Source organism: Microtus oregoni, unplaced genomic scaffold (assembly GCF_018167655.1).
Source record: "Microtus oregoni isolate MIOR12 unplaced genomic scaffold, Mior012 000046F_ref0000063, whole genome shotgun sequence".
Taxonomy (NCBI): Eukaryota; Metazoa; Chordata; class Mammalia; order Rodentia; family Cricetidae; genus Microtus; species Microtus oregoni.
In genome coordinates, this window is record NW_024543220.1 from 16,543,378 (window position 1) to 16,604,325 (window position 60,948).

Here is a 60,948-nt window from a genome sequence, read left to right on the forward strand (position 1 = left end):
GGGTGTACATGGATGGACGCTCATGGGCATGCGTGCACACATCAGCCCTCCGGCCTTGCTCCCAGCTGACAGGGAAGCTAAGAGACGAATGATGTCCAGCATTCAGCCATTTTATACCTGGCAGCCAACAAAGTGAAAATAAAGGTGGTTTGGGCTTTCTTCAGGAACAAGGGGATGGGTTCTGCGGGGGAGGGGGAGGCAGCAGAGGCAAACAGCGGGGCGAGGCTGAACGCAAAGCCTTGTGCAATAGCTGATGAAGATTTGTGGTAATGAGCATTCAAGGCTTTCTGTTTGGGTCTCTCTCTCTATGTGTGTTTAAAATGATTTAACAACAAAATCTGGAATGCGCCAGGTGTGCCAGTGAGCAGGCAGAAGGGGGATGTGCTGAGCAGGAGCTGATGGCTGACACTAGCCTGTGGGTGAAGCTGGCTGCAGCCCCAGGTTAGTGTGCGGGGACCCCTGTCACCAGTGGATGTCCAGCCCTGCAGCGCTAAGGAGGAAGGACGCACTAGAGACAGACAGACAGCTCCATCTGATGAAGCTGCTGCTTGCAGAGGAGACAGAGTTCTGAGCAGAGTGTGCCAGCTGAGGAGAAGCCAGGCAGGATATTATGTGTATCACCCAGCTACTGCCTGCAGACAGACTACCGTCCGCACCAGCAGGCTTCCAGGGCCTGAGCATCCTTGGCTCCGTTCTGACTCCACTGCACTGCTCAGACCTGTGAGCTGGGCAAACTCTGCCTCAGGGCAGAGGGTGACTAAGATGCCACCTGCTCTACAAAGAGTCTGATAGGGCTGGGCTTGACCCTTCTCACACTGTGCGGGGCACTCATCTTTTCTCTTTGTGTCCTACACTGTGGGAACAGATGACCACAGCAATGGGGTCTCAAGTCAGCAGAAAAGGTCTCTCTATTCAGAGGCTTCTGAAGTTCAGGACTGGGGTCCGCCGTTACAGGGCCTGCTCCCTGAGGTTTCATTGAGAGGATCCTTACAGCATCTTTTAGCTCCAAGGGGTCTCCTAAAAGTCTGTGGGATCCCCCAATACATGGCAGTGTCACATTAATCTCTACTGTCATTACAAAGTCTTCCCTCAGGATGTGGCTGTGTCCAAACCTCCCTCTGCTTATAAGGATGTCAAGTCATTGGCTGAGCATCCTCACATGCCAGGGCTGCATCTGCAAAAAGCATCTTCCCAGATAAGAAGCGAGTAGTCAATGCTGTCCAACTGCATTTGTCCTCAGGAAAAACACGTCTAACTGTCAAGGACTGCTAAAAGGCCACAGAGAAAGAGGGAGGGGACTGTGGGCTGTCTGCAGAACAAACAGGGTGTGCCCCTATAGCTACAGGCACTGTTGGGAAGATGGAAAGTTCCAGGAGGGCAGATAAAGGGGACAGATAGACAGACAAACAGGACCCAGAGGATGGCTGCTTAGACGAGACCTGAAAAACTAACACGGAACTGACATCACACAATGTGAATGGGGCGGGGAGCTCACAGGGTCCATCCCTAAATGAAGAGCTACAAGCAATTAACAAGTGCTGGGGTAGAAAGAATTAATCTTCCCCAGGGATGAGCCCCTGGTTTAGACAAGACTGAGAAACATACATGTAGGCAACACTAAACAGGCTCAGCTGTTCGTATTTACATGTTTATTTCTTTATATGTATATGTAACAATAATGATTAACAAAGAGGATGTCAGCCGGGCGGTGGTGGCGCACGCCTTTAATCCCAGCACTCAGGAGGCAGAGGCAAGTGGACCTCTGTGAGTTCGAGGCCAGCCTGGTCTACAAGAACTAGTTCCAGGACAGGCTCCAAAAACTACAGAGAAATCCTGTCTCGAAAAAAAAAAAAAAGAAGATGTCATATATTTGGGGGGTGGTAGAAAGGCAGGAGGGAAGGGGGATGATATAATAATATTTTAATTGCATTTTTAAGTGGTTTATTACCTACATTACTAAACATGCTCGAAAGTGAAACAATAAAGAAACAGAACCCAGAGGAATTAGCTCACCTTGATTCTCCTGCCAACCTCCTCCCTCCCACTCCAGCCCCCACAGGCCATGAGAGCTCTAGGCCAGCTGTTCCTATGGAGGAATAAGGGCTTGTGAAGGTCTCAATGAAAATAGCCCCCATAGACATACAGGGAGGGGCATTATTGGAGGTGTGGCCTTATTGGAGTGGGTGTGGCCTTGTTGGAGGATGTGTGTCACTGCGGGGGTGGGCTTTTGAAGTTTCTGAAGCTCAAGCCAGACCTAAGGGCTCAGTCTCTCGTCCTGGTGTCTGTGGATCCGGAGGTAGAGCTCTCAGCTCCCTCTCCAGCACCGTGTCTGCCTGCATGCCTCCGTGTCCCACCATGATGACAATGGAGCACACCTCTGAACTGTAAGCCCACTCCAGTTTAATGCTTTCTTTTATAAGAGTTGCTGTGGTAATGATATCTTCACAATGCTAGAAACCCTAACTAAAATGGGGCTCAAGTCAAAGGAGCTTTGAGGAGGACCTGGCAACCTTTGAATCCTTATCTATGAGAGGTGGAAATTCCTCTGTGTGGTCTGGGAATCAAACTCAGGCCTCTTATGCTTCTAATAGGTAAGCGCTTTTCCACTGAGCCACCTCTCCTGCCTTTGTTGCTAGGCGTTTAAAAGCTCTTAGTACTGCTAGTGCTCCGCTGGGTGGAGCTGCCTTCCAAAGCCGACATAAATGAAGTGTATGATCCAGTGTGTGACCCTGTGTGGCGCTGGGGATGGCGCTGAACGGAGTTTGTCAATTCAATACAACTAGGATCATTTGAGAAGAACCCTCAACTGAGGAAGAACAAAAAAGAAACAACAAAAACCGCCTTCATTAGATTAACCTGTAGGCAAGTCTGCGGGGCATTTTCTTGATTGATGACTGATGGGCGAGGGCCCACTCACCGTGGGCAGTTCCACACCTGGGCAGGTGGGCCTAGGTTGTTTAAGAAAACAGGCTGAGCAAGCCATGGGGAACAAGCCAGTAGGCAGTGTTCCTCCATGGCTTCTCCTTCAGCTCCTGCCTCCAGATTCCTGCCCTGTCCTCCCTCAGTGATGGAGTGTGACCTGGAAGTTGGTGAGTGTTTTCACAAGTTTTATCACAGTGGTAGGAAGCTGACTAGGACAGGGATCGAACCCAGGGCATCACATACATTGCTGGGCAAGTCACAGTCTTCCTGTAGAGTGGCCCTGGCCTTTTGATTTTCTAAGCGGTATTTTTCAAACAGCAAATATTTTTTTTTACCAAGTCCAATTTCATCATTTTCGCTCATCAAGCTTATGTTCCTTGTCAAGTCTAAACACTCCCTGCCTATCCCTTAAGGCTGAGAATTTCTTGTGTCTTTTTCCTAAGAGTCTCACGCTTTCAGAGTTTCATCTATGACCCTTTAGAATCGGCTTGTACACAGACATCGAGGTCCCGCTTGTGTCTCATGTCTAGTCACCCCTGCTCGCTCTTTGGAAAGCTATCTTTCAGCCCAGTGGTGGCACACGTCTTTAATCCCAGCATGTCTTCAGGCAGATCTCAGAGTTCGAGGCCAGCGTGGTCTACAGAGAGAGCTCTAGGACAGCCAGGGCTCCACAGGGAAACCCTGTCTGGAGTGGGAGAGAGAAGAAAAGACAATCTCTTCCTCCAGGAATTGTCTTTATGCCTTTCTCAGAAGCTGGTGGAACATATCCGTGGCGCCTGTCTATGGATTTTTTGGCTCTACTCCGCTGACCTGTCTGCCCTTCTACCAGCATTACACAGCTTTAATTATTCTAGCAAAACAATAGCTCTTTAAACTAGGTAGCTTAGTTCCTCCCATGTTACTTTCTTTTTCCAAAAAAAAAAAAATCTTTTAACTATTTTACCCTCCTTTTAAAAAGATGTTTTTAAGCCGGGCGATGGTGGCGCACGCCTTTAATCCCAGCATTCGGGAGGCAGAGGTAGGCGGATCTCTGTGAGTTCGAGACCAGCCTGGTCTACAGAGCTAGTTCCAGGACAGGCTCCAAAGCCACAGAGAAACCCTGTCTCGAAAAACAAAAAAACAAAAAAACAAAAAAAGATGTTTTTATTTTCTGTGTATGGATGTGCCCTGGCTAGTTTTTTTGTCAAATTGAATCAAGCTAGAATCATCAGAGGGGAGAAGCCTCAATCGAGAAAACGCCTCCATAAGAGCTAAGCAGTAGACAAGCCTGTAGAGCATTTTTTAAATTAGTGATTGATGTGGGAGGGCCCAGCTCACTGTGGGTGGTGCCAACTCTGGGCTGGTCCTTCCAGCTTCTATAAGAAAGCAAGTTGAGCCAAGCCATGTAGAATAAGCCTATAGGTAGCACTGCTCCATGGCCCCTGCATCAGCTCCTGGCTCCAGGTTCCTTCCCAGTTTGAGTTCCTGTCCTGACTTCCTTCGACAATGAACAATGATGTGGAAGTGTAAGCCAAATAAACCCTTTCCTCCCCAAGTTGCTAGAACTTTGCTATGGATTTCTACATGGGCGTTAATAAGTGATGTTAATCCATAGTTGCCTCTTTATTGTCTCTCTCTGACTTGGTCTCAGAGTACTCCTAGTTCCTGTAGTAATTGAGAAGGACTTCTGCTTCCTTTGTTTTCTGCAAGAAGGGGCACAAACTGGTGTCAATTCCTCGTTAAATGCCTGGGATAAATTTCAGTACAATGACTGAAGAATGGCGGGGGCCTGGAGAGATGGCTCAGAGGTTAAGAGCAGTGGCTGCTCTTCCAGAGGTCCTGAGTTCAATTCCCAGCAACCACATGGTGGCTCACAACCATCTGTACTGAGATCTGGCGCCCTCCTCTGGTGTGCAGAATGTTGTATACATAATAAATAAATAAATCTCAAAAAAAAAAAAAAAGACTGAAGAATGAGCAAATACGGGCATGGAGGGGTACTGTGGACTGAGGGCCCCAGAAAAAGGCACACCCATGTAAAGATTCTACAGGCCTGATTCAGTCATTGGAACCTTTGTGATTTGGGGGGAGCTGGAATGATGCAGGTCCAGAGCCAAATTATCCTGGGTTATCTTAGCCCCTTGATAGCCATTTATTGGCTGCCTCTCTGTGTGGTGTAATATCTTGTGACTATTGGGTAAATCTCTTTGGGACATACAAACAGACCCCTACCTTCCACCCACTCAAGGGCTGAGAGCACCCTCCAACACACCTGAGGCGATGGCAGAGGTTCCCTGTTTTCCAGAAACCCACCTGCCTACCTGATATTCCACTAATGTGTTCTAAACGTGCCTTGATTTATGGCTTTCTTTGTTCCGTTGCTATAAAAACTTCATGAAACTGATATGATGCCAGAGCATAGTATTCGGGTAAACTGAGTCTGTGTTCCTGGACCACAGCCATTCATCTTTAGCTCCAGAATAAACTGTCTTCTCTTCCCTAGGAGGTAAGAGTTGTGTTTCTGTTGACAGTGTGTTTTAATCATCGGTCCCATGTCGTCGTAGTATATGGAGCTGTTTAAATGAGTATCTTGTGGTAGATGTGTCTGCTGTTCCAACAGTTGGTCCCGCTCACATAAGCTGTTCTGTGTGTGGATGCTTTTCAGTGTCCCTGGGTCACACCCTTGCTACCACAGTCTGGTGATGCTCGCTCTTCTGTTCCCACTATTAGCGGTTGGTACTCCTCTCCTGCTAGTTTACTGATCTTTCAAGGAGCCAACTCAATCCCCCCCACCCCCCACCCCCGCCAACTTTCTGCATTGTTTTTACTTTCACCTTTTATATTTCTTCCTTCTGAGTGGCTCGGGTTTATTTGGCCCTTTTTATTGAGATTGAAGTCTAGTTAGGGACTGGATCCTGCTGTCTCCCTTCCAGCATTAGCATTGTAAATCTCCTTCCCAGCCAGGCTTTAGCTGTGCCCCAGGGCTGAATTTGATACATTGTATTTTCATTTTCCCTCAATTCACAGTCTCTTTAAATTTCCCTTGAGACTCTTTCTTATCTTGGATCATTTAAAACTAGGTTACTTTGGCCCCAGTTGTTTGAAGGGTTTCCTGTTGTCTTCTGGTTATTGGTACTATTGATAGTTGGTTAGACTTCACTCTGGACAAGAACCACACAGTAACATTTCAGCCTGGACCTTCAAGGGCATTGAGGTTGGTTTGATGGATTGTCACAGTCTCTTGGTACACCTTTCTCTGTGCTGGAAAAGGGTGTGTCTGATGCAGTGGGCAATATTTTGAAGGCCTTTTTCAAGTGCCTTCAGCTTGGTTTGATGCATGGCGACACACTCTGTCTTCGTATATATTTCATGCCCCTGGAAAAGGGAGTGTTTGGTGCCATGGGTGGGTGGGTGTCTATGTGTTATGTAGACCAGGCTGGCTGGTAGTCACTGAGGTAGGTCCCTTGCATCCTTGCTTGGCTGTGGCCTTTGCTGAGGACCACAGCTTCCACTGGTCAACCTGGTACCGCACAGCCTCCTGCTCTAAGTAAGTTCCTCTTTGGCCTTTCAGACCTAAGGCAAAGAGCAGCTGCCTGTGCCCTCTGCATTGGAATATAGGGTTTTCTAACCTCCCCCACAGCTAGACTCATGAACCCTCCTGGGTGGCTCAGTTTTCTGTACCATCTCTTTTCTGCCAGGGTCTTATCGAATGATGTGTTACTGCCGATGGCCAGAACCCCTCAGGAGATGAGCTCACAGAAGGAGCTCGTTAGGGTCGAGCATCAGTGAAATGCTCAAAAGCTGCTTCTTTCTCCTCTTAGAGCTTAGAGAGCCTCAAAGAACAGCATTCCCACGGTCTGCTCATTCTCACAGCCAGCAGAGAGCTCAGTCACAGGAAACAAAGACACCAAGCGAGCACCACAGACGTTCCCTCCTCACGGTGTGAAAGGCAAAGTTATGGCAGGGTGGGAAGGGGGTGTCAAAGTTCAAGACAGACTCCCTTCTCAACAACTCAGCAGGTGCAGGGACCAGGCAGGGAGTTTTGTAGTCGGGGAGAGACTGGCTCACCTCTCCCAGCAGAAAGAGAGAGTGGGGATTTACAGCCCTGGAGCAAAGGATGACACTGGTGAAGGAGATCTAGCTAGCTGACCTGACGGGCTTCCTGATGAAAAACAGGCAAGGGTCACCAGACACCTCCCGAGGACAAAGGGGACAGGGAATTCCTCAGAAATTAATAACAATCAGGCTAAGTGTTGTGGCGGCACCCACCTGGAACCTCAGCACTTGGGTGTCGACACAAAAGGATCAGGAGTTTGAAGCTAGCCTCAGCTACAAAAATAAATAAATAAATAAATAAATAAATAAATAAATAAAATCAGAGAGCAGCTACAGAAGATCCTGCTGTCAGCCACCCATCCCTGGGGACAGACAGACAGACACACACACACACACACATACACCATAAAAGAAAATAAAGGATCAGATCTGAGAGTAGGGAGTTCTTGATAAACTGACTTAGAGTTCTTGCCAAGTGTGTTTTAAAGGAAGTTCACCAATGGGGTCAAGGAGAAGATTCAAGAGCCTAACTAGAGTTTGGCCAAGAAGAGAATCTTTGTCAGAGAGCACAGTGGCTACAATAGGGACAGATAAGAAAGATTCTGCTAAACGTTTAGCCTTTTTTTTTTTTTAAGACAAGGTTTCTTTGTAGCTTTGAAGCCTGTCCTGGAACTAGCTCTTGTAGACCAGGCTGGCCTCGAACTCACAGAGATCTGCATGCCTCTGCCTCCAGAGTGCTGGGATTAAAGGTGTGTGCCACCACCACCTGGCTCTCAACCTGTGTTTTATAGTTAAAGCCAGTATATTTTGGGTAATTCGCAGATTGAACAAAACCATCCAAAGTTGGGGACACAGCTCAGTTGAGGAGAACCTGCCTAGTATCTTAGCTTCTTTTTCTGCTGCTGTGGTAAGATACAAAAGCCGCTTGAGGGAGAAGGGTCTGTTTTGGCTCACAGTTACGGGTACAGTCCATCACCGTGGGGGAAGTCGAGGCACTGTGAGCTCAAGCAGCTGGTCTTACTACTCCTGCAGTCAGAAGAGAGTAATGAATCCTCCTGCTGCTGCTGCTGCTGCTGCTGCTGCTGCTGCTGCTGCTGCTGCTGCTGCTATTGCTATTCACTTTCTCCATTCCACACAGTCCAGGATCCCCAGCCAATGGAACGGTTCATGAATTCTTTCCCATGGGGAAACACAAACACACATCTGGCCCTTCCCCCACCAGATAGGGCACCAATGACAAACTAAAATCCAATTCCGCCAAAGTCTAACTTGGAAGCCAGTGAACTTGTTGGGCTTTTGTACAGAGCATGGGTGACCCCCAAAGCAGCCACAGCACCAGAAAGTCTCACCTAGCATGGCTGATCACTTTCCTCTTAGCAGAAATCCTTTTCTTGTCTCTCCTACCAATCTCTGTCATCCTAGTCCCTCTGGAGACCTTGAGGCTGTGTGCAAACAGGGAAGTCACACATAGCTAGCTGAGAGGTACAGGGGAGTTTCCAATGTCACCCCACCCCTTCCTACTAAGAGGGAGGGTCAATAATCAACAGAACTGATTATTGCAAGTGGTCACAGCTGCTCTGATGAAGTTGACAGCTATTCGGCTCAGAGGATACTGTGTTCTGCAACCCTGTCTTAGGGGGGAAAAAGCCAACATTGATAAGCCACTGAGTATGGATAGTTTACTAGGAATCAGCTCCTGTGATCCTATTTTTATGTATGTGTGCAGGTGTGCACAGGTATCCATGTGTGGGCACGTGGAGCAGAAAAGATTCATGTGTCATCCTGGAATCTCCATTTAGGTCCTTTGAGATGGTCTCACTGAAACTTGACTGCCTGTAGAGGTTGCTCCATCTGGCCCTGTAGCTGGGCATGTGTGATGGAGGAGGAGCTCACTGGGCATGTGGGATGATGGAGGAGCTCACTGGGCATGTGTGATGGAGGAGGAGCTCACTGGGCGTGTGGGATGGAGGAGGAGCTCACTGGGTGTGTGGGATGGAGGAGGAGCTCACTGGGTGTGTGGGATGGAGGAGGAGCTCACTGGGTGTGTGGGATGATGGAGGAGCTCACTGGGTGTGTGGGATGGAGGAGGAGCTCACTGGGTGTGTGGGATGGAGGAGGAGCTCACTGGGTGTGTGGGATGATGGAGGAGCTCACTGGGTGTGTGGGATGATGGAGGAGCTCACTGGCCATGTAGGATGGAGGAGCTCACTGGGCATGTGGGATGGAGGAGCTCACTGGGCATGTGGGATGGAGGAGCTCACTGGGCATGTGGGATGGAGGAGCTCACTGGGCGTGTGGGATGGAGGAGGAGCTCACTGGGCGTGTGGGATGGAGGAGGAGCTCACTGGGTGTGTGGGATGGAGGAGGAGCTCACTGGCCATGTAGGATGGAGGAGCTCACTGGGCATGTGGGATGGAGGAGCTCACTGGGCATGTGTGATGGAGGAGGAGCTCACTGGGCATGTGGGATGATGGAGAAGCTCACTGGGCATGTGGGATGGTAGAGTTCTCTGACTCCCCTGCTCAGGTTCTAGTGTGTAAAAGCGTGCTGCCTCAGCAGGGGACACTTCAGGACATGTATGGCTCCTACAGGCCTTAGGCACACACTAAAGGTATGCCCCCCAGAAGCTTCTAGATCAGATATCCCTGCCGCCGAGGACCAGGACTGCCTCATGTTGGTCACTCCCTGTGGGTGCCTTCTGTTCTCCCTCTAGAAATGGTCACCTGCAGTTAGAGGCAATCATGTAGGAAACATGCCTCTGTGAGGTCACATTTGTACACAGGACACATTTATTGTTTTAACTATTTTAGGTGCACTTCAGTAAGAGTTCGTTTATACTGCCATGCAGCCACCACCACCTTCTCCAGAACATCTTCCAAACAGGACTCCATTTCCACACAGCAAATGTGTATTCCCCAGCCTCCAGCACCTTCCACTCTCATTTTGCCTGAGTTAGAATGAGTGCTTGTTCCGGTTTCAACTGTTTTTTTTTTTTTTTTTTTTTTTTTTTTTTTTTTTTTTTTTGCTAGAACCCGGTCCTGGAGTAACTTAAGGGAGAAAGCGGTTAGGGGTGATCATTATTCATAGGCAAAGTCAGTGAGCTTGGTTGGCTTCCAGAGCCCTCAAGACCCCAGCTCTCTAGTCCCTCCCTTTCCTCAGGGCCACTGATGGCCACAGATTTCTTCTTCTCCTGTGTACTTTGGTGGCAGTATTAGGTCCCGTATTCTATGCAACCATGCAGCCACAGCGGTGTGACATCATTAGCTATGTGTCTGTAGGCCAATTTCTCTGTGACGGCAGCCAAAGCTGTTTTGTCACACAAGGCCCCAGAAAGAGCAGAAAGCCACCAGGCTTAATGCTCAGTGTGATGTGATAATGCAAAATTTCTCATTAATTTTATATCATTTACATAATGAAATGATAGCCCTTTGGCCATGCTGCTTTAGTCAAAAAGCTTATTGATTTCTCCTGAGCTTTTGCTGTTTAATAGGTTCTGAGGACATCCAGTCACATGGTGCCTGGAATTTGTGGCTCACTGCATGAGTCTATCAGATAGTGCCACCTACACAGCCTGCAACTTGACCTTAGGGGACTGGAACACAGGCAGGTTCCTGTGTTTAACAGGAAAGGGAAACTCAAGTGTTGTAGGATGCCGCTTGTTTGTTTCCTGGCCGCCTGGCAGCTCAGACCCAAAATAACCACATAGAAACTGTATTAATTAAATCATTGCTTAGCCTATTAGCCCTAGCTTCTTATTGGCTAGGTCTTACATCTTAATTTAACCCATCTCCATTAATCTGTGTATCACCACGAGGCTGTGGCTCACTGGGTAAAGTTCCGGCATCTATCTCCGGTGGGGCTACATGGCTTCTTTCTGACTCTCCCTTCTTTCTCCCAGCATTTAATTTAGTGTATTGTATTGTGTTGTCCCCTGCCCCCGGCTCTGCTCTACCCTATCACAGGCCCAAGACAGTTTATTAACCAATGGTATTTACAGCATACAGAGGGGAATCTCACATCACTCAAGGAGGATGACCCTAGCCAGAAGACATGCCCAGATGGGAAAAGAGGAGAGGTGGATTGGCCCTCAGCTAGCACATGGGATGACACACACAGGATGAAGTGTGCGGAGAGAAGTGAGAGTAGTCACTATTCAATGCTGTATGAACACTCCCACCTTCCCACTCCCCATGTGCCCTACTCCCATCTCCAAGTCTGCAAGGATCAAAGACAGGAACAGACAGTGCTGGAAACTATTCATCTATTTTTTATGTGTATGTGTGTTTCTGCTTTGCGTACATGTATGTGTAGCATGTGTATGCCTGGTATCTGTTGAGGTCTGAGGAAGGTGTTGGGTCCCCTGGAACTGGAGTTAGATGGTTGTGAGCCATAATGTGGGTGCTGGGAACTGAACTCAGATCCTTAACAAAAGTATGAAGAATTTTTTTTTTTTTGAGACAGAGTTTCTCTGTAGCTTTGGAGTCTGACCTAGAACTAGCTCTTGTAGACCAGGCTGGCCTCGATCTCACAGAGATCAGCTTGCCCCTGCCTCCCAAGTGCTGGAATTAAAGGTGTGCACCACCACCACTAGGCAAGTATGAACTACTGAGCCAACTCTCTAGTCCCTCATCTTCTATTTCTTACTCATATATCAGGGCTGTTGACTTTTTCTCTCAATGCAGTGACTTCAGAGTTGGTTTTAGCATGGACCTCTAGGCTGTCCAGACACCTTATCATGCCACCTGCCAATAGCTTTCCTCCCTTGGCAATTGTGCCATGAATCAGCCCCCTTGTCTAGCTGCTCTGGCTTACACCCCTGCAGAGTGGAAGAGTAAACAGTAACCACGCCATGCTCCTGACCACAGGAAACGCTCTGCTCTCTGCATATCGTTGTGGTGTTGGCTTTTGGTCAACAGCAAATGCAGCCTCAGGCTTCTGGAAGGTGCCCAAACCCAATGGCATGAAAAGATGTGATTTCAGATTTTGGCAGCATTTAAAATTCTTAATTTTGTTCCTGTTCAAAGCAAGCACAAGTATCACCGGTAGGAACTCTGACCATTATACTGGTGAGGTTTTTCTCAAATTGACACAAACCCAGAGTCATCTGGGATGAGGGGACCTCAACTGAGAAAATGCTCCCATTGGATTGGCCTGTAGGCAGGTCTGTAGGCCATTTTTTGATTAATAATTAATAATCACTGTGGATGGTAGCACCTCTAGGCAGGTGGTCTGAGATTCTAAAAGAAAGCAGGCTAAGGCCAGGCGGTGGTGGCATACGCCTTTAATTCCAGCACTTGGGAGGCAGAGATAGGCAGATCTCTGTGAGTTCGAAGCTAGCCTGGTCTACAAGAGCTAGCTCCAGGACAGGCTCCAAAGCTACAGAGAAACCCTGTCTCGAAAAACAAAAAACAAAAACAAAAAAACAAAAAAAAGTAGGCTGAGCAAGTCACAGGGAGCAAGTCAGTAAGCAGCATTCCTCCATGGTTCAGTTCCTGCCAGGAGCGCCTGCACTGGCTTTCTTCCTGATGGACCACAAACTGTAAGATTAAATAGCCCCCAGGCAGGCTGGTTTGGGTCACAGTATTTTATCATAGCAATAGAAAGCAAATGAATATGACCATGGTCTGTAGCTGCCAGCGAATGGCTAATCCCAGAGGCAGACAGATTCTTACCTTCTCCATTGTCCTTGCCCACGCTGACCCACGGGGACTCTCTGGGAGCACATCCAGTGTCCCATGGAGCTTTGCTCTGGTTCTCCAGCTTCCCTGCCTCCAGCACCTCCCTTTCCCTACCAAGCACTGGGCCTGAGGAACCTTGAAGGCTACTGTTTTGCTTTTACTTCTTCACTGACCAGAAAAATTGTAATAGCATGTGGGGCTTGTAATTTCCTGCTTCAAAAACTGACAAAGCTTCCAGTGAGTCGCTGAGAGCCACTCGGCTTTCACTGCACAGAAAACAAGCATATGCCCAGTGGCTTTCTCAGGATACCAATCTCCCGCCCGCCCCCCCCCCCCATCCTTCTGTAGGTGTTCCCAGCATGGTTCCCTGAGTGGTAAAGCCATTGTGAGGAACCACAAGCAAACGCTGATAAAGTGACCGCAAATATCTGCATTAAAAGCAGTTCTGGGAGGCTTGGAGGGTTAAGTGCAAGCAGTTTTCAAAACAAAAACATTTAAAATTGTTTGAAGGGCAGCAACTCATTAGAAGGTCACCTTCAAATGAGCTGGGGGGGGGGTCAACCCCATGAACAACAGGGCAAAAGAGGTTCCCCAGGAAGTCAAAGCAAACAGCCCAGGGTGAGTGAAAGTTCAAATTCAGGAACACAGGTGACCTCCTGGCTGGCCAGGATGGACAAGGTGACCTAGAATCACCCTTTTGCCTTCCTGCAGGAGAACCAACAGTGCAAGCCTTGTCCAGGCCCTCTGGGACACATCCTTTAGGCTGTACGCCTGGGAGCGATTCTGACTGCAACACCCCAGGAGGGAGAAACTTCTAGACAGGCAGAGCACCTGCAACAGGAAGAAGGACATGGAGGTAAGAAAGGCTGGGATCCTCTCAGGTCTATTGCTGAATACCAAACACTGAGCAACTTTTGAGAAGGAACAATTTCCAGGCACCTAAGATAGCAACCCCACACCTTGCAACAGCCTGGGGGCCACTTGGGTTTCCCTAGAACTTTGTGCTCATACTCTGGGCACAAAGGACATTGAACAGGGACCCAGTGCAGCCACACCTGAGCAGGAGTAGAGTCATTCCTACTTTGGTCCTATCCCATGATTGAGAAGGTCAGCTAAAGCCGGGCAATGGTGGTGCACACCTTTAATCCCAGTACTTGGGAGGCAGAGGCAGGTGGATCTCTGTGAGTTCGAGGCCAGCCTGGTCTAAAAGAGCTAGTTCCAGGACAAGCTCCAAAGCTACAGAGAAACCCTGTCTCAAAAAACCAAAAAAAAAAAAAAAAAAAAAAAAGGGGGGGGTAAGCAAGGACACAGTCGGGGTTGGTCCCAACCTGCAGCATTCTTGTCCCAGGAAAAGGTGTCCCCTAAGCACAGGATAAACTGGTCAGGGCCAATAGAGGGCTCAGTGGGGAAAGCTTGGTGACCTGAGTTTGAACCCTAAGATTCACATAGTAGGAGAACCAGTTCCCACAACTGGCCTCTGACCTCTGACATGTGTACAACACACCTCTACCATACACACATATGTACACACACAAGCACAGAAACATAGAAATGCCACAGACAACAGAGCAGGTAAAGCCCATGCACACCCCAATGCCCAAGGATGAATTTAAACCGTAAGATTACTGTTCTCAGAGAAATGGAAGGCTTAGGCCAAAATTGAAATAAAGAAAATCCTTAGATGCCACAGGGAAGATGAGTCATCTGAAATCTGCCCAGACCGAAGCAGGGCAGAACAGGAGCCTGAAGAGGAGCAGAGAGCGGTAACCTGAGGGCCGGCAGATCAAGCCAGTCACACTGGAGTCAGACTGTAGAAGCGGGTAGGAGCTGGAGATGTCCCATGCTGCACAAACAGTTCAACAAGAATCAAGCCCTAAACAGAACGAACACACACACACACACACACACCACAGAAAATCTTTAGGAGAAAGTCTCAGAAGCAGCAGGGAGGAGTTCCCGGCGCCCAGTAGAAAGATAATGTGTGTATTCTCAGTGGTAGCCACCATCCCAGGGCAGGTGACAGGTACAAAGTGGTGGGCCTGGACGCATCCACTACATCTGAGATGCAGCGGAACCTGTTTGCTGGAAGTGGCCATGCCACGCAGGGTAATGGGCTATGAAAGGACTGGCTACCAAGACCCACACTGGAACCCTCCCTGCTGAAAGCTGGAAGTCACCAGGAAGACACACACTGGGTGCTGTTCAACTCCAAGAGTATCATTGAATGTCCCTATAAGCAGGCAAGCGCATAGCACAGAAGCCCAGAAAAGGCAGCACCTAGAAATCAGAGCCATCCTCATCCCTGGCGTGCCTCTAGCTCCTCCTAGCGGCAGAGCTTGGCACTGTGCTTGCAAGAAAGGACAAATGTTGAGGGTTGTGCCCAGGAGGAGCCAAGGGGGAGGGAGACACAGCAGAGATGACACCTACAGGCCAGAAGCAAGGCAGTGAATCCTGAGTAATCTAGAACTAGTAATCTAAGACAGGAGCTGCGGAAGCCATTCAATGGGATGTCCAAAGTCGAGACAGTTGAGTGTCTGATCAGAGTGGACTGTGGACTTATAGGAGAAATGAGGATGACGAGAAATGAGCCAGAAGCCTCTTAGTCTTCAGGATCTAGGGATGAAGAACTCTCACAGTGAGCATCGAAGCAAGGTCAGGGTGCTGGAGAGGTAAGATGGCCCATGGAGGGAGGTTCTACTGCAGAAGCTTACACAAGGGACTTGGGCATCTGTAGATCCTGGGAGCGCTGGGATCAACTCCTGCAGACATTGATGAATAACTCTGTATACCATAGAAACTCTTCCCTGTGGTCCAAATAGCAGGAACTTGAAGACTCACAGCATTTTCTTACCAGCTAACATATTTAAACCATCTAATGTAGCTGCCTCCCGAGTGCTGGGATTAAAGGCGTGCGCCACCACCGCCCGGCCTCTAGTTGATCTTAATAAAACTCAGAGTCAGATATAGGGGCTAATGCAAAAAAGAAACACAGAGGCCAGCCACTAAATGCTCAGCCCAATGGGGGCCATCCTGTCCTCAGACTGCATCTCCAGACTCTGTCTCCACCAAACTTCAAGCTGCACTGAGATCCTGTCTCTTTCTGCCTTATATTCCTCTCTCTGCCCAGCCATATCACTCCTGTCTCTACCTCCCTAGTGTTGGGACTAAAGACATAAGATCCCAAATGCTGGGATCACCTTTGTGTGAGCTATTCTTTTAGATAAAATCAATTTTGTTTAGCTCAGGGTGGCCTTGAACTAACAGAGATCCCCACTGCCTGTCTGAGTCCTGGGATTAAAGGTGTATGCCACCACTCCCTGGCCTCTAGTGGCTTAGCTCTGCACTCTGATCTTCAGGAAGCTTCGTTAAAACATGAGATATCACAATTCAGTGCCTGTGGATAGACTAATACTTTCATACACTCTAGCCATTAACAGTGTGTATATCTCAGAGGCTTCAGAAAACGCCCTATTCCTGAGGGCGCCTTCACATATGTGAATCCAAGTGGCTAAATTCTAGCCCATACATTCCACATGTACTGTAAACAGTCACCAGGTTCCCCAAGCTCATCTACTCTTTGACACAAGGACTCCCCATCACTGTGTGGCTCTATCAGAGCTTACAAGGCACACCAGGGATCCAAGATGCCTCTCAGCAATGTACATGCTGGGTCTAGGGACACATGGCCCTCTGAACATCCCTGGTATCAAGCCACAGGCCTTGATGGCCCCCAGAGAACTGCTGTGCAGGCACAGGCTCTATTTGGCTCACAGGCAGTAAATGACAGAAGCACTGAGTGAACACAGCTATCTCAGCAAAGCTGCATTCCTTGACCTCAGACTTGAACTTAAATAGCCATGTAACGTTTTTCCTTTGATTTCTTTCCAACTATTTAAAACCTAGAAATCCTTAGGTCACAGCCCAGACCAGGTTGCAGATCCATTTCTTTTTCAAGACAGGGTGTCTCTGTGTAGCATTGACTGTCCTGGAACTCACTCTGTATACCAGGTTGGCCTCGAATTTACAGAGATCCACCTGTCTCTGCCTCCTGATTCACTCTGGGACCAAGCACCTCAGTGCTCATGAGGCGGAATGAGGCTAGCTAGTTCCCATACAGGAGGGCATGCCTGATCCATGTGCACCTGCCCAGTCTCACCTTGAGGGAAATAAAGCGCCTGCATACAAGCAAGGCAGCAGAACTGCTGGCGGCCACAAGACTTTACTGCATGCCATGAATGCACTGGGTGTCTTCCTCTCCTGCTTTCCATCTTGAACATCTGAAAGCTCACCATTTAGGCTAGGCTGAGCAGCAAACTCCTGTGATCTGCCCTGGCCTGCAGCTCCAGTATTAGGGTTTCTGTATGGGTGGCTAATTAAACTCGGGTCTTCTGTTTTCACAGCTGCTCTTACTCACCAAGCATCTCCCCAGGCCGGGATTGTTTCTACTAGGGCTGGTCTGCGACATTACATGCTAAGTAGGCAGAGCTGGGCCATACCTCTCTCTAACCACTATAAGCTAAGTCATCTCATCATATACATGTTGAATGTCTTAAGACCAGTTTTGGAGGCCGCTGCTGAACATTCCAGAAAGCTATGCAAAGTTTGTCTTTATTGATGCTGTGTTCAGTTGATCCCCTGCTGCTCTGCAGTGTGTGCAGAGTTCAAATCAAAGCAATAGACCACGACATCACTGGTCATTCCTGTAAAATAAGGCCTGGCCCAGATCGCATCCTCATCTGCCCTGAAGGTAGGTCTGCTCCAGCACCAATGCCATGCCTGCTTCCCTCGCTGCTCTGCTTGGCCCGGACTGAGCCCCTCACCACATGTGGCTATGAGTACAGAGCAATCTGCCCCACAATAGCAGCAGCTACGTGTGAGCCATGCCATACTCCACCTGGAAAGCCCACAGCAATGGCGTGGAGGCAGGTCCTGCCCGCAGGCCTCCCTAGAGAAGATCTGCAGAGACAGCACTGTGGGCACTGACTGACGGACATGGTGCTGCAGGTCAGTATATCCTTCAATGTGAAGGCACTTCCATGCAGCTCTGAAGAACCATTAGCTAGGCTAACACCATGTGTGCCCCTGCAGCCAGGAGGCTGTGCTCAGTGACAAAGACGGCTGTGGAGTCAGGTGGGGACTGAGCTGCCATGATCTCCCCCCTTATGGATGAACCAGGCAGGAGGGAGAAGAGAGAGCGACCCATGAGACCTCAGGGCTGAGAGCTCTGCCAAGTCCAAGGTCAGCAACTAAGGTCTGACTGCCCTGGGCACGCCTTTTTGGTCTGTTCTGGGGACCCTGGGAGGGGGCTTCTTTGTCGTTTCTTCTTCAACTGCTGCTGCAGTCTCTCTTCCTTCTTCTTCAGGTAAGAGGTCATGTTGTCAAAGGTGGCCTTGTAGAGGCTGCGGAAACCCTCATCTGCACCAACAGCGCCTATGACAAGGACAGAACGGACGCCAGGTGAAGTGACTTGGAACACGGCCCAGCACCATTTCCTCACAGGATTGCCTCCCTGACTCCTCACAGACCTCAAGGAGGCCCACGCCCCTACCACCTGGGATCCGTAGTCAGGCTGGACCACAGAATGTGGTGAAGGGAAGGGTGGAAGTGGAAGGAGAGAATAGGTAGGTCTTGGCTGACATCTTATCTGCACCTTCCTGTTCATTCACTGACTAAGTCCTGGACGGGGTAGCACAGAAGTGAGGCCTGAATCCTCCAACCAGCTACTGAGTGGGGACAGACACTGCCCAAGGGGAACCTGAGACCAACCAGTCAACACCAGGGGACGGTGGGCAGTCTACAGTGCCCACTGGAATGACAGCAGGGTGTATGGCTCTGGGTGGTGTCGGCAGTAGCACACCCGGAGGACAGTCAGCATCGCAAGCCAGGGAGTGCCCCTATGTCACCCTACCTTGCAGTGGATGTAGTTCCCTGACCTCTAGCAGTCAAGGCCACTGCTCAGGATACTCAGGCTAGCATGGTTCTCCACCTCTCCATCCATCCATGCCCCCATCTATATGTGGAATATCTTAGAAGCCAGGCCCAGATAACCCTCAACAGAAGCAGACTGAGGAAAGCCCAGAACAGGGAATAAGGAACTGCAGTGGGAGGCCAGCAAGATGGCTCAGAAACAGCAGCCATCCCTGACAACCTGAGTTTCATGTCACATGAAGAAAGATTCTGAAGAGGTTGTCTCTGAGACACAACAATTTTATCCTTAAAAGGCTAGTCAGGAATTCTCAGGGTGACCAGCCTGGGTCCACCCTGAAGACCTAATGCAGACTCAGACTGGGTCAGAGGACACTAACCCTTTCCCACCTTGTCCTGGCAACTCGTATGTCAACTCAATACAAGTTAGAGTCATTATGAAAGAAGGGAATCTTAATTGAGAAAGTGCCCACTAGATTGCCCTGTGGCCAGTGAGCCTGCAGGCAGACTTAAGAGGGCATTTAGTTCACAGATGATACAAACGCCCCTGAAATCAAGTTTCAGATCAACTTCTAATAAGAATTAGCTTTGCAAGATCTTTTCTAGGTAATTGTTTCATAAAAGACTGAGTCTGGGTGGTCCTGTCTGAATGACCATTCTCTATCCAGTAAATACAACAGTGGACACCTGGAAGCTCCACCCCAACCAGGACACACGGCCCCCACAGCCTCAATTGCTTCTCATTGAACCTGCAGCAGCGCATCTTCCTGTTAGCACGTTAACCAGCCTGCATCTGCTCCAGCTGTGAAGCCCCTTCGCTTCCTGCTGTCTTATCTGCATTACAGACCTAACCGAGTTCTCACCTTCCAGCATGGCCCAGTTTTCACGGAGATGGCTGCTGAGTCTCTGGGACACAGAATCTTCAGGAACAGCCTGCAGGTGACAAGTAAGCAGGGTCAGGACCAAAAACAGAGCCCAGAGATGGCAGGCAGCGGCCTAGCAGGGCCCATCCTCAGGCACAGGCTCCCTATCTCTAAGGCTAGTCACATAAAGCCTTCAGCCCCAGGAGCTGAGCACAGGAAGCTACAAAGAGCTCCCGGTGCTGGCCTACCTCACCCATGGCCTCATGGGATTGTAGTAAAAGGCCCTTACACCATGGGATTGGCGGGGATGTCCCCACACTGCTCCCTCTACCCCATCAGTACTCAGCAAAGCTCCACCCCCAACTCCTGCACACAGGAAGGGCACACCCACATCAGGCCTAGTACTGGCTTCACCAGTACAGGTTGGGGTCTCACCCCGCCCCACCCCACCCCACCCTCAGTACATGGAGACGTTGCATACTCTCACCTGCCACTGGTCACCCACGGGCCTCCAGAGCATGAGGGGAGCATCCCGACAGTCCTGCAGAACCCACAGCCCCCGAGTCTCCTCAAAGACGACATCCCACACTCGATGAGGGAAAGTCAGCTGCTGTCTGAACACCAACTGCTGTCTGCTGGCATCAAGCTGGAAGATGAAGACCACAGGAACGCTTTCCAGGAGAGAGAGACTGGTCACACTGCAACCCCAGACCCATGGTAGCATTCCATACAACACAGCCTAGCACCTAGCCTGCCTCTACTCTAACACCCTGCAGACCCTGAGTCACCCAAACTCTGTAAGATAATATGTGTTTACTGTCTTGAGTTCTGGAGCAACTTGGGTTTTTTTGTTTTTTTCCCAAGACAGAATTTCTCTGGCTATCCTGGAACTCTCTTCGTAGACCAGGCTGGCCTCAAACTCATGCTGAGATCTGCCTGCCTTCTGAGTGCTGGGATTAAAAGCCACTACCAAGAACTAACAAATACAGGACAAAGAGTGAAACGGCTACCCTACCCTAAGTGTACAGACCCATGGTTCCCAACCTGCGTGGGTAGCAACCCCTTTGGTGGTCAAATCACCCTTCTACAGGGGAAGCCTATGACCAGGAGAAACATAGATATTTGTTTACAATTCATAATAGTAGCAAAATTATAGTTCAGAAGTAGCATTAAGATTGAGAATCACTGACTGATAGAGAGGCCAGCCTCTAAGGAGCTTCTCTCTTTTCTCCAACCTATGTTCACATTTCTAAGGGGCGCTAAGAGCTCTCATAGGAGAAAATGCAGAACACCAGAGGTCTACCCTGGAATTGAGAAAGGGCAGAAGGTCCCCCCTCAATTACACCCTGCAGCGCCAACTCTCAGGCAGATTCCAGCAGGATCAGTTCTGAGAGGAATTGGCCTGTGGAATCCCCTGCAACTGTTCCGTCATGGATACAAGCTCCCAGCTACCCTTTAGATAATTAAGTAGAAAGGGCAGATTAGAGGACCCCAGCCTGCCTCCCTAAAGAGTACTCGGCAGAGCTAACGGCCACCCACATTTTCATCACTTGAAGACACAGCCACAGGCCATGACAGTAAAACTTCTCATCTTACCACTCACACAGAAGCACCACATAGCTCTCTTGTCCCCAGAATGCAATCCTAGATGCAGCCAATCCCTGCAAGAAAAAGAAGCCGCTTAACCAGGCTCTGCTGACAGGTCACCTATGCCCTTCTCATGTCACCAGAGGGCAAGGCCACTAGCATCATAGTTCCCTCATAGTGTCAAAGCATGTGTGACCCTGGCTCCCTGTAGGCCTGTGATTGTCCCCAGAGCAACAGAACAGGTGGGAAAGCAGGAACGTAAGGCAAAATGGACTGTAATCAGACAACTGTCCTATGGGCTCCCATGCTTCCCAGACAGAAGGTGATACACCCAGAAGTTTCTACAAGTCCCAAGTTTCACAATGTGTGGGAAAAAGCACCTGCTGGTCAATGGCTGGCCTAGCAGACACCATGTCACCCAATTTTAAGACAGATAGCTAAGAAATCCAGGAGTCTCCCTGATGCCAAAGGAAGCATGGGTACAACTGGTGCCAAGAGGCACTTGTGAGCTGGGGTACCCCCCACATACACTGTCAAAACAAAGGTAAGGCTCTAAGCCAACACTGTTTCATGTCCATGTATGCCTGGAGGCCTACCTGTGAGGTAAGATGTGAATTACTTTCCATCAGGTGATCACACACCTTCAAAATGAGTCCTGTGAGTGTTTCTCCCAAGTGGGAAGAAGTCAGACACTGACAGCAAGGCCATGTTTCTCACAGATGACTTTCCCACAATCAGAGCAATAGGAGGTGCTTGGCTCCAGTACCAGAGTTGAGCATGAAGTTACCTTGTGTCCTTGATGCTCTGCAGGCTCCTGTAGGCTGGCCAGGTCACAGTACTGCAGCTGGCAGCCACTCCTATACTCCCAGAGTCTCAGGGTGCCATCCTGTACACAGACAAAAGGGCTCGTGAGGGCTCAAGTGGCCTGTCCCAGAAGCAAGAAAGGCAGGGGGAAGAGAGTGGAAACACAGGACCCCAAGCATGGCTGTGTGTGGCCAGCATCCCCACTGACATCTGGGGCTCCCTCATGTCTCAGCAAAGTACCAACAACTAACCAATTAGGCTATGGAGCATCTAGGAAAGCCTCTGTGAAGGCAGGCCAATCAAGATCATGGCACAAGGGACAAAGGAACTAATATGTCCAGACTCCCCTGCTAATCCACTTACAATGTCCGCTGTGCTGGGCCCAGGCAGGTGAACACACATATGCACACAAACCATATGTACAGCTGTAAAGGAAGGGACCACTCAGAGCCAAGAAGAAGCTCCCTCTAGTGGCCACCACTGACATACTATACTTGGCACCCTAGCTAGGAGCTATTTTCTTCTGAACAGCACTGACCACCCCACACACAGCACTTACCCCAGACGAGGAAAGCAGCAGCTCAGGGTGACTGGGCACAACAAAGATGCGGCTCACAAACCTGTGGGAAGCAAAGGTAAGTCACCAAGAATGTCTCAGAAAAGAAAAACACTGCAGGTCTGAGAACATGGCTGGGCACTTTTGATCCCCAACATTCTATCTGGACCAAGGGTGGCAGGGCCCAGTTCTGCTGGAGTGCTGTAGGACATGCAGCTCTTCATGGGGACATTACCTCACTCTGCCCCACACACCTGCCTCCATTCAAGGTCAGCACAGGAAGGAGAAAAACCACACTACTTTGCAGTTGAAGCAGACCCCAAGGGAGCTCTATGTGGCCAGTCCAGTACTGGTGCCTCAAGGAACTCAACCGAAGACTTCTATTCACCAATCTCAAGACTTCGAAACCACTCTGCCACCAGAAGTGCACCCGCACATGCTGGCCCTCCGGGATTCCCACATCCACTCTGCAGTCCTTCTGGCCATGAACATGTATGTCTCTAGCACCTGCCATGCAGCAAGGTTGCTCTTCTACCAGCTCTTAACGGAAATCTCAAGCTATCACTCATAAGACCCAGGACTCCTATGACATGCTGGTCCGGAAGGCTTCCTCCATCACCATTACCCACCACACCAATAGCAAGCCACCACTCTGACTCAGGCCTGACCTGCAGCTGGTCTTTGACTAACAGCTGCCATCTCTTAGGATGCCTAGTTCTAGTCTTAGGTCATCCAAGAGGAATAACCCCAAGTCCTTAGCAGGTAAGTGGGAACTAGTCTCCACAAGCTGAACTAAACAGATATCATCATAGAAGGTCACAGATGGGTCCATTCTCTGGCAATGCAGAAATCTAAAGGCTAACAGGAATTGTTCATACTGAAGTCATGGTATTCAAGTGACAGAGGGTGGAGGGGAAACCCCTAAGGAAGCAGGCGGCATCAAGGAGAAAGCAAGGAAGAAGAGCAGAGAACAACCTCCCAAGCACCATTCTTGTCCCAAGAATCACCACGAGACAAGATCCTGATATGCAGGAGTGCAGTCCAGCTGGGCTGAGGGTCAGAATTCACCAAGTCCACTGAGATGACGAGGACATGACTGAGGGTAACAAAAACTCAAGACCTGGAGTATGGGACAAGTAGAAGCCCAAGGCGAACTTCTGCACCCCACTCAGGAAGCCAAGAGCCAGCTCAGAACTGAATTTCAGTCCTTCAGGTTTTCTACTGTCTATAATAATGCCCTTTCCGTTCTCAACAACACACTACTCAAGGCCTCCCAGCTAGGCTCCTGCCAGGAGAGCACAGATGGAGACAGACCTAGGGACCCTGTCATTTAGCTCCCAACAGCCCAAGTGCCTAAAGGATGCTCCTGAGGCTCCTCCCGACTGCCTGCAGCCACAAGGCACTGGCCACTAGGCCCAGAAAGAGTTTTCAATGTGAGACTAGGAAAGGGCTGAGGAGCAACAGCCCCGGAGGTAAGCTCAGAGCAACTGCTTCACACAGCCTACAGCCCTAGATGGCCACAGCTGTCACACAGAGGGAGCCATGGGCCCAGAAGGGTCTTCTGAGTCTCAGGTAGCTCTTAGCATGGAGCCCCTACCAGTCTACCAACAGATACCAGAGTCCTGGCCCACCCTCAGTTAGACCCAGACTTCTCTGACTGAGGAGGGGACAGGATCACACTTACTCTGTGTGTCCCAGGCAGAAAGCCTCGATACTGTGCGGAGCAGCAGCCCAGCTGACCCGGATCTTCTCGTCCCGGTCCGCAGTGAGCACAAACTGGTCATCAGGACTCATGGCCTAAATCACCAGGGGTCAGTAGAAGAAGAGCCGCTCACTGGGTGGCCTTGCAAAGCACCATGAGAATGCTTGGATTCTGAAGGCCTCTTTTGCAGTGCAGCTTGGAAAAGCAATGGAACTGCCTGCCCAGTTCACATTAGTCAGCTTAAATGAGAGCCAGAGCCACACTTCTATACACCGAGACCAACTCCAATGCCACTCACCAATACCCACCGCACCCCTCCCTCTCCACACTGTACAGCAGCAGCCAGAGTCATGCCAGGCACTGCACACAGCCCTTGATTCCACCCCACCTCAGTCTGTCCCAGTTCTACAGGCTGGAGGCAGACAGAGGGGAGACTATAAGCCAAGCTATGGCAAGATCCAAGGAGGTCTCGCTACCTCCCTACATTTCCTGGAATGTGGTCCAGAAGTGTACTCCACTTCACCTGTCAATGCCATTCTTAAGTCTCCTGCTCTGGAAGAGTCCCATGTTTCTTCCCTCTCTGTCCCTGACCCCACATCACCCCCTCTCAAGCCCTGGCAGCAGCAGACAGTGTTGTGTGCCCCCCACCCCTCCAACCCCCCACCGCCACCACATACCACATCTAGCAGCATGGAGAGGTGTCCAAGCTCCAGCCTGCCACGTCCATCAGGCTCTAACACCGAGAAGGAATAGACATCTCCAGACTTGTCAGCCACCAAGACCCGATCCTCCGAGGCTGTGAAAGTCAGAGCAGTGCACCTCCGTACCACAGTCCTGCAGAACCAGAGAGGTGAGCTGGTTAGTGTCCAAAGTCGGCACAGACCTCCACATACCCTCGAGCCAATTTAAAACGGCTAGACTTAAATACACTGACTTTACCACAGTGCAAAGATGTACCCACACACCCAGCTCACTTTTAGTGATCACTCAACCAAGTAATCAATAGGACTGTAAAGCAGGCCTTCCCTTACACGGCTTTGTTCAGCTCTGGTTCTGAACACATTTGAAAGGTGGGGTTAGTCTCAGAAGCTCCACTGGGGTAGTTGTTGCATGGTTTTATTAAAGATTTCATTTCATTATGTGTAGGAATGTTTTATTTGTCTGTGCATATGCATTCATGGTGCCCTCAGAGGCCAGAAGAGGGTGTCAGATCTCCTGTTACTACTAGAGTAACAGACTGTTGTGAGTCACCATGGATTCTGGGAATCAAACCTGGGTCCTCTGGAAGAGCAGCCAGTGCTCTTAACCCACTGAACCATCACTCAATGCACTTTTAACCCAACAGTAGTTCTGATTTAGGAAGAGCTACCAGGGCACGACCCTGCTGCAGGTCAGAAGCACCTACTCTACATGTGGAATCAAGTGTCTTGCACCACAGAAGGTGGTGCTCCAAACATAAAGCAAATATCAAACTTTTATAATTCCCTCTCCAAAAAAAAAGGACATAGCTGGTCATGGTGGCACACACCTTTAACCTTTAATCCTAGTACTCTGGAGGCAGAAGCAGGCAGAACTCTGAGTTTGAGGCCAGTGAGTTTCGGGACAGTCAGGGCTACACACAGAGAAACCCCGTCTCAAAATAAAACTAAAAGGCATGCTGGCAAACACCTGAAACCCCAGCTCCTGGAGGCTAAGGAAGGAGCACCCAAAGAAGGAGGACCGAAGTCCCAGGCATGTCTCATGAGTACTTGCTATAAAACACCCTGGCTTTGCTGTGCATTTGAAAAGCTCTTAATAAAATGCTGAGAAAACTGTTCCCTACCCTTCTGCTGCTCAGGTGAAGGAGACAGGGTCAGCTATGCTACAAAGCATGAGCTCTCTCAAGTCCAAGCCTCGAGTCCCCCCAACCAGTAGGCCACCAGGCTCTACCCATCCCACCACCTGTGACCCTGCTGCTAGGCCTGTGCCTAGAGTCAGGAAGCTCACAGGTACTATCAGGATGCTGTGCCCCTCATACCCAGAGCAGTGTGGGCCACGGGCAATACAGAACAACTATGGGACAACGATAGCATGGTGCACCACCTAAGTGTCAAATTCAACTCATTCACAGCAATCCTTGGTCCAGGTCCAACGAATGCCAGCTGCAAACTGATTCAGTTAAGAGGTAGTGCCGTGGGCGCTCCTTTGGCTATAGCTTTAAGATACTAGCCCATGAGGTTTCTTATGCTATAAATGTAGCTATAAAGCGTGTGTTTCTGGCTCTCACTTCTGGATGCTAGACTCTGTTCCTGTTCCCCATTCATGCAGAGGACTGTGATCTAGGACAGTGATCTGTGACTCACCCCTAAATAAATAACCCTTTATTATACGTAATTCTGAACTAGTGTGGAATTGTTTTGTAAATTCCGCCATCATCTGGCGCCCTAAGATGAGGACCAGTCCACACTTTTTGGGATGGGCACTGACTCTCCCACCTGCGACTCTAGCCAGCCCTCAGATGCAGCAGCCTGCTTCACAGAGCTCCCCGGCTCACGACCCACACACTGCCTCTCTGTGCATTACACACCAGCTCACACGCTGCTGCCTGTAGTCCCCACGATGCACACAGTTCACAACTCGGATTGACAGAAAACTTGGGTTTTCTCTTTATCCTGGGCCCCAACTCTCGGAATCATTTGATCACCTTAATAACTGCTCTTAATTTGTTAAACAAAGTGTATTTTTCAGTACGTAAGTAAGCAATTTGTGCTGTTCACTACTACTAGCGTCTCTTGGCCACATGGCTGCAACTGCTACACCTGCTGGCTGAAAACGATTATTGCACGTACTCCAATTCATTGTAATCGCATTAAGACAGGTAAGATCTGAAACCCTGTCTCGAAAAACCAAAAAAAAAAAAAAGACAGGTAAGATCTGGAAAACTACAAAAAATGACTGATAACATCCAGGAGTTCAATAATTATTTTGCTTATACTATGGAAGGTATTCTGCAAGGCTTATGTAATATTCCTTCTACATCCCTTTATTTCTTTCTAGGAATTAGCCTTGTTTTCAATATTATCTCATCAAAAAATGGTTCAATACTACGGAGAGGGATAGCATCAATTTGACAAAATTATCTGAAAGAATTTGTGTTGTTGAATTTAACTATCAGAATCTGTTGAAAAGTTATAATATGTCCAAGGATGAGACATTATCTTTACTGGACAAGTTTCATACCTTGGAATCCTCAGTGAGGACATTAGAACAGAACACTGGACAGGAGATTCAGACTTTTAAAAAAGGCAGTAATAAAAATAATTGAAAAGATTGAGGAATTTATTGAAATTGATGAGCAGGGACAGAGGTATAAGGACAGGATTTAGCCTCATCAGTACGTGCCAGACCCCTGGATGACTTACACAGAGTTTCAACTACATATCCAGTAATTTCCTCAGAAAGACCATCTGGCACAAAGTACCCTAAGATAGTCAAAGAATATGCACAGGAACTAATATGTATGAGAGAAATAAAACAAGCACTATTTTTTTATGGGCTATATTCACGATTTGTCAGGGAAATGGTGAAAATGTGGGCTTCAAGCACTAAGGCAACCCCAAACAATTGGCTTCAATTAATCTCAGTGGTCCTAGAAAGTGGACCTCAGCTGCTTTGGAAGTGTAATTGGAGAGAAGAGGCAAAAAACTTTAGAGCAACAGGGGAAAGCAAAAGGATTTGAGACTTCCCAAGATCAAATTGTTGGCGAGGGTCATTACTCTGAACCTCAGGATCAGGCTCGCTATGACGAATGCACCTTGTCCCTATGTAGCACAGCAGCTTTATATGCTTGGGACAAAATTCAGGAACAAGGAAAGAAGACTGAGTCATATGTTAGGTTAAACAGGGCCAGAGAGAACCCTTTACTGACCTCTTACAAAGATTAACTAAGGCTGTACAATTAGGAGTGACAGACCCTGTAGCTAGACTAATTGAATCCTTGGCTTTTGAAAATGCCAACTTAGAATGTAAGCTCCTTGGGCCTTTAAAGGTTAGATTTAGATCAGCACCCACAGATGAATAGATCTTGCATACAATGAATGTTGAAACATTTGAATTTGACTATAGTACTGAAGCTTGGGTAGGAAAAGCGATTTCCAATGGTATGAGGAGACACCAAAATGCCAAATGTTTTAATTGTGGAAGAATAGGACATCTAAGAAGGTACTGTAGACAAGTAGTTCCTAGGAATAATGTCTCCTCTAGGAATGGCAAGAATAGGAGGACTCGGCCTTCTGGTATATGTAGGAGGTGGGGCAAATGTTGACATTGGACTAATGAATGTAGATCAACAAGAGACAAACAAGGCAACCCGATACCACGAGGAAACTCCTTGGGGGGCCTCTCCCAGGCCCTGATATCAAACAACGTCCAGTCATTCCCAGTCACTGTGGAGAACATGTCTCACCAGGAGAATTAAACAATCCAATGTTTACTGTAAAAAAATACTGTTCTGGATAATGGAATGGACTTGGAGGATGAGTCAAAAACTCCAGTAAGAAATAGGAAACATATATATTAAAAAACTTCTATAAATGATCAAAGACCAAAGCTAAGAGTACGTATAAATGACATTGTAATGGAGGAATTACTAGACACAGGTGCGGAAGTGACTATCATTACTCCAAAATCTTGGCATCCAGCTTGGCCTCTTAAGAGGCAGATATTCAATTCCTAGGAATTGGAACCCTAACTCAAGTGAAGTAAAGCATGAGGTAGGTTTAATGCATAGAACCAGAAGAACAGAAAGGAAGGCTGAGGCCATATGTAACTAATATTGCAGTGAATTTATGGGGTTGTGACCTATTGAAGCAATGGAATACCCAAGTTAACATTCCTACAGTCCCAAAAACTCATGTTTCAGAGAAGGATATTATAAGATATTTAAAAGAAAAAAAAAAGTCACCAGCCATCTAGGCTGTATAAGAATACAAAGCAACTAGCAAGCCTTCAGAGGTAATAACAGCCTTGCCTTTAAAATGGTTAACTGAGAAACCCATATGGGTTAAACAATGGCCTTTAAAGGAAGACAAACTGTAGGCTTTAGAAAGGCTGGTCCAGAAGCAACTAGATGCTCACCATACTGAAGAATTAACCAGCCCTTGGAATTCCCCTGTGTTTGTTGTTAAAAAGAAATCTGGAGGCCGGGTGGTGGTGGCGCACACCTTTAATCCCAGCACTCGGGAGGCAGAGGCAGGCGGATCTCTGTGAGTTCGAGACCAGCCTGGTCTACAAGAGCTAGTGCCAGGACAGGCTCCAAAGCCACAGAGAAACCCTGTCTCAAAAAAAAAAAAAAAAAAAAAAAAAGAAATCTGGAAAATGGAGAATGATGACAGATCTAAGAGTTGTCAAGGTTATCTAACCTATGTGCCCTCTACAATCTGGAATTACTCTGTCTTCTCTATTATCAAAGGATAGCCTCCTACAGTTATTGATTTAAAGGATTGTTTCTTCACTATAACTTTACAAGAAAAGGATAAAGAAAAGGCTTTCAAGCCGGGCGGTGGTGGCGCACGCCTTTAATCCCAGCACTCGGGAGGCAGAGGCAGGTGGATCTCTGTGAGTTCGAGACCAGCCTGGTCTATAAGAGCTAATTCCAGGACAGGCTCCAAAACCACAGAGAAACCCTGTCTCGAAAAACCAAAAAAAAAAAAAAAAGAAAAGAGGGGCTGGATAGATGGCTCAGAGGTTAAGAGCACTGACTGCTCTTCCAAAGGTCCTGAGTTCAATTCCCAGCAACCACATGGTGGCTCACAACCATCTGTAATGGAGTCTGGTGCCCTCTTCTGGCCTGCAGGCATACACACAGACAGAATATTGTATACATAATAAATAAATATTAAAAAAAAAAGAAAAGAAAAGGCTTTCACAGTGCCTACTTATAATAATTCTCAATCTACTAGAAGATATCAGTGGACCATCCTCCCACAGGGAATGCTCAACAGTGCCAATACTTTGTAAGCCAACCACTGAAAATAATACACAAGCAATTTCCTAAGTCTATAAGTTACCATTACAAGGACGACAGTTTGTTATCTGACTCAAATGCAGATACTTTAGAAAGAATGTTTAAAGAAGTAAAGAAAGCTTTGCCTAAATGGGAATTACAAATTACTCCTGAAAAATACAAAGAGGAGATTCTGTTAATTATACCTAGGTGATAAAATAGGTTTACAGAAAATTAAAACACAAAAGGCAAAAATTAAGAGAGACCAATTGTGAACTCTTAATGACTTTCTTTTTTTTTCCGTTTATTTATTTATTAAAGATTTCTGTCTCTTCCCCGCCGCCTCCCATTTCCCTCCCCCAATCAAGTTCCCCTCCCTTGTCAGCCCATAGAGCGATCAGGGTTCCCTGCCCTGTGGGAAGTCCAAGAACCACCCACCTCCATCTAGGTCTAGCAAGGTGAGCATCCAAACTGCCTAGGCTCCCACAAAGCCAGTACGTGCAGTAGGATAAAAAACCCATTGCCATTGTTCTTGAGTTCTCAGTAGTCCTCATTGTCTGCCAGATTGTTAGGAGAAATTTCCAGTCTATGACCAGCTGTTGGGATAACACCTGACCTAATAGTTCATTTAAACAAAACCTTAGATGGTGGCAAATAGTCCCAGGAAATTAACAGCTGAAGCAGAAAAGGAACTAACAATTGTTGAGAAATTACAGGAGGCACATGTGGATAGGGTGAATCCAAATCGTAATTGTATTCTAGTCATATTGCCTCCTAGAATTTCTCCTACAGGAATTTTAATGCAGAGGGATGATATTATCATAAAATGGATCTTTTTATCACATAAACTGAGTTAAAAAATTAAAAACTTATGTGGAAAAAGTCTCTGAAGTAATTATAAAAGGTAAATTGAGACTTTGTCAATTAGCAGGTATAGACCCTGCAGAGATTACAGTGCCTTTCACTACTCATGAAATGAAAAAGTTATGGGAAGACAATGAACCATGGCAAAGAGTTTGTGCTAATTTTTGGGGAGACATTAACAGTAATTATCCCAAAAGTGATAGACTTAACCTTATGAAGAGAACTTCTTGGACTCTTCCCTGAATTGTACGGGATACACCAATAACTGGAGCCAGTACTTTTTATACTAATGCAAATAAATCAGGGAAGACAGGTTGCAAATCAGAAGAATTAAGTTAGGTGGAACAAAGCCCTTATAATTCTGTCCAGAAAGCAGAATTATATACTATTCTCATAGTACTAAGGGATTTTAAAGAACCTCTCAATATACTTACTGATTTGCAATATGCAGAAAGAGTTCTCTTGCATATTGAAACTGCTGAATTTATACCAGATGATACAGAATTAACTTCATTATTAATACAGGTTCAAGATATAATCAGGAATAGGCTTTGTCCCATATACATAACACACGTCAAGAAAATGGAAATTTTCTGGATAAATATCACTTACTAAAATTAAATAGGAAACATATTTTGGCAGACTTCTGCAAATGATCAAAGAGCAAAGCTAAGAGTATGTATAAACAACACTGTAATTAAGGGATTACTGGACATAAGTGTGGATGTGAGAGAATCTTGGCATTTGAATTGGCCTCTTAAAGTCAGGTAGATGTTCAATTCTTAGGAACTGAAACCCTATCTCAAGTAAGACAAAGCATGAAATGGGTTAAATGCATAGGGCCAGAAGGACAGAGAGGAAGACTGAAGCCATACATGTGGCTGATATCGCAGTGAATTTATGGGGTTGTGACCTGCTGTGGCAATGGAATCCCCAGATTATCACTCTTGCAGTCCCAGAATCTCATGTTTCTGGGAAGGATATTATAAGTTACTATAAAAAATGGTCACCAGCCATTCAGGCTGTACAGGAACACAAAACAACTAGCAACCCTTCAGAGGTACCAATGGCCCTACCTTTGAAATGGTTAACTGAGGAACCAATATGAGTTAACCAATGGTCTTTAACAGAAGAGAAACTGCAGGCTTTAGAACAGCTGGTACAGGAACAACTAGATGCTTACCATACTGAAGAATCAACCAGTCCTTGATATTCTCCTGTATTTGTTGATAAAAAGAAATCTGGAAAATGGAGAATGGTGGCAGATCTAAGAGCTGTCAACAAGGTAATTCAACCTATGGGCCCTCTACAATCTGGAATTACTTTGCCTTCCCTGTTACCTAAATGATGGCCTCTTATAGTTATTGGTTTAAAAGATTGCTTTTCACTATACCTTTACAAGAAAAGGACAGAGAAAAATTTGCCTTCACAGTGCCTACTTGTAATAATTCTCAGCCTATTAGGAGATATCAATGGACCATCCTTCCACAGGGAATGTGCTCAATAGCCCCACCTTGTGACAATCTTTTGTGAATCACTCACTGGAAATAATATGTAAACAATCTCATAAATCTACAATTTACTATCACTATTACATTACATGGATTATATTTTGTTATCTGATTCAAATGTGGATACTTCAGAAAGAACGTTAGAAGAAAAATTTTTGCCTAAATGGAGATTAGAAATTTCTTCTGAAAAAATACAAAGAGGAAATGCTGTCAATTCTCTAGGTTATCAAATAGGTTTACAGAAAATTAGAACACATATGGGTCTGCCAGGTCCTCTAGCACAAGGTAATGCAAAAATTGATCCATTACTGATTGGAAATGTGCTGAAGGCCTCAGAATGTCATAAAAATCATTTTGTCAATAGCAAAGTTCTAAAGAAAGAGTTTTCTGTTACATGGCAACAAGCTAAGGAGATTATAAAGAGATGTCCTACTTGCTCTTTCTATAACCAAACACCATTACCTGCAGAGAGTAACCCAAAGGGTACTCAAAGGAAAGAAATCTGGCAGATGGTTATGTTCCACTTTGCAGATTTTGGAAAACTAAAACATGTACACCACACTATTGAGGTTTTCAATGGGCAACTGCCTTGATCTCAGAAAAGGCTGATTCAGTAATCACACATTTATTAGAAGTTATGGCCATCATGGGTATACCTGCACAAATAAAGACAGATAATGGTCCAGCATATGTCTCAAAGAAAATGAAACAGGGGCTGGAGAGATGGCTCAGAGGTTAAGAGCATTGACTGTTCTTCCAAAAGGTCCTGAGTTCAATTCCCAGTACCCACATGATGGTTCACAACCATCTGTAATCTGGCGCCCTTGTCTGGCCTGCAGGCATACATGTAGGCAGAAAACTGTATATGTAATAAACAAATAAAATTAAAAAAAAAAAAAGAAAATGAAACAGTTTTTGATGATACTATAAAGCATATTACAGGTATACCAAACAATCCTACAGGTCAGACAGTTATAGAAAGATCAAAATTGAACTATAAAGGGTATGTTAAACAAACAAAAAGGGATGGAAAATACCTCCAGAAACAGATTACATAATGCTTTAATAATCTTGAATTTTCTTAACACTAATGAGAAAGGAACAACAGCAGCAGAGAGACATTGGATAATAGAAAAGTCTTCTGAATTACATCAGCCAGCATATTTCAAGGATGTGTTGACTTCACAATGGAAACTAGGAGATGTGCTACATTGGGGAAGGGGTTTTGCTCTTGTTTCCACAGAAGAAAAGTTATGATACCATCAAAATTAATAAATTCGGCTTGAAAAAGAGAAATCTCTTGAGAAAGAGAAATGACAGCTCATCCACAGAGGTGATAACCATACAGGTGCTAACGAAATCGCATAAGGATTGGAGCAGGGTTTTGTTCTTGTCTTTGCAGGAAAATACTCATCTTCAAAAAAATTCAAGAGGCCGGGCGATGGTGGCGCACACCTTTAATCCCAGCACTCGGGAGGCAGAGGCAGGCGGATCTCTGTGAGTTCGAGATCAGCCTGGTCTACAGAGCTAGTTCCAGGACAGGCTCCAAAGCCACAGAGAAACCCTGTCTCGAAAAACCAAAAAAAAAAAAAAAAAAAAAAAATCAAGAGACCCTGGACATCTATATGCCTAAAGAAGAAAAGATAATTATCCAGATAGGATCACAAAGCAAAGAAAATTATGATTTTTGAGTACAGGTTATCTGAGGGTAAGAACCTCTGAACATAAACTGGAATAGTCATGATTCACTTAAAAAATCAAAGCTGGCTTTGGAGTTGGATGACGGCTCTATCCTTCTGTAAATCCATGCATGTTTTTAAAATAAAAGTTCAGAGTTTCTGTCTCATGTTAGGAGCCATGGTATCGGACAGAAAGAAAAAAGAATTTAGAAAGAAATTTTACTTTTTTTCATACCTATTTTTGTCTCTATCATACTTTTCATTGAATATACATCTGTATAAGTAATGTTTAAGTTTTCCACAATGTAATCTTTGAAGTTTCCAGGAAGATGGGGGTCCCAGAACAACTCTACCTGGTTGGGATGACATCATGATGCTGATAGCACTACTATAAGATCTGCTTTGGGTACCAGCTGCTCAAGATTGTCCAACTTGGTTAGCTGAAATGGTGCACCTTTTCACAACATTCTGGCCAAAACTCCAAATAGGAACCTCAGAAAAACCCAGAGACTATTTGTAATTATACCAGAACAGTAATCTTGGAACTTAATCATCATTTTACTTTTACAGGATCCCACAGAAAGAACACTGGCTCCATAACAGCTAGAAGCAATTCTAGAAAACAACATCCCTCTCCCAACAAAGTTTGTCCTCATTGTTAGGGACACCATTTAGGGTATGATTATTACTTATATAGGGTTGGGGTTTGGGGTGGAAATTATGTAGGCCAAGAGATCTCAAAAAAAGGGGGGGGGGGAATTGAATGGGAAAAAAGGTAGATTAGTGTGAACTGACACTAATAATAGTAAGAGTAAATACTTGTGAGCTATTACTTATGAACAATTTACATTGGTATAGTTTCTTGCATATTGATACAAGTTCAAATTATATTTGTTATTTCTGTTTACAATATTTGTAAACCTATTCAGTTATTTAGTCATATTGTATACATGCATGTTTTTACCTCTGTTTAAGACATTTTGTATACTGATACAATTTTAGAATATATTTATCATATTACATTATATATTTCTACCTCTGATCAAGATATTTATACATTGTTTACATTTTGAGGTCATTTGTCCTCCTTTACTGCAGTTATTTAAAGACTGTTTTATATTCTGATATGAAATCTTAATCTTTAAGTTATCTAGGTATTTATTATAGGTCAATAGTTATTCATGTTTGTTATACTTTTAGTCAGACTAATTAGGTTCTTTAGGTACATAGAGATTGTATTCTGCATAAATAGTAACCTTAAACCACTTCAAAGATCTGTAGAACATGGCATTTAAATAACTTAGGATTCTGTTGACATGAGACACAATGCTCATGGCAGCACCAATCTATTCCCAAGAGAATGTTGAGCACCAAAGACACAACACTTGGAGTTTGTTTTCTTCTTGGCACAACTGGTCTTTGGGCAAGGAACTGCCCAAGCCTCAATCACTGACAAAGTGCACAATGTCCAGACTGGACAAGCAGAATACAAGAAAAAAGCCTGTCAAATCTTGCCAAGACAGGGTAAGATGGTTTTGAAAAATTTACTCCCTCCGAAAATGGTCTGTCAGTTAGTTACTCTAGGCCTTAGCCAAAGTTGGTCACTTCAACATTGCAAATGAGACTGGGTGATTGTTCAGGCAGCCAGTTGTCTCTGTCATCTACTACACATTTTGGAAGCTGCTTTATTGCACTTACTGCCTACTCAAGTAATATTATCTTCCTTCTGAGGCCTTCAATGGAGCTGAAGATTAGATAGTCATAGTTACCGTCCTCTTAGGATTTAGTGAAGCCATTTCCAATACAAGACTTAGACTCCTTAGGATAGAACGTTTGTTAAAACATTAGGATATGTTCATTGCTTAATATTGTTTATGCTGGTTGTAATTCTAACTTTATACTTAATATCTGTTCCAAGTGTACATAGTTTTGTGTTGGGTTTGGAACTCTTATTTAAACAAAAGGGGGAAGTGCTATGGGAGCTCCTTTGGCCAATAGCCTTTAAGATACCAGCTCACTTGGGCATGGTCTCTTATACTATAAATGCAGCTGTAAGGCCTGTGCTTGCTCTCTTGTTTCTGGCTCTCACTTCCGGCTGCTAGACTCTGTTCCTGTTCCCCATTCGTACAGAGGACTGTGATCTAGGACAATGATCTGTAACTCTCCCCTAAATAAATAACCCTTTATTATACGTAATTCTGAACTAGTGTGGGATTATTTTATAACTTCCACCATCAAGGCAGTGGTTACAGTTCACTCCTCTCCCACACTAGGGGACAGCACCCCCCCCCCCATAACTACAGACCATATCCTTCTGCATCCACCATTCTATAAGGCATACTCTAACACTGCTCACTGCAGTGTACGGACCCTCATCACAGAAGCCCTGCTCTCCTTTGTTGACTAAGCACAGGCAGTAACCATTGCAGAGGAGCTAATGCTGGGGCAGAACAGCCCCCACACCCTCACATAAGGCTGACTGTATGTGGGCCTGAAACAGAACCTGAAGCATGAGGACAGTGTTCCACATAGACAAGAAAAGGGAAGGACTCAGCGGCCATGCTGCTCCTCCTCTCATCAGTGCAGCTGCAGGGTGGGTGCTCCAGAGGGGTACAATGGAGAACAAGAAAAGACAATTAGGTGCCGGGGCCATGGTCTCAAAACAAATGCTCCGAGTAGACTGGCAACGGGGACTATGCTAATGGGTTCAATGAGCAACTGTGCCAAGCACAAGCTTTGCACAGTGACAAGACAAACCACCAAGGGTAATACATGAGGGCCCCAGGATCCCATATGCCCCAGAACCAGATTCCTGTAGGAGTCTTCCCATGCCCACTGCTGCTACTCAGCTCCAGGCAGAAATGTCCATGCTGTATGTAACACCAGCCTCAGACTGTACCAGAGGCAACTCTGGGAAGGTGTCTGCTGTAGGTAGCAAGCTTGGAATTAGGGTCCCAGTCAGGTCACCAGACAGGACAGTGCGCTGGGCAGGTCACTCCAGGAACTGCGGCAGTAATCCCACTGAACCCCAGTCTATGTCATGGCAAGTGTTGGGCTCTTCCCTAGTCTACTGGTCTCAGGGTTTAAGGTCAAGAGCCCCACAGAACAGAGTGTACTCTCCTCTCTGGTGGGTTCCAGAGGAGGGGGAACAAGCTGGTCTCTGCCAAAGCATCGCACTGATGAACCCAGAAGGTTCCATTTACATAAGGCATGGTCCCAAGCCAGCCTTTAGAGCCACAGTGCTCAGGTCCTGCCAGGCATCAAAGGTCCCAAGTGTCATGGCTGTCTGGCTATAGCTCTGCCAAATTCACATCCCCAGCAGCCCAGGGCAGAGCAAACTCAGCCTCTTTGTGTGTGCTGTTATTGTTTTCTGAAGAACACTTTCTGGATTGATGAGACTTCACACGCAAGATTTCTCATTCATAAAATCACACATCAAACCCAAAGAAGGTTCTGCCTGTCCCTTCACCTTTAGCTGGCAGACATGGCCATCACAACAGTAGCCCTACTGTTGTACATTTCTGAACTACACCTGAAAAAGATTAAGTGTCACCCACAATTCTCCCACATTAAGACTGAAGGCAGAAGATGGGGTGCTGGTGCACACCTTTACCCCAGCACTCAGGAGGCACAGGCAGAAGGATCTCTGAATTTGAAGTCAACCTGGTCTACAGATTGAGTTCCAGGACAGCTAAGGGCTACACAGAGAAATCCTGTCTCGAGAAAAAAGAAAAAGAGATAAAGAGAAGGAGAGGAGAGAGGGAGAGGGGGAAAGGGGAAGAGAGAGAGAGAGAGAGAGAGAGAGGGAGGGAGGGAGAGAGAGAGAGAGAGAGAGAGAGAGAGAATGAGAGAGAATATGAATGCAACAGCTGTATAGTACACAAAGAAGCCTAGACTAAAGTTCATGCAACTGCTGGAACCAGGCTGCACGTCAGGGGTCTAAAGTGTGGTGCCCCTAAGGGAGCAGCTTTGTCAGATCCCATGGAGATATGTGCCCGCAAAGTGAAAAGGCACCAGACCGTGGAATGTGGCAGCCTCCAACGTGATGATGGGGAGTGAGCAATTCCCACTCTCTTCCTGCACCTTGATCAAACCACCTCCCCTACTGTTCCCTTCCTCAGGCTCATCCACCCTCCTCCCCGAATCCCTGCTGTCAGGTGTCCGGCCAGACAGAAAAAGTAAGGACTTTACCTTACCCTACTCACTTCATGAACTCAAATTCAAAAGGAGTTGTTTTCTCAATTTTATCTTTCTAAAGAGCTCTTACAGCTAAGGAAAAAAAATTAAAAAGTTCTCCCACTGAAAAAATGTGAGAGATTCAAAAGGAAGTTCACAAAACACAAATGACTGTCCAGTGTGTGGACAGCCGTACTGCACTGCCTTACAGGCAGTGAGATGAACAGAGATCTGTCCATCAGAGTTAAAGATCTAAGAATACTGCATAATGAGAAACACACAGAAAAGAGCTCAGTTGTTAAAGAGAACTTGCTGCTCTTGCAGAGGAAGGACCTGGGCTCCTAGCACCCACAGCTCACGATCATTTCTAACTCCAGTTCCAAGGGCTCTAACATCCTCTTCTGGTCTCTTCAGGCACCATGCACACACTCAATGTACATACAGACATGTGCATGCACACGCGCGCACACTCACACACACAAAAACCAATATTTTCAAAAAAGTTTTTACACAGGAGCTGGAGATGAAATCCACCACCTTACACATGCTAGTGAAGCACACACCAGCCCTAAGGGACATTTTAAAGCAGGAAAACATAGAAACAGATACAGTGCCTTTAGAGACACTCTGGGACTGCAGGTCTAAACGACAAGTACAGCCCCTCTTACCTGCAACTTATATTGGTAACTTCTACAGATTTACTCACTATGTTTGTCACTGAGGTGCTTTCTGAAGTAGTGAAAGGAACATTACTATGGGACAGCCCAGTAGAACTCTATACAGGCACAGCCACTCCCAAGATGCTACCTCCCCATGCCAATAGCCTGCTCTCCTAGATGCCACCTTCTACATAGCAACTACATCTCATTCTCCCCTGAAGGCACCCAGGCCCCCTTGTCATATCCCCTAGCTGTGCTGTTGGCCTGCAGGACCTAAAAGGGAGGGTCAGAGAGCTACCTGAGCCTACATCTCCTGATGCCAAGTGCAGTCCACAGCCCACAAGCACAACCACGTAAGCTTATCTGAATCGTACTCTGGGGGCTAAGGGTACGGTCCAGCAGGGAAACATGTTCTGAGCACAACGGGCTCTACCCACAGAACCTAACAAACAGATCACAGATCATCCCACTCAAGGCTGGTACATTGGAGCCTGTGCTGCCATGGTGACCAGCTCATTCTTGCGCCTACATCTCCACTGCCAGAGTTTTACAGAAGGGTCATCATCACACTCTTTTAAAGATCTGTGTTCATATCTGTGGGTTCCTGTATGTGAATATAAGTGTGTACCACAGCACACACATGAAGGTCAGCCCTCCATGCCTTCACTTTGAGGATTTCCTATTGTTTGTCCCTGTGTCTACCATGTTAGCTCGCCTGTACTTCCTATCTTGCTGGAGGAGTGCTGTGATTGCAGATGCATGCCCTATGTCCAGCGTTAAGTGCATTTCAGGATAAAAACACTTGCTGCCAAGCTAGATGACCTGAATTCTATCCCAAGACCCCACAGCAGAAGAAGAAATGACCCAAGTGCATATATAGGTATACATATGTAGGTATATGCACTCACGTGCACACAAATAAATTTAAAAAAGAAAGCCAACTTCCTGCTGGTGAATCATCTGTCTGTGGGAAGGCCTGAGGAAGCCTGGTACAGCAGTGTCCTTTCGTTTAATTTGTTCTGTTTCTAAACAGTGTACATCTATTATCCATCTGAGAAACAAAAGCATACACACTGCCATCTAAAGACAGGCGGTGACAAAAGCCTCTATTATTAAGCTAACGGGAAGAGGGTAGAATGGATGTTCTTCCTTCTCCCTGTTGTTTACTGTTGGTTTTGGTTTTTTTTGTTTTGTTTTGTTTTTTTTTTTTTTTTTTTTTTTTTTTTTTTTTTTTTAAATATTTATTTATTTATTATGTATACAATATTCTGTCTGTGTGTATTTGCAGGCCAGAAGAGGGCAGCAGACTTCGTTTCAGATGGTTGTGAGCCACTATGTGGTTGCCGGGAATTGAACTCAGGACCTTTGGAAGAGCAGACAATGCTCTTAACCACTGAGCCATCTCTCCAGCCCTGTTTTTTTGATTTTTCGAGACAGGGTTTCTCCGTAGCTTTTGGTTCCTGTCCTGGAACTAGCTCTTGTAGACCAGGCTGGCCTCGAACTCACAGAGATCCGCCTGCCTCTGCCTCCCGAGTGCTGGGATTAAAGGCGTGCGCCACCACCGCCCGGCTGGTTTTGGTTTTTTGAAATAGGGTTTCTCCATGTAGCCTCGACTCTCCTGGAACTCACTTTGTAGAACAGGCTGGCCTTGAACCCACAGAGATCCACCTGCCTCTGCCTCCTACGACCAGGATTAAAGGCATGGGGCACCATCTGGCATGTTCTTGCTTTTGATACCACCTAGTTTTTTTCCTCATCTCTTAGAAAATAGGATGACCAAGAGAAATGCAAATCAAAACAACTCTGAGATTCCATCTTACACCTGTAAGAATGGCCAAGATCAAAAACACTGATGACAACTTATGCTGGAGAGGTTGTGGGGTAAAGGGAACACTTCTGTGTTGCTGGTGGGAATGCAAGCTGGTACAACCCCTTTGGATGTCAGTGTGGTGATTTCTCAGAAAATTAGAAAACAACCAGACCCAGTAATACCACTTTTGGTATACATCCAAAGGATGCTCAATCGTGCCACAAGGACATGTGCTCAACTATATTCACAGCAGCTTTGTTTGTCATAGCCAGAACCTGGAAACAACTTAAATGCCCCTCGACTGAAGAATGGATAAGGAAAATGTGGTACATTTACACAACGGAGTACTACACAGCAGAAAAAAATAACGACATCTTGAATTTTGCAGGAAAATGGATGGAACTAGAAAACATTATTTTGAGTGAGGTAACCCAAACACAGAAAGACAATTACCACATGTACTCACTCATAGGTGGTCTTTAAACATAAAGCAAAGAAAGCCAGCCTACAAACCATAATCCCAGAGAACTTAGACAACAATGAGAACACTAAGAGAAACTTACATAGATCTAATCTATATGGGAAGTCGAAAGTAGAAAAAGACAAGATCTCCTGAGTAAATTGGGAGCATGGGGACCTTGGAGGAGGGTTTAAGGGGAGAGAAGAGAGGCAGGGAGGGGAGCAGAGAAAAATGTAGAGCTCAATAAATATCAATAAAGGGCTGGAGAGATGGCTCAGTGGTTAAGAGCATTGCCCGCTCTTCCAAAAGTCCTGAGTTCAATTCTCAGCAACCACATGGTGGCTCACAACCATCTGAAATGAGGTCTGGTGCCCTCTTCTGGCCTGCAGACATACACACAGACGGAACATTGTATACATAATAAATAAATAAATATTTTAAAAAAATAAATATCAAGGGACTGGAGAGATGGCTCAGTGGTTAAGAGCATTGCCTGCTCTTCCAAAGGTCCTGAGTTCAATTCCCAGCAACCACATGGTGGCTCATAACCATCTGTAAAGAGGTCTGGCGCCCTCTTCTGGCCTTCAGGCATACAGACAGAATATTGTATACATAATAAATAAATAAACATTTAAAAATAAATAAATAAATAAATATCAATAAAAAAAGGATGACATAGCAGGGTGGTGGAGGCGCACACCTTTAATCCCAGCACTCAGGAGACAGAACTCTGTGAGTTCGAGACCAGTCTGGTCTACAAAGTGAGTTCCAGGACAGGCTCTAAAGCTACAAAGATAAACCGTCTCAAAAAAAAAAAAAAAAAAAAAGAAAGGGAAAAAAAAAAAAAGAGGATAACTGAAAACCTAAAAGTCAGTTTGCTCCCCAGCCTACCTGACTGGGTGAATGCACTGGTCCCTCAGGCTCCTGTGCATGAGCAGCCTGTCCACATCAATGGTGGCTCTAGAGGCTATGGAACCTTTAAGAGATAGGGCTTAGCTGGCAGACCTGAGAGACACTAGCCTGCCCTGCTTTCTGAATCCTAACATACCAGCAGATGTATGAACACTGTGAGCTCTGCCCACCAAGCCTTTCCCATCATCTGAATTAGAGGGCTGCTGGAGTCAACAAAATGTAATCTGCCCAGCACTGTGTGCCATCCACCTCCACTCTCAGGGACAAGGTGGCACTGAGAAGAGCAGCATTTCAGGAAACACAGATTCACAGTCTCCTCCTCCTCACCATCACCATACCTTCCCCATAACCATGGGCCCATCTCTCTCCCTGCACCTCGCCTTCAGAAATGACAGTTACAGTTTGAGAGAAGTGAGTGATGCAGGGTACTTATGGACCTGCGGGGAGAGAGGACCAGAACACCCACCTACACATCTGCCCAGCTGCTGGCCTCACCCTACACCTAGCCTGTCCTTTATCTTCTCATCAGACACAAAAGGATGTACCCCACCACCTAGCTCACAAATGTGCAACGCCCACTTCCACTTACCCAAAGCCCCAGCGCTCTCGGAGTATGAGCTAACAGTCCTATACTCCTGCCAGGCATGAGGCTACAGCAACGTGGAAGAGACGATGGCAGAGTAGCACAGTGGCAGAGTACAGACACTGCAGCCAGAGGGTCATCTATACAGCCTGGCTCTGCCTTTCCAAGTCAATGGCCTGAAACTTGCTACTTTACTTTCCAATGTGGGAGAATGGGCCCATGCCACCCTCACATGCTGTTAGGATTCAGTCAGTTAATACATAAAGCTCTGAAATCAGAGTCTCACACACAGCTGGTACTTCATGTTAGCTGCTTATTACAACGGTTACTGTCACTACTGATCATGACATGCAAATACAAGAATTGCATAGAACATCTTAATGACTCAATGTTAGCATTTCATACCTGACACTCAGACATTGCCATGGTTTTGTACGGAAAAGAATCAGACGCTTACTGTCATCAGTTAAAGCAAAATAGCTGCCAGACTTGGAGAAGGTGGACGCCAGAATCGTGTCGCTCCCCTTGTCTACGGGCTGTCCATTCTCCCTGAAGAAGGGCAGGGGAAGAAAGGAAAACAGGCCTCAGCTGAGTTGTCCAATCTAACAGAGGTAGAAGATGTTTAGTCAAGCAGTTCATGTAGCCAGTGCATGATGACAGACTAAGGGGAAGTTTAGAGAACAGCTTAAATTTTACAAGCTGTGAAACCTAACTCAACAGATCTCTGCAAACATGCTAACATCCATTGCAGGCTGGAAGGACCCTCAGCAATCACACGGCCTCACCTTCAAGGCTAGAGGCGGGACCTGCGATATTAATAAACAGTCACAAGACCAAGCTACCACACAGAACAATCACATTGCTGTGGACTTTTTTTTTTTTTTTTTTTTTTGGTTTTTCGAGACAGGGTTTCTCTGTGGCTTTGGAGCCTGTCCTGGAACTAGCTCTGTAGACCAGGCTGGTCTCGAGGAGATCCGCCTGCCTCTGCCTACCGAGTGCTGGGATTAAAGGCATGCGCCACCATCGCCCGGCTTGCTGTGGACCTTTCAATCAGTTAATTCCCCACGCCTGCCTGCAATGCCTTTGAAATGGTCACTATGAAGGGGCCAGTGACAAAAATGATTACTAAAGACACTAAGAGTATTTGGGAAGGTCCTAAGTATTCTAAATTTAAAGTTATTTCCACGTTTCTAATGTTACCACAACTAGGTAACAGGAACTAAAACTTGGGACAAGGTAGCAATTCCTGTCATGGCTTACTGGTCGCAGCACTCAAACCACATGCCGCCCGGATTCCCCACCATCTCACCCTTTCTCTTCTGGGGTGGACTTCTCCGCAGCACTGCAATCGAACGTGAAGACACAGTCATCGTCACTAGAGGGAAGAGACAGTGAGAACTAATTAACACAAAGGACCGATTCTTCTTACTCTTGGACAAAAACACCTCATCACCATCGAATTATGGACCTTCTCCACAACAGAGAAGAGCCAAGAACTGTCTGGCATCTGCTTAACCTCCTAATGAGCTGCATCATGGACAGTCAGCATGGTTCTGTTCCCAATCAGTTCAGCCTGGCATGGAGATGCACGCCTGGAATCAATCTACCCTTCTTTCAGGCACCAAGATGCTGACTCTAAGAAATTATATTCTGATATTGTTTCCAACTGGGCTCTGCTCCCAAATTTAAAACAGCTGAGGTTGTCCTTACACGAGCCAGAAACATGTCACACCTGCTGGCTTAAAAAATAAATAAATAAACCTCAGGCACCTACTCATATAGGAATCACCCACTTTCCCTATTGGAACCTAAGTTCCCTTCTGTTGCTGACCCGGTACCCTAGCACATTAAAGCACCTTGTACTATTGACGTAGCTGCACCAAAGACTTTTCCAATTAAACACTGAACTAAAGAAAGAAATGTCATTTTCCAAGTCTGAAACCCTTGCTGGCTACTAGCATTGCCCCAAGATACAAACTGAGGAACACTCCTAATCTTCAAATGTCAAAGCACCAAAACTAAATGGGAAAAAAAGAAGCCAAAACGGACTGCCACAGATTCCTTGGGCTCCTGGGCCATAACTACTTGCTCAACACGGACTGATTTATGAATCCTTTAACCGAAACTACGGATACATACATAAAGACGGAAATAACATAAAGCAAAACGAGTAGTGTGAAGGACCTCTAGGGAGATGCCCACTTCAGGCTATGCGTGCATCCTGGGTTTGGGAGGCGTCGGGAGAGAAAGCACGTTCTGCGCTCAGTGAGAGCCCGCAGAGCTCGCCAATACAGGCCTCTTCAACAGGGAGGTTCCAAGCAGTTCAGCCTGGAACACTAGGACACGAAGTCTGGTCTACGCGACACCCACGTGACAGGCCCTCCCGATGATGCGCAGACGCCGCAGAGTCCGGAAGTGCTCCGACTCGGAACGGAGAAGAGCTCTCCGGGCCGCCGTGCAGGTCGTGGGGAGCTGGGTCGATGTGAGGGGACTCCGAGGGCAAGGACTCCCGAGAAGGCCTCACAGGGGACAGCGGGGATACGGCCCCGCGGTGGGCCGGCCGCCCTCGGCCCGGGCCTCTTACCTGCTCGCAGTGGAGATGGCCAGGAACCGGCTGCCGCCCCGCACCACCAGCATTTGCCCGCACAGCGCCAGCCCCGCGGAGCTCGCCATGGGCCCGCACACGTGCGACGCACAGCGCCCTTCCTGCTGGCGCTGGCTAGTGACGTCACTCAACGCCGAGCGTAGGGCGTACCTGCCTGGAGCATGCGCACAGCGAGTGGTTTCCTTTGAGTACTCAATGGCGCTAGGGCTGCAGAGCTCGGTTATCATGTTCCCCTAATGTTCCTTTCGTATTGATTAGCATTTCCGGCCGTCAGCTTCGATAGTTGTAGGGCTTCCTCTTGGACAGAGCCTGGTACCCAGTGGGTAAAAAGCTGTTGAATGAATGGCGTCAATGCTGGATGGCCAGACCATGTGACCGCATGCGCGTGTGGCTGTCTCAGTTGCATCAAGGCAGAGGTCGCTGGAAATGTTCTTACCCTCCTCGTGTAGGACAAAGACGTCTTGAACCCCAAGTGTCAGACGTGCTTAACGGCGTGCCTCCCCAGATCCCCGAATAGCTCATTCCATCCCAGTGACTCTCAAGGTCCAGAATGCTGTGGTCTCTTATAGGTTGGATATGGGCCCCCCAGTATGCATCTCCTAAAAAGATGGTTTACCTGCCCCACCCACCCACCCATCACATCACATCCTAGTGAAGAACTACTTGAGCGGGTCAGTCTGTGCCCTGCCTCAAAGTCACAATCACTGTACTGTGTAAAATTGCCGTCTTAACGCTGAGTGGTTCCCTGAGTGAGCCTATTTTATAAAGTAGTTGGCTTCATTTTTACCTCAAACTGAGTCAGAATGACTCTTCATTTTGCTTGTGCAAATAAACGTTCACCACCTGTCTAATGCAAAACATAGACTCAAAAATCACTTGTGCAAGTGAAATCGCCGTCTACAAATGTATCATGGGTGAACCAAAATCTTATCAGAGAAGCCACGTCCTGAGCTTATCAAATGCCAATGAATAATACAAACCTGGGCCTTAGAGAGAAAGTGGGGCCTGATGCTAATGTAACTCGGGACCCACCTGTCATCAAGCCCTCCTGCACAGTCCTGACAATGTAGAAAGGCACAAACGAACTCATTTACGTAACAGCTTACTCAAACACTAACATGTGAAGGGGGCAGGGGAGGAGAGACACGACACCCACAAGACAGGATCCTTAGTCTATCACAATTCTGAAGCCAACTGTGCAAAGTTTTTAGTATTTATAAGAGCAGGTTTTGCCTTGATGGGGCCTGAGATCTGCACTCTTAAGTGCCTCTCCTCCAGAATCTTCTTGGCTGCTTTGATGAAAGTGCCCTTTGAGCAACATTCTCCCCTTACTTTCATGCCCTTGGGAAATATGGAACCAGAGGGCTTTGTTCCTGTTAAATTCCCCATTTACCTTACACCCATTGAAGCTGCTTCAGTCCAGCTTTCTGGAAGGCTGTTCAGTGTTAACTCCCCTAAAAAAAGGCTCCAATTTAAACATAGCTGGGAAGTTATTGGCAATTGATGGCTGCTGGGAGAGGAGGAATCAGCTGTCTTCAAGAATGTGGCCTCTGCCAAACTAGGTCCTCTGAATGTGGGTGAAAGTTGAGTGGCTGGGGCAGTCTGTGGGGCCACTGGCAATGGATCCAGCATTTATCCCTAGTGCTTGAACTGGCTTTTTGGAGCCCATTCTCTTTGGAGGGATACATTGCTCAGCCTAGGTATAGGGCAGAGGGCCTTGGTCCTGTATCAAAGTGATGTGCCAGACCTTGTTGACTCCCATGGGAAGCCTTTCCCTCTCTGAGGAGTTCAAGGGGGCAGGAGGAGAGAGGAAGAGGAAACTGGGATTGGTATATAAAATGAGAAAAGATTGTATTAAATAAAGAAATAGAAAAAAAAAAGAATGTGGCCTCTGAGAAGCCATATGACCCATAATTTAGTAGATGGTTCCTCACTCATGCATACTGGCAGCACCAAAAGGACTCAGTAAACTAAACACACACACACACACTCACACACACACATGAATTTGGGAGGGAATAGTGGCAGTGAGGAGAGGGAAGGGGCTGGAGAGGAAGGAATGGAGGGCAGACTTTATCAAAACACATATGCATGTATGGAATTCTTAATAAAAATAAATAAAAGAGCAGAGCCAGGTCAGGTAGTGGTAGCACACACCTTTAATCCCAACACCTGGGAGGCAGAAGCAGGGGATCTCCCAGTTCAACCAGCCTGGTCTACAGAGTGCATTACAAGACAGTCAGGGCTACACAGAAAAACCCTGTCTCAAAAAAAAACAAAAATAGTCGGGTGGTGATGGCTCACACTCAGCACCCAACACTCAGAAGGAGAGGCAGACGAATCTCTGAATTTGAGGCCAACCGGTCTACAGAGCAAGTTCCAGGACAGCCAGGCTTACACAGAGAAACCGTGTTTTGAAAAAATATAAATAAATAAATAAATAGCATGGTGGCAATGCCTTTAATCCCAGTACTCAGGAGGCAGAGGGAGGCAAATCTCTCTGTGAGTTCTAGTCTACGTATCGAGTTCCAGTCCAGTAAGGACTACATAGTGAGACCCTGCCTCAAAAAACAACAACAGAAAAGAAACTAGAGAGATGGCTCAGCAGTCAAGAATGTGTGCTGCTTTTCCAGAAGGCCTGCCTCCAGGAAGCTCACAATTGCCTCTAACTCCACTTATAGGGCGTCTGATGTCCGCTCCTGGCTTCCACGGGCACTGAACTCACATGCACAATGCCTGAACTCACATGCACAAATTCACACTCTCTCTCACACACACACACACAAAATTTTTTTTAAGATAAAACTAAATAAATTTAACTTCCTCCTGGATTCTGTTCTGTGCTGGTGTCAAATATCAAACCCCTGATCAAATGCTACCCAGAAATACTCACTCTGGCAGCAGCTTCAGCTTTAGAATTTACTGGGCAATTCGCTTTGTGTCTCTGCCTCCCCGCTATCCCCCTCCTCTCTCACTGCTAACTACATTCTTCCAATCTTCCTCTCCCCCCTCCTCCCTCACAGCTAACTACTCAGTTTCCTTCCCCCCCACTTTCAAATAATTGTACCAATTAAATTGTCCAATTCCCCCAGGACCCTGCTGGGATACTGATTAGGAAATAATTGAATGTATTAGACTGTTTGGGAGAAAAATAGCATGTCTACAGTGTGTAGAAACACCTTTTCTTTTCCTCCAATAGCTTCTCTTATCTCATAGTATTGTCTGACATTATCCTTTAAGGGCACAGAAAAAATGTTTAAAGATATTCTTACCAAAATATATGGGTTTTTGCTAACATAATGGGATCTTTTAAAACTATATTCGATATTTGTTCCTACTATCTAAAAAGATGCAGTTTATATTTTTGTAAATTACTCTTTCATCCAGTAGTTTTTCTGAATTCTCATCATGTTTCTCACTATCTCCTGGGACTTGCTAACAGACACTGCCAGCTATCCTGGCATGTGGCCATCTGCTCTTGTCAAGGGAGGGGCCGTTGCAGGCTGCTCCTAGGTCTTCAGGTCAGCTGTGTGCCAGATGGGTTTAGCCAGAATTCCCAGACACAAAAATGTGTTCCCCCAACAGTTCCTGCCACTGTTGAACAAGCCCATGATGATCCCTGTCACCCACAAGTGACCCCACATTGGCTTTGTGGTACCACCCCGTCTCCATCCCAAAGGAGATGGTGACTTGCTGCTGAGGAGAATCTCTTCAGCCCTTATGTCATGATGCTCTGTGCTTAAATGTCCCCACCAAAATTCACATTGAAATCGAGTCTTGAAGATGAGAAAGACGGTGCAGGGGTTAAGAGCATTACCTGCTCTTTCAGAGAACCCAGGTGCAATTCCCAGGATCCATGTGGTGACTCACAACTGTCTGCAACTCCAGTTCCAGGGAATCGATCACCCTCTTCTGACCTTGGTGGGTACTGTATTCACATGGTGCACGATCATACATTCGGGCAATACATCCATATACATAAAACAAAAGGAAAGAAATCACAGCCTGGTGTGGTGGCACACACCTTTAATCCCAGCACTCAAAAGGCAGAGAGGCAAGCAGATCTCTGGGAGTTCAGTGCCACTATGATCTACATAGTGAGTTCCAGGACAACCAGGGCTATGTAGAGAGACCCTGCCTCAAAAAGAAATAGAATATATAATTTTTGAAAATGTATTTATGTATTTTATGTATATGAGTGCTTTGTCTTCATGTACATATGCACACCAGAAGAGGGCATCAGATCATGAGCTGCCATGTGGGTGCTAGGAATTGAACTCAGGACCTCTGGAAGAGCAGCTCTTAACCACTAAGCATCTCTCCAGCTCCTAAATAAGATTTGTTTTTTTGTGTGTGCATTATTTTGCTTATTTTACATGCATGCTGGAGATTCGAACTCAGGTCCTCATGACTGCACAATAAATGCCCTTACTCACGGAGCCATCTTCCTCACTAAATAACTAGTTTTTATATAAAAAAGAATTCAGGCTCCACTTTGAGGTATTAAGCGATAAGGCCAGATGGGATAGTGTAGAGGTAACTAGGTCACAGGGGACAAAAGCACCCATGCATCAGCAGGTCAAAGAGCTCTCTCAGGAGCGGATCTGTTAGCGAGGCCAGGCTAGATGGCCCTTAGTCATGTGATGCTTTGCACTGCCTAAAATCTTTGCAGAGAATCCACCTTACACTCCCAGCCTCCAGAACCTTAAACTTAAATAAAGCTTGCTGTCCTGGAACTAGCTCTTGTAGACCAGGCTGGCCTTAAACTCACAGAATTCACCTGCCTCTGCCTCCCGAGTGCTGGGATTAAAGGTGTGTGCCACCACCGCCTGACTATGAAGTTTTTATAGCAACAGAACAAAAAGGGATTACAAGCAAGGCACCACTTAGACACATGGGTGGGAATGTTAAACGGCAGCTACGGCAAGGTGGAGAAAGCGCAGCTGTAAGTCTGAGACGCTGCTTGGCGGATGACTCTTAGCCCTTTGATGAGTGGAGAAGGTTTGGTTAACACAGTCCAGGGCTTTTATCCATTTGTCAGTACATTAGGTCACACACAGAGGGGTATGAGGAATGACTATTTAGGGGGCTAAAGCTACCCTGAGACAAACCATAATCAGGCTCTGGGCCTGCAACACTGCAACCTCCCCACTCCACTGAAGCTCTAAGCAGTGACTCAGCCTTTGCAGACAGAGTGTGCTTCCAGGAACTCTCCTTCACACATCCAAGTCCACTTTGGCAAACCATGAGCTTACTTTTGTCTGTTCACAGGGGCAAGACTGTTTACAAAGATTTATTTATCTGGGGATAAACTCACAGGAAGAGTAGCGATCCACAATCCTCTGCGTGTGCTGGGAACTGCGTGGGGTGGGAGGACGTGGCAGACGGGAATGGGGGTGGGATGGGGATGGGATGGGGGAGTTGGAGTATAAATAAGTTCCACATAAGCTCACTTTAAGAAGTTGCATGGGAAGGTCCCCTGGAGACAAGAGTTGGGTAAAGAGGGGGACAGTTCTGTTAGCACACTCTTTGTGTCTTCTTCCTTTAGAGACAGTGAACTATGCATTGTTGTCTAGACCTGCATTTGTTCTTTCTGCCTTCCTGTGCTCTGCCAAGGTCAGGGAACTCGTGACTCTGCCAGCTTATCCTGCCACATGAGTGGGTTTCCAGATGTTGCTCAGAGGCCCATTTCCAGTCACTCTCAAAGGATATTGTAAGGCTGTAATGTTAGGATCTAGCTTCTGCTCAGCCTACACCAATCCCCTCCTTTCACAAAAACGTGTCCCATCCCTTAAGGCTCCGACATGGGCTGGTTCCACCCTTCAGAGACCTGGCCACGCCCTCTGTCTCTGGGAACTGAATGGTCCTCGGAGCTCCCACCATGCTGTTGCTTCCCGTCTGCCCGTACATGACATTAATAGCTCCAATAATTAATTTTAGTGTCCTAAACCCTTGCACTACCATCCAAAGCCTAACAGCTTGTGGAAGGGAGCTTTCCTGGGTGGAAACTGGAGGTATGGACACATTTATCTGCATGAAAAACTTACGGTGCACTGGATACCTTGGGGGGAGGGGGCATCAATCAACAACGGGAAGGAGGAATTTTTAACCAACAACACGTACTCCACAGCTATACCTTGGATAGGAAGGTTCTCCCATAAGCCTCGGGTGTTGAAGTCTTGGTCTCCAGCTGGTGAGGTTACTGAGGGGAGGGAGTGTTCTGACTTCATTAATGAATCAATATGTTGATTATAATCCTTAAAGCTGATGTATAAGGCACAGGCTGGCTTTGAACTATCCTATGGCTGGAATGGAAGGTGCGAGCCACCATACCCAGCTTCTGATTTGTTTTTACAAGGCCACGCTCCTACGGGGTAAGCGCCCTACCACGAAGCTGTGACTCCAACAAACAACAAACTCACAAAAACCTCGCCAAGTACAGTTAAGGGTGACATCAGGGCAGCATAGGCAGGCCCTAAATGAAGGAGCGGGACTTCCAGCAAGACCTGCCCAGGGGCGGTCCCCGCGCGCTCCCACCTAGGATTGGTGAATTCCTTCAGGGGTGGGGCCTCGGGAAGTCCCGAAATGCGCGCTCAGTCGCTTGTGCCCACCCTGGCCTGCGATTGGCGAACGTGAACGCAGGGCGGAGCCTCGGGTTAGTGCGTGCGCGCGCCGGTCACGCACCTAGGGGCGACCTCGGCGAGCAGCGTCTGTACCATGGCGGTCTCTCTCCTGCTTCGGGGAGGACGAATCCGGGCGCTGAAGGTAAAGGGCATACGGGCGCGACCTCCCCGGCCCGTAGCCTGACCCTCAGCTGTACCCGTGGGCTTGGTGCCACGATGACGGGTCCCAGGGCCTGTGCTCAGCTGACCCGGAGAGGTCTTTTTCTGCAGGAGCAAAGCTTAGGCTCTTTGGTTGATTTAAAAACGAAACCTGGGCCGGGCGATGGTGGCGCACGCCTTTAATCCCAGCACTCGGGAGGCAGAGGCAGGTGGATCTCTGTGAGTTCGAGACCAGCCTGGTCTACAAGAGCTAGTTCCAGGACAGGCTCCAAAACCACAGAGAAACCCTGTCTCGAAAAACCAAAAAAAAAAAAAAAAGAAAGAAACCTGGCTTTCTCTGTAAAACCAGTGTTGGGGGTTGTTTGGGTTGGGTTCTGAAGATGGAACCTGGGGCCCTGTACTTGCTTGTCAAGTGCTGTCACTGAACCATCCTCAAAGCAGGAAGTGCTCACAGCAAAATAAAATACTACAGGTGACCTAGGGTCCCCACCGTCAGATGGGCACTATTTAAACACTCCTTCAGGTATCTTGTTCCCAGCAATTTTTTTTCAGCGTGTAAAGATACACATAATTTGTACACATGCGAAGAATCAAATGTAATAGTAGTTTTCCCTTTCTTTTCTGGGCCCGGCATGGAGCCGCTTAGACTTAGCACATACCTTAGTGGCTGCGGGGGAAATTAGGAGTCTTCCCATTTACATTGTAACATTTCTGAAGCAATTAGTTGCATTGTGTTTACTAACAGATAGTGTTACTAAGTGTAGGGAGATAATTTGCAAAAAAAGAAACATAGTATTTTGTAGTGATTCAGTAGAGTAACAAAGTAAGTCAGTGGAGTAAATGGTCTGCCCTGTCTAGACCCAGAAGTCTGGGCCTTGCTTCCAGGATCCTGGTGGTGAGGGTTGCACCTTGCCATTTAAGTGATGACAGAGGCCCAGAGGCCAGCACCTCCCTCCTTTCCCCGATGTCAGTACAGGTCTATCTCACCTGGACTTTGTAGGACAAGTAGCAGCAAGGGCTTCTCCCAGTAGCGCATGCCTGTCGTCTACCCCTATGCCCCAAGCTACAGGCTCTTCACCAAGATGCTCTAAAGTTTTATATAAAGAAGCTGGCAAAGTTTTTTTTATTATTATTGCTGTTATTATTTAAATTTCCAAGTTTCCATTTTGGGAAATTTTTGCAGAGAATGGGGAAATGAAGATGCTTTCCTTTACCCAGATGTGGTTGCTCGGGAACTTGCGTTTATTTATCTTGCAGCTTTTTTTTTTTTTTGTACTTTTCATACTTCCCATATGTTATGAACATTGTAATAAATGTGCCACATGAATATTAATATATAGCACTCACATTATAATGGCTGTCATCAAGGTGAGTATCCTTCCTGTTGACTCTCCCCAGGCTGCATTCCTGGAGGCAAGGGTGTTCCGAGAACTGTCTTCTACGGTATCCCTCTCTACAGAGTCAGGGAAGATTGGAAAGGGAATAAAACCAAATCCCAAGAAGCAAAGTGCACCCAAAGGTGAGATTTTAAAGATGGTCTTGGAGGGGCAGAGACTACAAAGTCATTAGCATGAAACGAGTTTGACCAGCCACACAACCTAAGGTTCTTAATCTTTTCAGTGTCCATAGACATGGCAAAGGTGTCCTGGCCTGAATTCCAGAGGGATTTGATTCTGTTCTGCCCAAACCTGCCTGGTTTTAAAATACAGTGTTCTTTTCCTCTTGGATGCATTGAAAAACAGAAATCTTAAACATGAGGGCTATTCAACAATAACAACACATAGAATCCCAGTGTACCTAAGAAATGTCTCCAACAAGAATGCCTGTTAAGTCATGGCCTGTATGTGGCATGGTCTTTTATTTTTGCATGCTATAGATTTCAACCCAGGGCTTTACATAGCCTGGAATGCTTCTGACCTCTTACTGGTGAGTTGGATTTCAATACTAACTATGTCCTCTTCTCTGGTGGTGTTTAGGTACATGATTTTAAACTAAATGAATTTTAGGATCTAAGAACCTTCTATATAAAAACAAGTGTCTGAGCTGGGTGGTGGTGGTGGTGTACACCTGGAACCCCAGCACTTGGGAAGCAGAGGCAGGTGGATCTCTGTAAGTTTGAGGCCAGCCTGGTCTACAGAGTGAGTTCCAGGATAACCAGGCCTACACAGAGAAACCCTGTCTCAAAAAACAGACAAGAAAAGTGTCTGTGTGAGTTAAAGTGATGTCAACCTGGGAAGATCATCTGAGCCTGCAGCTTTGCCACCTCCCTCAGTGCTGTGGGGCTAATGGAAATGTGGGCTGTGTGTGCCTGTGTCTGTCTGTGCACTTAAGTGTATGTATACTCGTGCACTTTGGGGTGGAAGATAGTCTTCAGAAGTAAATTGTCTTCTGTGTATATCACACCTGTATATTATAACTTAAAATAATTTCTGTACAGAGAAAAATAATGTTTCCAAATAGCCACATGTAGGCCTGTGTTTTTCCTTGAGGTCCCAGGGATTAGAAACTATCAGAGTCCAGAGTGGCTTTGGGAGCCCCCAGGGCTTACTGCATCTGCTCTTGGTCCCCAGCCCGGGTCAGAAACTACCCCTGAGAACAACTCTAAGTCCATAGGCAGGCTTGTGTCTAAGGGTCAAAGGATGAGGCCAGGGCTGGGTTTGGGCGGGCCAGAAATACTCTCTCTCTCTCTCTCTCTCACACACACACACACACACACACACACACACACCATCATCAAAAGCAAAACCAGTTCCTGCATCCGTTATCCTTCCCTGGAATTCTTCCTGTAGCCAATGAGAAGAAGAGAAACTGTTCAGGCCTTCTCGTTCCATACAGCGGAGTCTCCTTGTTAAGATGCTCTGGAATGATTTTCCCTTTTTGTAGGTAAATACCCTGTGATGTAAATTTTTCTTCTGTGTGTGTATTGGGGGGTGGAAGGCTGTGGTTTGACACCAGGGCCTTTCATGTGTCCAGCACATGCCGTATCACTGAGCTACACCTCAACCCTAAGAATGTAGTTTTGGAGCTCATTACAATTCCCGAAATCTCAAGGAGAATGGTGCTCGGTGGCGGTGTGCCTAGTGTGCCTGAGCCCCTGGGTCCAATCAAGAGCAGAAAAACAAAATCCCCAAATCCTAAACATATTTCAGGAGAGTTAGTCTGTCGTTTTTCTATTCAAAAATAGCTAGCTGAGAACTTTATTAATTTTTTTTTTAATTTTTGAGAAGCCGTACATAGGCCAGGCTAGCTTCAAACTTACCACGTAGCTGAGGGTGACCTTGAACTTATGATCCTCCTGCCTCTTATCTCCAGAGTGCTAGAATCTCACCACACCTGCCTTATTGCAGTGCTTGGCTCGAACCAGGGACCTTGTGCCTGTTGAGCTAGCACTGTGCCAGCTGAACCCCACCCCACCCCTAAGGTCATTTCCTGTTTGTGAGAGGCAAGTTCAGAGAAATAGTGGTATAGATGAGTGGGCTTGCTGGCCTGGGGGCTGGGAAATCATACTTGTGGCTGTTGGAATCTGAGCTGTATGTATGGCTAACGCCCAGGGAGAGCAGGTATGTGCTGCCGTGCTCTGCCGACCTACTCGGCATGACCTGGAGCTGTCACCCTGTCAATCCCTGCTCTAAATGGCCAAGGCCAAGACAGACATAGTCTTCGCTGGTTTCAACTGTCACCCACTGCTCTCGCTCGGTCATTTCCTTTCACAGTCCTGTCACACATTCTCTGGCTTGGAAACTTCACTTTTCTCTGTTCCTACCCGTTCAGTTAATCATAGTTAATCATAGTCCTGATTCTGCCATAGAGGAGGAAGCAGGCGGTTTTAGCCTAGATGTAGCCCCTCTGTAGATCTGTTCATCTGGAGAATGTTTGGTTCCACTCAGGTATGAAGGGTAGTTTTCCATATTAATAACTTGTCCTGTGTTTTTCTTCTGATCCATATGTTTAGAAAGATTGGCACTTGCAAAGACGGAGTAAAATTAGTTCTAATAGATGTGGTTTTGTTTGTTCGGTTGTTTCTTTGTTGCTCTTTCCTAAGTGTCTATGAAATGTAAGGTTTTTCTGTTGCCCTGCTTTTTCTGCAGTTTAACAGCTGTTTCCAGTGATATGTATGGTATTAAATTATTTTAGACTTTTTGGCTTTGCAAATCTTGTTTTCTTGGCTGAAGAAGTCCCCATGTGACCTGTGGGATTTTGAGGACTTTCCTTCCTTTTTAGGGCAGCTTTCCTTGAAAAGCTGTTGCCACTCCCTCCTCCACACTCTTCCTCGTGGGGTGTGCTTTACTCGTATGCCAACAGACTCTTGTCTATACCGCTGCTGCTTTGTTTAGAAAGGTCAGACTCTGCACCTTTTTAATATTGGAAAAGCACCAAACACTTGAGTGGTCTCAGCACTTCAAGAAATTATGCATTTGGAAAACTTGTATAGTCAACTGAAAATACTTGCATTAGAGTTTAACTTGTTTAAATTTGGGTGAGATCGTTTTAAAAAATACCATCTGGGAAGCCATAAGTGTGAGAAATGGAGTCAGTTTGTGGCCCTTGTTGGTGAGAAAGACCCTCCTTAAAGGTTTTGATCAGAGGCAATTCTGCCCACTCCTGCTGCTGCCCCAGCTTGTGGGGAGGGAGGTTCCTGGAACCTCCCTTGGGTCAGTTACCTGGATGACATTATAACATGCTGGTATGCAATGCGATGTTCTATGGCTTTGAATTGTCCGTTAAATAATAAATGTTCCTCTTTATGCCGTTTCCCAGATGTGGTGGGAGCAGAGGAGAGGGGCAAGCTTCTAGCCACCCACACGGCAGCAGCAATGTCCAAAAGTGCGTCTCCACACAGTCCTTACCCAGCCGTGGAGAACACAGGTGGGGCTGTAGCCGGCCCACACCCTCATGGCAGCCTGCCCCTCACAGATGAAAGGCTTTCGAAGCGTTTGTCAAGAAAGACTTTGGTAGAGTTTCCTCAGAAAGTTCTGTCTCCACCCCGAGTACAGGGTTCTGACTCAGAGGCTCAGCGGCGTAAGCAGAAGGTGACAAATGGTTCATCCTCATCTTCCTCATCCAGCTCCTCAGATTCAGACTCTGATGGGGAGGGACATGACTCAAAGATGGAGCCCCGAGTGGCAAGCAAAGGCAAGGCAGGGTCTTACAAACCAGAGGCCTCTCGGCCCTTCCAGAATGGAGTCCCTAACATCACTGTACCTGCAAAAGAGAAAGCCAAGGTGCAAAAGCCACGTACAGATGTCACCTACCCAGAGAAGTCCCAGCAGCCAAAGAAGAAAGGGACCATCACCAAGCCTATAGAGGACAGCAAAGAAACCAGATCCAACCCTGTGACATCCAGATCACAGTCCAGTGAGATTTTGGACCAAAACATGAAGGAAGAACACCCGCAGGGGAAACTCAGGCCAAGTAAGACCAAGAAGGAAAGCCCAAAGCCGCTTGAAGCTGAAGAAATCTTACCCGACTGCACAAAGGCCAGGTCATCTGCAAGGCTCACCAGTGGCCCAGTGCCCACAGTGAGAACACAAGAGACCAGCGCAGGAGAACAGCTAGCAGCCACTACACCCATGGCCGGAGCCAGACATCTGGAACCAAAAGTGCCAAAGCCTGAATTTAAGGCAGCTTCTCCTCAGGTCCCGGTTGGAAAAGAAAGCCTGGAGAAGCAGGTGCCAGAAGGATTCTTGACGGCCAAGGTGGAGACCTTGGAAGATCAGACACCTGTGGGATATTCGAAGACAGTTCCTGTCCAGAAGAAAGATACCTTTGAAGAGAGAGCAGAACCACAGCTAGAGGGGAGGTTCCAGGCAGCAGTCGGTGAAGCTCCGCCCACTGATGCAAGCCCACTCCAGGAAGCCCCAGGCGACTCTCAGGGTACACCTTGCCTTGGTTCAGACTCCTTGTCCTTTAGGGTGTATAGCTTCTGTAGAACCCTCTTGAGTGTCTGTGTGTTTAGAAAGCAGTATCTTTATTTTCATCTGTTTATTTCTTTGGCACAGAGTAATGTAGCTCAGGGCGATTTCAAACTTGCTAGATGGTTGACACTGGCATTGCCACCCCTGATCCTCCTGCCTCTGACTCCCTGTGCTGAGTTCAGGTGTGCGCCGCTTGACCTTGTTCGACTGTTTCTTTCTTCTTTTTTTTTTTCTGAGACAGGGTTTCCCTGTAGCTTTGGAGCCTGTCCTAGAAGTAGCTTTGTTTTGTTTTTGTTTTTTTGTTTTTCCGAGACAGGGTTTCTCTGTAGCTTTGGAGCCTGTCCTGGAACTAGCTCTGTAGACCAGGCTGGCCTCGAACTCACAGAGATCTGCCTACCTCTGCCTCCCCAGTGCTGGGATTAAAGGCACAAGCCACCACCATCCAGCTGTTCGGCTGTTTCTTAGACAGTAATGTATGGAAACTGATAACTTAGCATCACCACGCTTAGCCTTGGAGGGTGCCTAAGCACATAGTTCATGAACTTGGCCAACTTCCTGCTGAGTGGAAATCAGAGTCTCCTGTGACACTGCATGGGTCAGGAGCAGCAGTCACTTGGTGGTGGTGGCCCTTAGGTGGACTGAACTAGAGAGGCAGCTTAGCAACCTTGTTCACAGTTGAAGTAAGTATTAGCAGGTAGGCAGCCATGGACCGCGCCCATGGTCTTTTCACAGTTACAGCACCATGGGCTGTTCATCTTCTACAGTGAGTTTCTATTGAGGAACTTTTCGAGGAGGACTATACTCCTGACATCCTGCGTGCTCTTGCGTATGTGTGACATCCTCCGGCAGCTCACTGGAAAACAGGAATTTTTTGATTTTAGAATCTGCAGCTCTTAAGATGAGAGTTGCTTAAGATGCAGCATCGCTAACAAGACCTTCTTCCTGCACCTTCATGCCATTCTGAGCCCACCCTTGCTTGCCGGCTTTGCCCTTCCCAGTGTGCTAACTGTTGCTCTTCCAGGATGCTGACAGCATTTGTTTTCTTCCTTTTCCATTTCCCTTCTCTCACTAATACACCAGGTACCAGTGCACGGCAGACGTCCTAAGGCCTCGGGACCTGCCCTTCTGACACTGTGGCAGCTTCCGGATTTGGTCTCAACTGGAGAGGAGTGCCTCAAACCCAGGATGAAAATACAGGACTGGGGGCTTCTAGGGGAAACAAATCCTCACGGGGCTGCTGATGTAGATTAGTGTGGGGCTCAGCCAGTGAGGAAGGGCCTGGGCTCAGTTTCCAACACTACAGAAACAAACTTGCTCCCCGCCCCCAAACCATTTTTGCTGGCAGCTAAGGCTCACAAGTGGTCCTTGCCCGAAGCTCCTTGCTTACAGGTGAGCGGCTTTTGAAAGAGTTTGGAATTCCCCGACTCCATCTGTTGTCGCCTCCCCTATAATAACCATGTAATCCATGGCTTTGAAGGTGCGCCTTCACCACCCAAAGAGCTTCAGCTTGCCAATGTAGAGAAGAGGCCAGCTCCAGTAGACATTCTTTTCTTTCTTTTTCCCCTTTGTAAATTAAACAATGAGAATCAGCTTTTGGATTTGGAATAGAGAAGTAGGTATTTAAGTTGTTAGGGCGCATAGCTTTTCTGCACTGTGAGTAGAGACTGAGACAGCTCTATTGACCTGATTTCTAGAGCCTTGGGAAGTCAGCCCAGACCTTGCCCCGTGGCCCTCGCCAGCTTTGTCTCCTGTTTGGTTGCATTTGCATTGCAGAAGAGCCCTGTCCTTTTGCTTCAGTCCCACACTTCGAATTTTAAGTTTATCAAGTATTTAGGTATATAGGTTTAATTTTTCCCATTTAAGATAAAAGGCTAAGTGTGTGTGTTTGTTTGTTCATTTCTGTCTATGAGTCTGAAGGTAGCAACAATTTTCCCCAAAAAGTTAAAACAGCAAAACTGCACCTTCCTCCCATGTTTTTTTTTTTTTTTTTTTTATCATTATTGGGACACTCAGCTTTTTCTCAGATCTGTGATGGCCGTTTTCATCACAAACAGATGTGATGAAATACGCAAAGGGATGTGATTTTAGGACACTGCCACTTTGTTATCAAAGCGGAGTCATCCTGTGTCCTGGCAGGCCTGTGATGCAATCTCAAGAAGGTTTCTGTGGCAGGACCAGGGGTGGGTGTCTTAGGATGACAGCATTGCCTTCATGTGCTGTGATTGTTCTTAACCAGTAAGATGATAAATCTCAGCCTGCATTTTCAGGCGATTCTTTTATTGTTTTGAAGACATGGGGGTCCTCAGGGTCTCCTCCCTGCTAGTTAGACTGCTCTCACGTCAGACTGGAGTTGTGGGGACTTCTGCCTCCTGAGCGCTCAGATGGAGGGGTGTCTGACCGCTCTCCTGTCTGTTTCCTCTACAGAGCCCACTCTGGCCCCTGAGCCGACGGATGCCACTACCTACAAGAACCTGCAGCATCATGACTACAATACATACACCTTCCTGGACCTGAACCTGGACCTCTCCAAGTTCAGGATGCCACAGCCCTCCTCAGGACGAGAGTCGCCTCGGCACTGAGTTCAACTCACAGTAGCCCCATGTCGGTCCCATGAATTCATTGCCTGTGAGAATAAAAGTCAACCACAAGCTCAGTGTGTCGTTATTATCCCTCACAGCTCCCAGAGAATGAATTAGTAACCCTGATTATTTTTGTAGAGTCTGTATCATTCAGTGGCATCCTCCAGAGGCCACAGTGAGATGTTCACAGTTCTTCCAGGTTAGAATCTGCGGCTCCTGGAGACAACGACAGACTGCATCATCCCTAACAAGGCCTGGGGGACATCGCCTATTAGGAATGACTATGTATGACATCCCTGTTTAATTGCAAGTCTACGGCGAGCCAGAGGGATCCATAACAAGAGAGAAGCAGGGTACC

At 46.8% G+C, this 60,948-nt stretch overlaps 2 protein-coding genes across 5 annotated transcripts; one reads left to right on the plus strand and one right to left on the minus strand.

Annotated features, from left to right (window-relative positions):
- Window positions 1–17,225: 17,225 nt before the first annotated feature.
- Window positions 17,226–45,402, minus strand: Wdr4 (WD repeat domain 4). 3 transcript variants are annotated; one of them, XM_041635163.1, is made up of 11 exons: window positions 45,294–45,402; window positions 44,019–44,084; window positions 43,115–43,258; window positions 24,750–24,906; window positions 24,055–24,167; window positions 22,374–22,434; window positions 21,798–21,896; window positions 21,020–21,084; window positions 19,911–20,094; window positions 19,424–19,493; window positions 17,226–18,065 (listed from the first exon to the last, which is right to left on the minus strand). In XM_041635163.1, exons 1-11 carry the CDS (start codon window positions 45,380–45,382, stop codon window positions 17,875–17,877), a joined length of 1,239 nt encoding a protein of 412 aa, XP_041491097.1. In that variant the 5' UTR covers window positions 45,383–45,402; the 3' UTR covers window positions 17,226–17,874. The 3 variants fall into 3 exon arrangements, with proteins under 3 accessions (XP_041491097.1, XP_041491099.1, XP_041491098.1); XM_041635165.1 differs by lacking the exon at window positions 45,294–45,402 and adding an exon at window positions 44,894–45,051 and having other exon boundaries at window positions 43,167–43,258; XM_041635164.1 differs by lacking the exon at window positions 43,115–43,258.
- Window positions 45,403–51,945: 6,543 nt separating this feature from the next.
- On the plus strand, window positions 51,946–60,659 carry Ndufv3 (NADH:ubiquinone oxidoreductase subunit V3). 2 transcript variants are annotated; one of them, XM_041635085.1, is made up of 4 exons: window positions 51,946–52,079; window positions 53,495–53,615; window positions 56,855–57,970; window positions 60,436–60,659. In XM_041635085.1, the coding sequence occupies exons 1-4, from the start codon at window positions 52,032–52,034 to the stop codon at window positions 60,588–60,590; spliced, it is 1,440 nt and encodes a 479-aa protein (XP_041491019.1). In that variant the 5' UTR covers window positions 51,946–52,031; the 3' UTR covers window positions 60,591–60,659. The 2 variants fall into 2 exon arrangements, with proteins under 2 accessions (XP_041491019.1, XP_041491020.1); XM_041635086.1 differs by lacking the exon at window positions 56,855–57,970.
- The last annotated feature ends 289 nt before the right edge of the window (window positions 60,660–60,948 follow it).

Bases quoted from the DNA above. Each gene is read 5' to 3' on its own strand.
- Wdr4 (XM_041635163.1), bottom strand. From the start codon at position 45,382: ATGGCGAGCTCCGCGGGGCTGGCGCTGTGCGGGCAAATGCTGGTGGTG. The intron at 43,259-44,018 runs GTGAGATGGTGG...GCCCTTCTTCAG, and splicing joins TCCACCCCAGAAGAGAAAGG to GGAGAATGGACAGCCCGTAG. The intron at 24,168-24,749 runs GTATGTGGTGGC...CTGGTGATTTAG, and splicing joins TCTCCATGCTGCTAGATGTG to GCCATGAGTCCTGATGACCA.
- Ndufv3 (XM_041635085.1), top strand. From the start codon at position 52,032: ATGGCGGTCTCTCTCCTGCTTCGGGGAGGACGAATCCGGGCGCTGAAG. The intron at 53,616-56,854 runs GTGAGATTTTAA...GCCGTTTCCCAG, and splicing joins GAAGCAAAGTGCACCCAAAG to ATGTGGTGGGAGCAGAGGAG. The intron at 57,971-60,435 runs GTACACCTTGCC...TTTCCTCTACAG, and splicing joins AGCCCCAGGCGACTCTCAGG to AGCCCACTCTGGCCCCTGAG.